At 30.5% G+C, this 72,089-nt stretch overlaps 4 protein-coding genes across 4 annotated transcripts in view; 2 read left to right on the forward strand and 2 right to left on the reverse strand.

Annotated features, from left to right (window-relative positions):
- Positions 1 to 273: 273 nt before the first annotated feature.
- Positions 274 to 41,322, reverse strand: LOC113512546 (protein yellow-like). The gene is made up of 8 exons (XM_026896451.3): positions 41,191 to 41,322; positions 25,853 to 26,131; positions 19,470 to 19,667; positions 9,630 to 9,774; positions 6,859 to 7,045; positions 5,145 to 5,339; positions 4,412 to 4,544; positions 274 to 2,827 (listed from the first exon to the last, which is right to left on the reverse strand). Exons 2-8 carry the CDS (start codon positions 26,120 to 26,122, stop codon positions 2,726 to 2,728), a joined length of 1,230 nt encoding a protein of 409 aa, XP_026752252.1. The 5' UTR covers positions 26,123 to 26,131; positions 41,191 to 41,322; the 3' UTR covers positions 274 to 2,725.
- Positions 41,323 to 47,059: 5,737 nt separating this feature from the next.
- On the forward strand, positions 47,060 to 51,160 carry LOC113513458 (uncharacterized). The gene is made up of 5 exons (XM_031909509.2): positions 47,060 to 47,329; positions 48,729 to 48,876; positions 49,309 to 49,505; positions 50,267 to 50,490; positions 50,762 to 51,160. Exons 1-5 carry the CDS (start codon positions 47,121 to 47,123, stop codon positions 51,046 to 51,048), a joined length of 1,065 nt encoding a protein of 354 aa, XP_031765369.1. The 5' UTR covers positions 47,060 to 47,120; the 3' UTR covers positions 51,049 to 51,160.
- Positions 51,161 to 51,370: 210 nt separating this feature from the next.
- LOC113511147 (ubiquitin carboxyl-terminal hydrolase 15) lies at positions 51,371 to 61,484 on the reverse strand. Its single transcript, XM_026894752.3, has 14 exons — positions 61,026 to 61,484; positions 60,171 to 60,362; positions 59,522 to 59,656; positions 59,166 to 59,300; positions 58,675 to 58,778; positions 58,045 to 58,165; positions 57,405 to 57,552; positions 56,844 to 56,990; positions 56,575 to 56,759; positions 56,344 to 56,450; positions 55,790 to 55,915; positions 55,194 to 55,289; positions 54,066 to 55,111; positions 51,371 to 53,686 (listed from the first exon to the last, which is right to left on the reverse strand). The coding sequence occupies exons 1-14, from the start codon at positions 61,359 to 61,361 to the stop codon at positions 53,646 to 53,648; spliced, it is 2,919 nt and encodes a 972-aa protein (XP_026750553.1). The 5' UTR covers positions 61,362 to 61,484; the 3' UTR covers positions 51,371 to 53,645.
- A 1,113-nt stretch (positions 61,485 to 62,597) lies between these two features.
- Positions 62,598 to 72,089, forward strand: part of LOC113510871 (phospholipid-transporting ATPase ABCA3-like) — a 25,388-nt gene continuing 15,896 nt past the window's right edge. The window contains exons 1-10 of the mRNA XM_026894410.3: positions 62,598 to 62,821; positions 63,103 to 63,325; positions 63,477 to 63,736; positions 63,945 to 64,118; positions 64,662 to 64,906; positions 65,033 to 65,143; positions 65,884 to 66,025; positions 69,192 to 69,371; positions 69,947 to 70,159; positions 71,675 to 71,775. Coding sequence (XP_026750211.2) covers positions 63,114 to 63,325; positions 63,477 to 63,736; positions 63,945 to 64,118; positions 64,662 to 64,906; positions 65,033 to 65,143; positions 65,884 to 66,025; positions 69,192 to 69,371; positions 69,947 to 70,159; positions 71,675 to 71,775 — 1,638 coding nt within the window. The 5' untranslated portion in view covers positions 62,598 to 62,821; positions 63,103 to 63,113. The remainder of the gene's footprint in view (positions 62,822 to 63,102; positions 63,326 to 63,476; positions 63,737 to 63,944; positions 64,119 to 64,661; positions 64,907 to 65,032; positions 65,144 to 65,883; positions 66,026 to 69,191; positions 69,372 to 69,946; positions 70,160 to 71,674; positions 71,776 to 72,089) is intronic.

The following is a 72,089-nucleotide window of genomic DNA, read 5'->3' on the forward strand; positions in this document are numbered from 1 at the left end:
AAACATTTTTAAATGAAATTTAATAATATTTCTTTGCTACTTACTTGTGTTTAGAATTTCATTATATAAAATATCCATTCAAGATTCATCAAAAAGTAATGAGTATAGACACAGTCCTTTTTTTCTATTTTAATTGTTGCCGCACAAATAAAATATACTGTGGTTGCCGTTAGGAGGTAATTGTTCCCCATTGGTTGTCGTCTGTTATCAGACCTATAATGATGTTCAATTATTTTTAGCAGATGTTCATGTAAAAATTAAAATAATATAATAAAACAATAGATCACAGAATATTTTTTTTAATATTTTATTATAAATATACGAATACGTCACTTATAAATACATCCTTAAAATTAAATTATTTCTTAAACCAGTTACGATGTGCTATGATGCCACGAGTGTTGCGTTCCCTACCGTCACCGGGTGAAACTTCCATAATTTCTAAAATATTGTGACTTTTTCTAATAAAATACAATTTATTTTATACATTTTACTGAATAAACAAACTAATGCCCATACATGGCACCAGATACGTAATCTATAACTGACATTTCATATTATTATTTTGAATGTTAATTGTAGGTAGATGTTAATTACGTACAAATTAAAAAAAGTCTGGCTAGTACAAATATCTGTTTAAATATTTAAGTATAAACACAACATAACGCACATGTAGCTGAGAGGTAGCAAAAACAGAAATAATGTTTCTTGGAAATATATCTTTTTCATATGATATTTCATAGGTATTTTACCTATTTAACCTCTTTCTACCACCCCGGCTTTGCGGTATGATTTTACATCGTTTTTTCTTCTCTTACCTTTTCTGGATAGTGTATATTTAGGTATTTTTCTAATCGTCTTTTATAATATTGGTAGGATACAAAATAGTAGTAATATAAATTATAGTTCATTTTTACACGGTCACCACACAAAAAATTCAATTATCAGATAATTCAGACAATCATCTTATTATAACTAATAAAAGATATAGGTTTTTTAACATGAATATGTATAAATGAAACTAAAACATAAACTCAAATAAAATAGACAGAACGGACAATGCGCAATATACCTAATATGCATAAAAGAAGAGTGAAGTAAAAAACATTAAGGGAAGTGAAAAACAAAGGCGATGCAGTTATGAACTTAGTCATCTTGATGATAGAAACATAAATAAAATTCGGTTTCCAGTGCAGTGGAGCTACTACTTTGCATATTGCATAGTAGCTATGAGTATTTTGTGGTTTAGTCTGTTGTATCATTTTTGTGTTATCAGTATTAACAATCAGATGGCAGGACATCGGAATTGGTGTTCGTTAGAGACGTCTAAAATTGTTTATGTAGTTTTTGTATGAATTTGTTCACATCCTTCCGCATCCATACTCTGACATATTATTGGCAAATCTACTGTATAAAAACAGTTGTATCGCAATGCAAAGGCCAAAATATCTACACTGACACTGATTTCAATCGAATCGGAAATAGAATCGTTATAAGATACGGAGATCAAAAGCATTTTATACACAGCTAGGTGAATTGGGCTTAATAAAAAATGTTAATCAATTTTTACCTATCTATAAGAATAAAATTTTACAAAATACCTTTATCTAGATTTATATTGGTTAAGCTTAACAAAGATATACTTAATAGGTATGTTCAAATCTTACGTAGGTACAAGAACCCTAAAGTATTTTTTACTCGATTATTTTATTTTTCAATGAAACTGGGTAAATCTAATTTTACAATCACCGATGCAATACAAATAATAGTCTACGAGTATATAGCCGTATGGCACAATTTAGTCGCCATCCAAGCGATCAATTTGACTACTTCGATATCGAATATTTCAGACATAGTTTTTTTTGCATAATAATATCCTAGTAAACTCATTATGGTAACTCAAAATAATACAATATTTTTATTTTTTCTTAACATAGATAAGCATAAATTTTTACAAATTCAAATATAAATGTTTTTCAACTAAACAATCATTTCAAAAAAAATAATTCACTTAATTTTCATGTACATATCTTTAAAATATGTTATTTTAAAACGTTTAAACCTTATTATCAGATCATAATTAGGAAGGAAACGAGTATCAATATATACAAAAACACTTAAATGTTTTGGTAATAGGCATTAGTAACAAATTCAACTTATTCACTAAGTACTATTGAAATCATATTTAAATGAACACAGGTAAATAAATATAGACTACTTAAAAATATTGGCATTGTTAAATTTCATTGTAACATTTTATTGTTATATTGCAACATTTTATTAAATAAAATATTAAAATAACAAATAAGTTTTACAAAAATAATGGTACCTTATAGGTATTTATTTTGTTCACTGGGATCGGATCTCGGCTAAGAAAAAGTGTTTATGAAGGTTCAAGTATTAGAAAAAAATGCCTACAAATATTAAATTCTTAAATTTCATGTTGAAGATGAGCTGAAAACCATCTACAAATGTTTACGACTAACTCAAAAAGGCGACAATATATAGCAGATGCAAATTAGGTAAATATAGTAGATACTTTGCATCTACTTCACAGGCGACAGTGAAGCAAAGTTTGTATTTTACAAACGGAAAGTTAAGAATGTTTTGCCAATTAAATATGCGAATTTGGATAGTTGACGGCAGGGTTAAATTTATATTATATTCACGTTTTGTCTTTGTACAAATAAACCTTTAGTTGTATAGCTGATGAATATAAAGTTGTTCAATGTACGGTGGAGTTCGCCAATCTCGCCGATCGGCGTAGTAAGTGTGGTTGTAACGATGGAAATCCATTTTCTGGTATGCGCAATATACGCACATTTATCTGAAAGTAATAAAAATACAGTGAATTAAAATCTAATTATTATTATTTTTATTATATTTAAATAAAAAAAGAAGTTCTTTCTTTTAGATTTTTTGTGACTACTTACAGTTAATCTACACAATGGCGAACTTGAAATTTATAATAGCATTTATCTAAAGGTTATAAGAGTATTCTAGAAATATGTCTATACGAGGTCTGTCCGGAAAGTTCGTATAAAAGTGTTCTGGAATGCGAGAAAGAGGAGTGGGGAGGCCAGGTAAGCGCAGGACCCCTTCCTTATGTCCCTAACAATGCTTCAGTTCTGGTCTGACCGCCGTGCGGTGCGAACTGGCTTGTCACGCCATCTGTGAAGTTACCTCTTAACGAAACCCCGTCGGCATGGAGCCCGCTTCCGTTGAAGAGCAGCGCGTCGTAACAAGTTTTCTCGAAACTCGGCAAGAATGGCCGTGAAATTTTTGCCGATCTCAGAACAGTTTATGGGGATGATGCTGTGAAGGAACCAACCGTCCACAAGTGGCTAAAAAGATTCAGAGAGGGCCGAGAAAGCGTTCAAGATACGTTCAGGACGTCCTTCCACTTCACATTATTCGTCCCTCCAGGCCAGACAGTTGATGGAAAATTCTACGTCGATGTTCAGACGCCTCAAAGCTCGTGTGGCACGAGTTCGTCCAGAATTGGCGCGAGAGGGGCGTTGGATTCTTCATCACGACAATGCCCCTGCCCACACCTCTCTTGTTGTCCGTGAGTTTTTGAGTAAAAATTCCATTACGGTGACCGAACACCCCCCTATTCGCCGGATTTGGCCCCGTGTGACTTCTTCTTGTTCCCAAAAACCAAATTGGTACTTCGGGGGCGGCATTTGGGGGACATAAATGAGATAAAAAAAGCTACGACGGGGCAGCTGAGAAACCTACAACCAGAGGACTTTCAAGGAGCCTTCTCACAGTGGAAACGGCGTTGGCACAAGTGCATTATGTCACAGGGGGAGTACTTTGAAGGGGATAAAATTGATTTACCTGAATAATTGTAAAATAAAATTTTTAAAAAACTTTTATACGTACTTTCCGGACAAACCTCGTATTGTTGTTTTACCTTTAGTGTAGGCTCTGTTTAGTTTGAAACTACTTATTTATCATATAATACTCTAATAGCATTCGGGAACAATTATTAAGGTTTAAGCAGCAGGTAAATATATTTTATAGTAAATGTAACTTGATTTTTTTGCGTTACGCGTTAGGAGACGTATGACAAGAGTTAGTTTTGTTCTAAGTGTCACCATAAGAATAAATAATATGGTTTTTATCACTATGATGTTTTCTTAGCATAATTATATTCATATCGATATCATATTTAGTTTTTTTTTTTTCTTTTAATATTAAAATCTTAAATCACAAATTAGAAGTTGGCGTTACTTTGATTTAATTATTAATTTGCGATGAAATAATTTATTGCTATTATTATTAACTACCACTACTAGACTGATCAGGAGGTCACAAAATTTTCCTATTAACACATACTCTATGATGTTCCTTGCTATGCTTGATGCAAGCGGTTTTTGTAAAATAAATTATATATAAATTATACCTCATTCTTGTTAACAGTTCTTCGGAAAAACTTGTGGAAGCGAGTGGAGAGCGCCCACACGGAGCCGTGGTCGCGTTCCGCCCATCGAACTTCTGCGCAAAACTGCAGCTTCTCCGCGTCCATTGCCAACAATCTACATAATAACATGAGTATCATAGCTTTAAATATAATTTGTTGCTGAAATAAAATTATAATAATTACATCTTAAATAAAATTACTTAGGTAATCTGTAGTTACATAAATTTAAGATTACATAGAACACTTACTGTAGGTAAATTTATTAACTTATAGATAAAGAATTCCATCAATTATTACTAACTGTAAACTGTATGCTTCTTCTTTCATGTTATTTATTATTTTAATTAAATTAAAAATATCCAACCTATGTATATTATGATACTTAAAATGGCAAACAAGCTAATGATCCACCTAATCGGAAGTAGCAACCGTCGCCTATAGACAGGGGCAATATCTTGAACATCACAGAATATACAGTAACGCCCATGATACTCCGTTATTATTCCTGAGGACGACGACGTTATGCCTCGATATCCTGTAATTTTACTGCCATACCCCACACTTCAAATCAAAACATAGCCATATAAAGTCAGCTGCTTCCCGGCAGAAACACAGTGTGAGACAGAGATATCTAACTATAGATATATAGGTTTCCTTCTGCATCAAATGTGATCTCTTTACAAACTATTCACATTTATAAAAATGTTAAAATTACTTGTGAGAATTAGTGAGTGGATTCCAGGCAGCAATAGCAGTTTCAGTTATGGGGCTGAAGATGATCGTGTCGTCACGTGGGTCAACCGCAAGACCGAGGCCCTGTGAAGATTTTCGGCCTACGAGATTAACCGGCAAGTCTGTCCCTTCAGCTGGTGGGCCCGCTGCTAGTACCGCTGTAGATACGCTGAACAATCTGAAATGAAACAAGGTAATTGTTGTAGTACTCGTGATAGTAATAATCGTGAGAGGTTGTCCCCATCTGGTGTCAAAATCTTTAAGCCAACTTCGTTGCACACGAAGCCTCTGGCGTGACTTACCTGATGATAAACTATGGTAGCGTAACTGGATATGAAACATTGTATAAAATAATAATTTAAAAAAATCTATAATAAAAACGTAAAATTAGGTTATTTATTTATATTTTCACCATGAAAACCTAATTACCAAACAAGCATATTAAAAACCATAGAAAAAAGAAGAAAGAAAGACATATTTTTATTCAAATAAACTTTAAGCATTTTTGAATAGTATTTTTTTCATTACCTCCCATTCGGAACGCAATTTAATCCAAGAAGTGTGTGCAAGAAACCCGACTGTTGTTTTTTTTTTAAAAAGTTTAACTATATTCATATCGAATTTGTGTGTATACAAACTACTAAACAGTATCAGATCAATACCAAATATTTACGGGTTGCTCAAAGAATGCTTTTTTAATTTATGTTTTATATTGAACTATGTGGTCCCAGCATATAATAAGCCTCTTCTTTCTTCCCGTGGGTATCGTAATAGGCGACTAAGAGAAGTTTTTAATCGAAGGAAGGGCAGCGAGCGAAACTTGAAAATATGAAAGTTATGGCACACATTAAATTATAATTTATTAAATGTATTTATCACGCGAACGTATTTGAAGCGAGCATATCTTTTAATTTTTTAAAACACATAATAAGTAATTAATATCCAAGACATAGCCTTGACCTTGTTACAATTTGACTATCTGTACAACATAGCAGTATCTTACGATCTGACATTATCCGTATTGGTTTAATATTGATTGATTAAGCCAGAGGTACAATTATTGCGAATAAACGGGTTATGATAATCGTAAGAAAGTAACATTATGCAAAGTAATGAAGATAAATTAAAAATACACATTAATTTTGAAATTAGAAGGGAAGCTAAAAGTGTGCCTATATAATTTTTTTTGCTGATTAATTGCTAATTTGAAGCCCGGCAAGTCAATTAGACTTCAATTAGACTATCATACCGGTTCATATGTAAAAGTAAATTGTAAAAAGGCATATTTCTCATATCTATACGAGTAACAAAACTTTTTTTATTCTCATGATCCATTATTAGCTCCGTTTTCCACTAAAATACATCATGAAACATAATGTTTACGAATTTTTTTATATTTTAAGAAATGTAACTTAAGAGAAAGTAATAACCATCGCCTACAAACAAGAATTGTAGCATAGACATAATATATTACTAATACCCTCATACGTTACCATTCTTTAGGAATAAAATGCCTTCATACACCATTATAGGATCAAGATATCTACATAAATCTAGACATGTTTTATATATGTATCATATGATGTATAAAACTTGATATAACGCTCTATATGTATGTCGTATATTTAACGAAAACGCGATATGAGAATCCTGGATATTCAATGCTTAACGCAACTTTAAAGAAATAATAATAATACCTGTCAGTAGCTAATGGTTGATAGTAGAGCAGCCCTTGCGTAGGCGAGTGGCCAAGTCCCACGATGCCGTCCATAAGGGTGAATCGCTCCCCACCAATGTCGTACTCGCCTAAATCGGGGTCTGGATACATAGAGGCGTGGGTGACACGCCACGCGTTATCGCGGTGCCCGTCGTACACAATGATAGCTGAAAAATGCAAATATTAAAATGAAACCTTTGCATAAATACACGGCATAATTTTATTTTTTACGATATAATTGACGACCACGACCTTCAAGATATGGACAAAATTTTACTTTACTATTATCGTCACTATCTTTGCCTGCGACATCATATACTTTACTGAAAATTATATTTGTATAAATGTAGATTTAATTTAATACAATACTTTTTCACAATTTTATTCCTTATATTACTTGTATCTATCACACTACACATTTATCATTCTATACACACTCTCTCAACTCAATTTATCTATAGATGCCAATGAAAAAATAACAATTTAATGCTTTTGTAGAACCTTTGTATAATTTTTATGTCGACTCATACATAGCTAAATTAATAACTGTTAAAAAAAATATTTAGTTTAACTGTATTACATGAAATGTAAACTAATAACATAACCATAAACATACAAAGTAACAAATCGATAAATATACACGGATTTTTTTTTAAAAACCTTTGTAAGACAAAGGTAACGCATATACTGTACGTATGTCCAAACAGTACATTTCTAAAAATATTTCGCATACAGTTTTGACTTCGTTACCATTTTATCATATTATGTAAAGCTGATAAAATCTCATCGTGGCTTGCCGTACTACGTTAAATTGCAAAAGCGCCCAACAGAGTTTTAAGATAAACGACAATCAGTGTCAGTTACCTTGGTAACAACTCAATTCATGTTAGAATTAAATAGAAAAAGTCAATTGCATGTTATTATTTTATCTAACATACAAACTAGTTCATACATTACGCAATGTTACAATTTCACCCAAATAACCTGTCCATCAATTTAATTAGCAAGTGTACGTTGCTGTCGAGTGTTTTACGCGTAACTTGCGTCACATTTTAAGAGAAAGTATCATTGTCTCGGACGATACACGTCAGTGAACGCCATATGCCAAAACATGTGCGTTTTACGGAACTATAATTCGTTTATTTACTTTTGTCGAATTATCGAGCAACAATGTATTCGATAAAATAACAGCAATCTTCGTGCGTTTATGGGAAGTTTGTGTTTTCTTTTTAGCGATATATACACCGACATACTTATCTAAGTACCTACAATAACTTCTTGCACAATTCTAACAATTGCATGTTTTTTTTCATTAGGTACCATACAGTATTATGATACTAAATAGAAGACTATTATTAATAATCACTTAAAAAATACTTATTTTAGTACGTTATTACAGTTCGAAGTTAACGTTTTAAGGTTGCATAGCCGATATTGGATTTTTTATTAAGTCACAATTTTTGCGGGATATAAATAATCTGTAAAAATTAGTTAGAATAGTGTATCATACAAAAGTTGCTCTCTGATCAATAACTTAATGTTACATACCGGTGGGGAGGGGGGGGGGGGAGGGTAATGGATTGTTAGTAATGCGGACTACCCATTACTAGCAATATACTCTGTCAGGTCGACCTCCACGTGGTCCCCCTTGGAAACCATTGTGCTGAATTCCAGGTGGGCTTAATGACCTGCCTTTCCATTCTTACCTATCGTCCCTTACTGGTGACCCGCCAGTCTATATCGTTAGCGTAGGCGAGGATACCATTCCATTATTATCCATTAAAAAAAATATTACATACCATTTTGTGCCGAATATTCATAAAAATAAAAATAAACACCAACTTAAAATCTAATACATTAATTCCATTTTCTATGGATCCCACTATTAGATCTTGACTTTGACTTCGTACCTATTCGTATAAGTAGTTTAACAAATACTTTTGATGGCATTAAACACTTCACTAAATTAGAGAAATTCATTAGTTGTGATCTGAGATCCCATGGATCCATATTATAAATAAGTATACCTACCTATATAAATCATTATCACTCAAATACCTATTATATTATCTACGTTCGTATACTGATTAAAATCAAAATTAATTGCATCTTTTTTAAGAAAATTTTCAACTAATGAAACTTAACATTTTCCCCCAAAAGAAAAATTTGAACATGATAATGGATGAACTCACTGTATTATAACGCTTCCATAAATGTCTAAAAAATTTGATTTCACCCTTTTTATAACAAACAACTTTTTTAATAACCATTTTAATCGGTCACAATATCGTAAAGTTTCCATACATAAATAACAGCATTTCTATAACATGATAGAAAGAAACTGAGTCACTTTACGTAACATTTATCTACATTTAGTAGCTAGGCTTAGTAGGTGCGTCATAATTTTTATTAGTTGCTAGACGACACACTTACTATACAAATGCTTTTCTTTGCAGTGAGAATTAAGTGAGCCGTGAACTAACATTATGATATGTTACATAAGTCGCGAGTACTTATCTAAGTATTCAAGTTAGGTTTTAAAAGGGGCGTAACATAATGATTAAAGGATGAAATGACAATGTATAAAATTTGTAGATTATAAATACTGACAATCACAATTCATTTTAATTTAAAAATTATAATTTTAATTAATAGATGCCTACGTAATAACTGACAATAAACTGTTTTAACTTAAGTTGCAAGTAATAGAGTCTCATTATAATAATCCTGTAAATAATTAAAAGATTTTACCTGGAGCGACAGTATCTGTGATATACGCAAATATATTATCGCAGTTGGATAGGCGGGAGGAAGGTGTTCTCGTATCATCCAATACAATATTGGTCAACAGAGAAGCTGGACGCAAAAGCTCCCGCGGAAAATACACGCTTCGTACCTGAAATAGAATAAGAATGATGTTCACCCAAAAAGTTGACTAGTAGAGAATACTACAAATAGCATTAAGTCCATACACATTTAAAAAAATATATAAATATTAAACATAATATTAGAATTAGAAAATATTATAAGAGAAGGTATCTGATATATCGGAAATAGGTTAAAGTAGGTTACAACATAATTGCTCGAATAACTATGCATCAAAGAATTATAATTATGTTGCATTATATTTAACTAGTAATTTCAAATAAATTGGATATTTCATTTCGAGAGTTAAATACAAATAACTTTGTATTGCTTAAAAAGTTTGCTTTCTAAATGATAAGATTGAAACAACTGTCACATCAATTTCTCAATACATATTTAAATCAACAATTTTTATTAGAAATGCCATGTGGTTCCGGCATAAAATGGACCACTACTTTCCTTCCCGTGAGTATCGTAAGAGGCAATTTAATGGTCGAAAGATGGTCAATAGCGTCCCTCTTAAAATATCACCAAAGCCTAACTGCGGTTGCAAACCCGCCTGTCAAACGTGGAAACTACTATTCCTTCCTAGGGAGAGCCTATGTTCAACAGGAAACAAACTGTTGATATGATTAATGATATTAGAATTATAAATATACTTACATATAAAGTAGTACAATGACATAAAAAATCTAGATGCGTAATATTTTTTACATGTAAAAAATATACAATATTTTAATCTCTATCCTATACATCACAGAAAATCTAATATCCTTATATTCGTGTAATATAAATTAAATTGATTCATTAATTTATAATAGTTATAAGTTTGTAATGCAAGTCATAAATTTATTTTATTACTACAGTAATTTAATCAACTACCACTTTACTGGCGATAACACTTTATCATCTATTCAACGCCACTCCAAATTGTTATAATCTTATTCCTAAATTTACATGTTCAAATCGAAGAACAAGACTTTAGTGCTTTTAAATAATATTACTAAATAAGTCGTCGTATTTAAAGAAAAAATAACTAGGCATATTATATACTCTACCAAGTGAAGGAGCATAATATGTATATACTCGTATCATATAGAAGCGTAATATGCGATAGCAACGAAAGTTAAATTGGATATTGTAAAATTATCTAACAAGCTTTTTTTTATATATAGGATGCTATTAGAAGAGCATCAGTGGTTTCATAAATTGATTATTAAATCTCGTTAATTTTGAATCTGTAAATCTGTGTAATAGTTTAATACATATACTAGTACAATATAAAGGATAACCACTGAGCAAAAAGGTTCTAAAACGGTAACTACGTAAAGGCATGTGCAGTAGAAAGGGAGTTACAGTGACAACTTCGAAAGTGTTGCAAGAAGTCAATGAACGCAAGATGCATGAGATGATGCTTTACGACAAAATATGGAGAAGATCGATGTTCAGCAATGGATAAAAAATAATTATAATAATGATGATATCAATTATTTTTCTCTCTTGTCGACTAATCGAGAAATCTTAGGACTTAATTTTAACCTGCTAAAAAGCTCAAATTTAGTAACTAGGTCCAAAATAAGATATCTGATTACAACGGGTTTTTGGAATTACCTATGGGAATAGGAAAAAACGATATCCGCGCAGTCGTAGTCACGAGAAACAACTAGTAATTTATATAATTATTATCGCCTACAGTAATCGTAAATAAGTACTTGAATACCGGTACAGGCCTAGTCCAATTGTTGCAACCATGACAGACCACGCCCTTTCAACGAACAAACGGCCTCGGTTTCAACTGCTTTTAATTTGACAGATAGGTCATAGTCATAATAAATATAAAGATTTTTCACCAGTTTGAAAAACCATTGTCGTATTTTGTTATTAAAATTAGGTATAAGATGTATAGGTATACAAGACAAGTTTCCAAACATTCAACACAATTAACAATACTACTATTTGCATAGTAGCGTATGTATCTATTGATATATAAAAATACATATAGATTTAAATCAACAATTAGATAATTATCTATATCCTGTTACTCATTTGCCTTGTGTACATTTATAATTATAATCTTATAAAAACCTATTGTTAGTTTCACTATAATCATTATATAATTAATTTTAAATACTTTTTTTAAACCAATATCAAAAGGAAGAATTATGTACCTCCCGGCGGTTTTCAATTCGCCTGTATTTTTTGTGTGTACGTTACACGATACCTTTGTCAATTACGAACCGATTTTAATAATTAGCCATCAATTGATTGATAAAACGTATATGGATATATTATGGAAGAATTAAAATAAACTGTTTTGTTTTAGTCATAAATTACTTATTTAGCTCTACCATTTATAGCTAACTAATAGTTAGATTAAGGAATGATTTACCTCTGGAGTGTCATATATAGGTACATATAATATAATATAGTACTCTGAATTTTCAATTTTGGTGTTTACTATATTCTATAATTAGATCTAATAAGAAAGGACATGGCAATATGACAGCTCAAGGAAATGCGAGTATACAGTTTCGTATTTAAACTGTATGGCTATTTAGACCCATAACACGCTGTCCTTTCTAAATAAACCTTTCACTATAGGCCATTCCAGTTCCTGTTAGATAACAAATAGAATAATTTATTAGATAATCCACGATACGAGTCAGAATAACTTATCCTCTGCGCCTGATTCCAGAGCCTTTCATCATTTTACTAATCCCATGCAGATACTAAAATTCAAAATTTTACTGTAGAAGTAGGAATTGTTTGTTAGTAATGAGGCCTAACAGCTTTACTACTATTAATAAAAGGCTTATTTCTCTGGAAAATGGGCATCGTAGTTAATTCTTAATATATATATGAGTCATGATTGACTAATTGATCCTACTTCGTCCTCATCTATCATTTGTAAATCAATAGCATTGATAAAGACATTAGACCTTTTTCATAATTTAAAATAAAAAAGTGCTTGTATATGTACTTACATAATTTTCAAAAGAAGGATTATAAATCGAGTGTAGTTTATTGTTTTTTTGCGCTATATCTTCGTAACAATTTTTATGAAATTTTGCAGTCGATGTTGTGTTATTGTTATTGTACCTATATCTCTCATACGCATTAAGATTATTTAGGTCACTTTCATACTATAACGCAAAAATATTTATAGACAGTTTAAATTAGAAAAAAATACCAATAATTATTGGCATAATACATATATCACATATCTTATTCAAAACGAGGTTTTTTTTTTGTTTTTTTTGTCAAATCAAATCAATGTTAATAATTCAATTTATAAAAATAGATATTATCTCTAAAAATAGAAATTTAAATAATGAATTACAAAAAATATTTATAGTAAATTATTAATACGAACTGAAATTAACAAATTAAGTTTAATCAACAAATCGTGTTTTTGTTATTAAACATCCTCTAAACGTACTAGATCATGTTTCCAATAGCCCTGTAGATATATTATAATTTAGTATATTAGCGATCATTATTTTAATTAGATCCTTATTAATAATCAATATATTGGAAGGATTTCCATTGATTACTGCAAATTCTAGGTAAACTTTGTCTGAAGTAAGTAAATAGATTTGCTATAAGCAACATTACAGAATACAAATACTTAACAAACTTAAAATCTTACATTGTTATAGAAAAAATATTACCACATAAGTACATTATTTATGTGTTTTATTTATTTACATTATTTATTGATATAAAAAATATAAAATTGATTTTGACATTTAAATGTATACTGTACATATGTATATTTTTTATGTCTAGTTAAGTAATCTATCAAAATTAAATTAGCACGATTAAGGTAATAGATGAAGCATTCTATAAGACAGGGTACTTTTTATAGTAATTTATGAGAACAAAACCTTGAGAGGAGTTTTAGGAATAAATAAATAATAATGGTTATAAAATAAGATAGCTATTTCTTACTGTCCGTTCGATTTTGTACTGAAAATAGCAGTAATTTAAACTAATAAAGATATCTTGTCGTCACCTTGTTTGTCATTCCAAGTTGTAATAAAAAATAATAATAATGATCTCATTAAAGTTACCTAAAGCAAATTATGCAAGTGAATCTTATGAATGGGGCATTGTTTATAGTCATAACGGAAACAATAAAACAAATTGTCGACCATGATCGAGTTAAGATCGTGATTCGATCTTGAAAAAAATAAAACCGTTAAGGAACAAGTCGAACTTACACCAAAGGTTTTGTATAAAAAATATAAATATATTTTATATTAAATTAAATAACTTTAATTAATAATTTTATTTATTGTATTTTTTATATTAAACAGATACCTAATACTATATATACTTTTTTAAACTGTTATTATTTTAGATATTTGCTTCAAGGGACGAGATGGATATGGTATTTACTTCACACTTTTTTTATAAGTTGTTTGAAATGATGCCTACAGCCACCTTTTATCATCGCACCGCTTGCCATCGACAGGGAATTCATCCTCACACGCTTGAGCCTAAATAGTTACGTAAAGTGCAGTATCAGAGAAATTTTTTTCCACGAACGCTCAGGCTGTGGAATTAGCTCTCTGCCGAGATTTTCCTTAGAGACAACAATATGGGATCCTTCAAAAAGCGTATATTAACGCGCATGTGACACCCTTGGTGTTGCAGGCGTACATAACTTACAGTGTCTGTTTACCATGAAACGGGCTGTATGCTTGTTTGCCACCTTTGTGGTATAAAAAAAGTCGAAATTACAAAATATAAAAAAAAATAATACTTTGTTTTAGAACGTTTGAATATATGATACAACATAGTACTTTAATGCTCACTAACAATGAAAATAATGGCTTAACAATTTCATTAGTAACTTGGATACACACTCTATAACAGTCTGACAAAATTGCTTCATAAGAGTTCCTCTGCAGTTTTTTAGTACAGAACCCTATTTGTCTACCGCTAATTTCAACACGGCACGCATTTTGTTGACACGCGTTCATTATTATGATCAGTGATATTATGTTGTGCACGCTTTATCGCTACGCTTCGAAGTACTGTATGGTTAAGATGTAGAAAATTCGACTTCATTTCGTATCTACTCGTAAGTATAGTGATAAAGTAACCAAAATATTGTCAATAGAGATATTATCATTTATTGACACAATATATGTCTCTGTTATTCTAAAAATGACCATTTTATTTTCATCCAGTTTCATAATGTATGAGCAAATGTGTATGAGTTTTTCTATATGACAATTGTTAGCACTATATGTCTGGCCTGATAGTAAGCATCTGTTAACTCTACGGTTACGCAATTTTTTTTTATGGGTGAAAATGGTATGATAACCCCGCCTGCGCTAACGGGATATGCTGGCGGAACATCAGTGAAGGGTGATAGATGAGAATGAAAACAGGTCAGTTAGTCCATCATGATGAATTCATCAGAAATTAACCATGATAGTTTCCAGGGAGAGCCGCGAGGAGCTCGACCTGGTTGGGTATATTGCTAGCAATGGGATTCTCCATTACTAACAATCCCTTTTCTCCCTAGGTTACGCTATTATAAGTCGCATTAATTATCTTATTGTAGACTGCCACAAGTTGTAAAAGTTATACTATAAAAGACTAAGTTATAGACAGATGGTCAAAGATTATACAATGATTATAAGTTAGTAATTAATTAGTTTTATTTCCCAGAATATAATCCTAAAAAAATTATACATAGAATAAAATCGCGCCTAAACTTTTTGGCAGTTTGTTGTTTATGTGTTTTATGATCGTATATATTTTATGTATATAAAAAATAGCTCATTATGAAGCACTGTCTCATGCAGGGGAACACTGTGATCACCCTACTCGCGTTCTATATTTCCGCACTATACTTTTACTTTTGTTCATGAATTATGTATGAATAACTTTATTGATCAACATCAAATTAATATAACTAAACATGAATACTAGCTATATGAAGTGGATAACCATAATTTGTAAAAGTTTTAGGTAATCCTAAAACTTGTAATTTGTAATAATTTACAAATCATGGTTATCAATATCAATATATACTTAAACTTCTACCTGTCCATAGAGACGAATACTACTTTTGAATAAATTAAAAATATTATAAACTTTTACACAATCAAATGGATCAATAATAAAAAAATGTTAAACTTTAAATTTATGTTAAAAATACTTTTTTTTTAATCCTTTTTGATTATTTTAAAAATAAATATTTACTCTCAATACTTTTTAAGGACGATTCTAAATGGGGAGGCGATGTGTAAAATACCTACCTATAACTAATGATTGCTAAACAATATACGAATTACCGGAAATATGATTGTGATCGAATTCATACAATCTAATACCTACGACTAAATAGAAAACGGTGTAGCGGCAGTTCTACAGTTGGAATTAATTATGAATAGGCACGATTGAAAAACAATCATTACTTCTTTGCGTAGTACAAATTAAACGCTCGCTGTCAAAACTTTTTGTTAGACATCCGCTTAGATACAAAGTAAAGTGTGTCAAATTGATAGAATACGGTAGGCAATTTATACCTATATATAGTGATAGAAATAGATGGGGGCAGTGTGGTAACCTCTTATTTATTAATAGTACCTAATTTAGCGTTGAAACAATTTGCTTAAGTATCGATGTATGTGCAAGTGGATTGATATTATTTAATTATGTGTACTATATAAAGTAGGTATTATATGTTAGGTGGTACAAGTCATAGTTTTTTTTTCATAAAAGTATTTTTATTTCTGCCTAATGATTAGCTAGTAACTACACGTAGATAATGTTATAAGGACTCGGCAAGTTATAAACATTTTTTATCGCTATCCCATTTATGTTTCAACTGTGAAGCAGTTGCATGTTAATCCTTAGGTATGGCCACGCATGAGGGATATCATGGACGAAACAGTATACTCTGTTTGTGTCTATTGTACTATTCACGTCGTTAGACAACGGTTATCACTTTCCATTAGGCCGTGCATCGAGCCGTCAACTTGGTTGTCCTTCTAAATCACATAAAAAAATATCGATCTAAAAAATATATTATAAAAATAAATGACCATAAAAGATTATTTAACATTTTGACCGTTTGGCTTTGCAGCAGTTGCCGTACACTAAGCACTTCAATTCAAATATAAAATTTCAAATTTTACTTTTATATATATTTCTAACTATAATAAATACTTTAAAATATATCGTTAACTTTTATATTCTCTCTATTTTATTACTAGTAGATAGTCAAATAAACGAAAATAACAAACTTACAAATACAGATTCTCTATCAGATCAGATAAATCCAACAGGGAGCTGTTGGATTTATCTGATCATCCGATCCGACAATGCATTGATAAAATTAAAGAAATTAGAAGCTCTACAAGTACATATAACCTTACAATTCATCCTGCTATTACATTAATTACTTCTACTTATTATTATTAATACTTGGAGGACAAAAAATAAAGACGAGAAATCAATTAAGGCGCTTCTCACAATAGATTCCAATGAGATAGCATATCAATCAAAATCAAATTGTAATGTATTTTCTATAAATCACTAGTCATAATAAAAGTATTATAATTACATAACAATAGGCAATACATAAATCGAAATCAGGCATCGAAAACACTAAACAATGCTCGTATTTTTCAGTCACATTATAATAACAGATACAAACCCCTAAAACAACCACCGAAAACGGTAGAAGTCGAAGATGATTGAACTAGTTTTTTACAAATATTTTAAGATAATAAACAAGTTGTCTCGTCAATCTATGACAGTAATTATGTCAAATATTGAATGAACATATCATCAAACAGGTTAGCAAATTATTATAAAACCCATAAATTACTTGTGAATCACCACTGACGCGTTACATAGTTAGGTATAGTAATTAGCTTTCTGAACGGAACATTAACGGCAACGAACCGTAATTGCTATTATACAAACAATTAATTATATTTTCAAACAGGTTACAGTAAGTGTAGTAAACACTTACTTACTGGTGGATTGATATCGCAAAAAATTGGCCAAGCGCGAATTGGTCTCGGACAATCCGAGCTCCGTGTCGAGCTATAATTTTCAATAATATAATCGAAAGATATATATATATATATATATATATATATATATATATATATATATATATATATATATATACTTAATTTTTTTGAGACCATTGTAGTAGATTTTTTATAATTAACCTACCTACCTACCTAATAACTAATAAATACACCTGACAATGAATATCCTACTAATGTTATTTTTTTTTTTTTTTTATTCAGCCGTTAACTGTCCACTGTCACGCCTGGCAGACGGGTTGGCAACCGCAGTTAGGCTTTTAGAGATCTTTTAAGAGGGACGCTGCTGTCCATTCCTCGCCCTCCCTTAGTCGCCTCTTACGACACCCGCGGGATAGGAAAGGGGTGGCGCATTCTATGCCGGGGCACACATTGTAAACGTTATAAATATGAAAATTTGTAAAGATATTTGCACATTTGGATAATTATTACCCAATACCAATTAGAAAACTAAACGGATCTGAATGTAATTTTGTACACAGGAAGGTTATACTTATTCTAATTTAATTTATATGATATATACCTATAATACCGATATATGGATCGAGTCATGGGATGCAGCATGTATACAATATCTGTGCCACCCGACACTACGAGTACCTTCGGTACTCATTAAATGTTTTTCCTTTTATATTCGAGATTTCACTGATTACGTACTTACTTTCGGACAAAAAAATAAACCCGAAACATAAAAATTTGAAAATAAATAATATTTTATTCATTAAAGTAGGTGAACCGAACCCTAAAAAGAGGTTATTAAGACATATTTCCCAATAAAAACTTTGATTTATGAGCGTTTCATTTGTCAGTATTATCGATGGTTTAGTTCACACTACTACTCGTATTAGGTAATTAGAATATTTACAAATTTCACTTTTCAATGTATTATATCGAATTATTTAAGCCTGGACCAGACAAGAAAGCTACTTACCTTTCTTGTCAAATTTACGTAATTATCATATTAACTATAAGTCTAAGCTGTGAACTAAGTCATAAAGTGTTTATTTATATATTATGGAAAAATTACGCGCAAGTTTTTTTTTATGCAACTTAGAATGGCAAATAAGCTGATGGCCTGCCTGATGGAAAGTGGTTACCATCGCCTATAGACATGAGCAGTACCATGGACATAACAGGGTATACTATTTCGTCCAAGATACTCCTCATTCGTTGCCATTCCTGAGGACTAAGGTGTTATTCCTCTATACCCTATAAATTCACTGTTATATTCCACTCTTCAAACCGAAACACAGCCATGCAAACAACTGCATTACGGTAGAAACACAAATGGGACAGAGGTGGTCAAGCAAACGACTTTTGTGCAGTCTTCTTCTGGTATTATTAGTTTTAAAATTATTAATGTCATTAATTTACAAACTATATCGATAATGTCAATAAAGTGTTAGAACAATATACTTATCATTTGTAATCAACACGTTTTTTTAGTTAATTTAGCAAACTAGGTTACAGTTCACTTGAGGCAAAATAGCAACCGTTACATACACACATGAGCAGCATCCATATACATCTGTAGAACCTATTATGCGTTGTCATTTCTGAAGACTAGTCTTATACTTCCTAACTCTGTAAATTTACTGCTATTACCCTTAAAATATGTATAAAATTATCATATATAACTCACCAAACGGTCCGTAGCCATGTCAAAGATGAGAATCTTAGGCGGGCAGACTCTTCGGAAGTCATCGATGCTGGTGATGACTCCAGCGTCTAGAACCCAAAGCCGGTTGCATCGATCAGCTCGTATGCGATACACGGACACCAATCCAGTGCAATTGATGTCACCGCGTCCTGCGGTGTGCCAAGACCAGTCAGGATATGCCTGTAAATAAAGTTCTTTAAGTAAACCAATGCTTGATGATTGTCGATATATACTTGGTGGTATTCATTTTTTTAATAAGAATTCTTGTACTGCCTATCTATAGCCATTTCCTATTATAATAGTACCTACTTACATCTTTTGTACAAGCCTGTACATATTCTTCCACAGATTGTATTTTATTATTTGCATACGTATCTATTTGTATATTTTTTTAAAGTTTTATTATAAAATTATACCTTAGATATGTAAATTTCAATTTAAGAATTTGATGATTATTTATTAATCGATTGTATTATATTACGACTATATATGAATATACATACATATACTTGTATATAAATGTAAATACCTAAATATTTATAACCAATACCAATTTACTATTCCTATAAAGTTTAAACATCATTTCCATACAAAAACGTGACTGCAAATAGGAAATAGGTGTACCTACCTATAGCTATGTATACAACAGCGTTGCATTTTTCCAACCACAGCATACTAATAGCCTTTGGAACAAAGAATGATATTTTCGTGTTAGGTTATTGCACGCATAAAATATCACAGTGACATTGATATTGAACGTTGTTTGTGAAACAATACAATTTTATTATTTATAAGTGTGTGCGGCAAGGCTCCACGTTTCTATTATATCCTTTTAGAACAATTTCGTTCGCGTGATCAGGATAAAAAGTAGCGTATATCCATCTCCATCCAAAATATTATACAATATATACCAAATTTTATGACGATTGTTTCCGCTGTTAAGGTAAACAAACAAACTCACTTTCTTATATATATATATATATATATATATATATATATATATATATATATATATATTATAAATTTTTACATATTATATACAACAGCAACAGGCGCTAAATGCTAATGCTAATAATAAAGGAGTACCCCTCCAAGACTTAAAATGAAAAGCTTAAATAAAATTCTTAAATGGCATTGTAACATGTAAAAAAATGGTAATAACGTTAATAACATTATTACATGATAATTATCTTGAGTTATCATTATTATATCAACCGTTAATTGCTGTACATAGGCCTCCCTTATAAGAGGGGTTTTGCTAAAGCCTAGTTACCACACTTGGCAAGTTAGCAGCCGTAGTTAGGCACAACACAACACCTTTAGGACATACTAGGAACATATGGCGAGATCATAAGTTATAGTGTAATATAATTATTCATATCTATTTAGTGCACATTGTTACAACTACGAGATTTAATGTAAATTTACCGAGAAATAAATTATTGTAAATGATAATAAAATAAATTAGGTAATTAAGAAATTTATGTATGTTATTAAAAATTAAGTTGTAGATAGATAGATAGATAGATAATTTATTTACATTACTTACAGCACACAAATTACAATAAAAAAAAACATACACGTAATACACAGCAAGAGAGACAAAAGAATAAAAATAAAAAAAGCATATAAAAAAAAAAAATACAAAAACAAAATATGTAATATATATAAGTTGTAATAGTGACTCAATAAATTTTATGGTATCTACAAAACTTAATACTTTAACGAAAAATCAAGTAATAAAATTAATCTTTTTAGTTTTGATTACTAAATTTTTCAATATAAGTAACATACCAAATTAATTATTTGTGGTCGCCAAACAAACAATTGACGAAGATCATTAATTGAAACCAATACCTAATAAAACATACTTTGTTTTGATTAGGTATCTAATCAAAACATACTTTGTTTTGATTAGGTATCAGCTTAAAAATCTACAACAAGAAATAATAACATTAAACGACCACTCGGAACGGCGTGTGCCTCACGTCACGTATGTTTTACTTTGACCTTACCTTACTTTTCAAGCATTTTAAATTCTGTCAAATAGAAAGCATAACAAACACGATAATAAGCTCCAATATTTGGTTGATTACTTACGCAGTTTGGAAATTCGATTTCTGTTAAAACAAATATTTAATGTAACATTTACAAGACTTGTTTAAGTATAACCACAATCTAAAGTATCTGTTCGTTACATTGTAAAGTCAACTTGAGTTCGTTGCATTTTAAATTATTCAGTAGTTCGATTGTAATGAATCTAGAGCATACGAGTATATACTCTACAGTATAAATTCAATAGCGATATTAGGTACATGTCACAACATTTGTATTTGTTAAAAATAATGAAGATTATCACTATACTGTTCCAGCAATCGCTATCACAATTGTGATTTAATGAAATATAATGAATAATTCTCGATTACAAACTGTTCTTTTATGCTGAGACGTGATAATTTTTAGATTCTATCATTCATAGCCAAGTACTATATCATACTATATCAGCCGTTAACTTTCCGGTGCTGAACTGCTGCTTAACCAAACAGATTTCAAGAAACAGATAGTAAATAAGCTAGCGACGGACTGAATAGAAACAAATATACACATTAATTTATTTCTAAAATAAAGAGTTTCCTTGAAAATTATATATTGAAATAACTATACAGTAGATATTACATTATAATGTGACGCTTATGGAACTTTTTATTTGTCAGTTCTAATATTTTGATAATATCACACGCAGCACCGCTCTCATTTTTGTGTCAATCAAGGTATTAATATAATATCATATATTACATTATCTATGGCCAAGGTATCAATAATAAATAAACCGGTGACAGGGCAATTAAAAGACACCTATATAAAAAAAACCTATCATTACATTAATTACATTATTAATATTCTAACATTTGGAATATACTTATTACAAACCAAAGAAATAAATTATAACCCAATATTTAAATCACTAGACTATTGTGAAATTAGTAGGTACCTACTAGCTACTAGTAAAACTAAGATAGGTTAACCAGAATGTACTTGCGTAATTACTGTACATTTGTGCATGACCGCTTACTGGTTAAGAATATTACAACTGCTTAATTTTTGCTTAATTTGTAAGTATTGTTCATTGTTTCACTTTAAATACTTAGTGTTACTCAATATCCTACTGCTATATTGATGTATTTAGCGTTATTAAATTGAACACGAGAAAAAATTATTGTCTGATTTTAAGGACTTAGTAATTATATTGTATGCAATTGCGTATATTTTCTTGTTTTATCTTTACTAATAGTATTTTAGTATTTTGTAATTTTACTCTTAAAGCCTTAACCAATGTTCTTAAAATTTGTCAAACCTATATACCTAGTAAATAACTTGGAAAAAGACATAGACTACTTTTTAAGCCCGTTAATTAACATGACTCAGTCCCACGATGCAGAAGATATAGTCTCGGCTAAAGATTGTGACAAAAATTACGATGATATTGAATATTCAACAAGGGGGAAAGGGATTGTTAGTAATAGAGACTGAGAATCCAATTGCTAGCAATACACCCAACCAGGTCGACCTCCTCGCGATGAATTCATCATGATGGGCTAACTGGCCTGTTTTCATTCTCATCTATCACCCTTCACTGGTGCTCCGCCAGCGTATCCCGTTAGCGTAGGTGGGGTTAGCATACCGTTTTCACCCATCAAAAAAATTTCAATATAAGTAATCTATTTATGCATAAGTACATCGATCATCTTAAAGAAAATTTCATTTACAAGACAAGCCATTTATCTACTCTACATTTTAGGTACAAAATGTATAGTGTATTTAAAATGAAATATAAGCTTTGAATAATTAAGTAAATAGATTAATCTATTAATTTGAATGTATACTCTACACACACTCTATCCGCACACGCAGATATGGGAAAGCGTGAAGGGCAGTAACTGGCCTCGAGGACACGGACTCGTTGCCAATCAGAACTTGGAATTCGCGACTAGCTCCGTAATTATAGTTGTATAGTTGCACATTAGCCAATAATTATACGCTATATTAATTACAACTAATTATATCCTTAAATAGACCTAATGAATCTGTAAAAGGATAAATATAAACCATGAAAAAAATAAGTGACGAAAGAGCTTAAGATTTCATTTCGCGCCATAACAGCAATTTAATTCAACATGACGATACCATAATATATATAATAATATAATATAAAAATAATATTATGTATATCAGCTGTTAATTGTCCACTGCTGAACATAGACCTCTCTTTACTGGAGAGTTTGCTAGACTAGAGACGTTTCTTACGACACCCACGAAAAAGGAAGGGGTGGCCTATTTTATACTGGGACCACACGCCTAACATGAGAATAAACTTCATTTATTCTAAAAATAACGAAAATCAGTTTTTAATTGGCAATATACCCATTGCACACACACAACAGAAAATATACAGCATAATTAAGAACCTCCTCTTTTTTTAAGTCGTAGTCGTCGACGTTCTCTCAAACATAGATAGTTGAAAATGAAATGAGGTGAAACCAGCCAGGTGTATCTTACTCGTACTTCTTACTATTGTAACTAATAAAATTACACATAACTAGACGATGTCTGTACGCGAAAGATATTTAAAAAATAATATATAATAATAATAATAATATATTTATTTATGTCTCCTCACAAACAACTTAAATTTACACATAGGTATTTAGGATATAATATGGAACTCTGCTGTGAGGAGCTGGTGTCTGTAATAGGTTAAGACCTGTAGTACAGATCACCAGAATATGAATAATATGAATGGGTTTTAATAAAATCAATACATGCCAAAACAATATTTTTTAGAAATGTTATTTGTCTGTCTGTATGTTTGTTCCAGCATCACGCAAAATTACCGTTCCAAATTGGATGCAGTATTCACAATTGTATTGACAAAGTCTTACTTAAAATCTAGTGTATATTTCACTTTGGTACACCATCTAAAAGTGATCACTTTTATTTATTTTTCTACTTTTGAAATCCATGCGTACGAAATAGCGGGCAAAAGATAATTAAAAATATTAATAATTTAATGATGTAAATAGAATTGTACTGACAAGTATTTCTTAAACTAATTTGAATATTAGTAATTTTTGATTTATAAGATATTTTGGTATTTAAGTGTGCATTTATATATTTATATTATAAAAAAATATAGAATACAAGATACTTAATCCATATCGATTCTATTTAAATATTAAGGATTTAATTTCTCCTAATATCACATCGCTGTCTATGATTGTTCATCGCAGTCTACATTATTTACGGGTACCCGGTTATTACACCTGAACCTTTATACCTGTTTAATTTATTGCACTATTAGCCGCATTGAACGAAAATTATACGTGAAAAAATTAAACAGACAGTAAGTGAACGCTAATGCAATTAAAATTTCAATTAAACATTATAAAAACGCGTGATTATAGACATGAAATGATCTATAGACTAGGTTAGTATGTGCATGTAAGCTGACTAGTGGTATAGTCAGATTTCTTCATATGAAATTGATGTAACAGTTTTAAACATTATTGTCATGTAACCCGAGAATAATTAAAACTAACAGTGTATTAACATATTAAACGTTCTATAATTCAGTATTCATATTTCAAAAATCCCTTCAAATATTTGTGAAATCATAACGATATTCATTGTATCCTGTCGGAATGCAAAAATTTTCATCTTAGTATTTGTGAATGTTAGAGAGATATCTCTACTGGTTGCGAATCTACTATCGCTAGATATTGCTTTTGAAATACATTTTTTAAAATAATACTATTTATACTTAGTAATCTCCTGAAACCACGCCGATGCCATCAACCGTGGCTATATGCCTTTTTTAAATTCATTTCACGGATGCCAGTATCTACGTGCGCGGATACATATTAATCATCATCTACAAACAATAAATTATTTAATTACCACCATCGGTTTACTGCTTTGACATGTCTTCAACTTTAATTAAATTTATCACTACCTAGTAAATTAATCTGCGATAAAGTACTGGGTGAGACACTGAATGATTTGCCCACTAGGTACGTTAATAATTCTACCAGTAAATGGAAGGGTCTGATGCATTTTATTTGCTGGAACTAAAATCTACCATTATATCATTAGAGCTTGCATTCATCTGAATAATATATTTAAATCAATTACCAAGTCTACAATCCTCAGTTGGAGTATTTAGAAATCAGACGCATTAGTAGCAAACTCATATTGGAAGTTTAAATAACAATAACTAAATGCTAAATAATTTGCTTCTAACTTAATAAAGTAATAATAACTTGTTATTGAATTACTAAATAAGATTATTTTAAAAAACATTACTTCACCTGGAGTACGGGACTGACGCCTGGCGGTAGACTACGTGGTACCCAAGCCATTGTAGCTGGAACTCCTGCCCTCAGACGCGGAATACCCAAGTAAATTTTGTCCCATCCAATCTCTAAACCTGTGGGAACTGTGTTTTCGGGTTGAAATTTCTCCAATAGGACTGGATCAGGCGGGAAATCGAACTGTAGTAGACTCCATTGGTTCACAACTTCTAATGTAGCCGTTGCTAGAGTCAACCACGCGCATAGAAATATCGCATGAGCCCCCATCGCGACTGTCTGTGAAAAATAAAACACATTCTTACTAATATTGTTTTTAATGGGTGAAAATAAAATAATGACCCCACCGGCGCTATCGGTATAGACTGTCGGGATACCAGTGAGAGATGATAGGTAAAGACGAAGCATTTCAATTGGCCAATATTGACGAATTCAACAATTATTAACCACTATGGTTTCTTCACAGAACCGCCTAGAAGTCAACCTGATAGGTTATATTGCTTGCAATGAGGCAGTTAGAGCCCATTATTAACAATCCCTTTCCTCCCTCTTTACTAATATTATAAATGTGAAAATGAGTTTGTTTGTTCAGTCGTTATCAATAAATCGTCATAAAATTTTACGCACACGCAGACGATGTCATAGGTGAAGACTAGTGTTCGTTAATTCTATGCAGATACAATTTGTTAATAGAGTTAAAGCAAGAAGCTATCAATTTGGGTTATGTAACTAACATATGAGAACGTTCCATATATTTTCCCATGCGCCATTTGTCTCATGAGAAAATTTGCACATAAGTAATGTATTCAATCTCGTGTAAATGAAAATTATTTTTAACGAGGGTTATGTAGTCAAGTGACCTCTGAAATACTCTGAGTATATCAAATGACAATTATATATATATATATATGAATATAAAAAATGAACTTGATTTTTTATGATCATTTGATATATCGCATAATAAAGTCAGGTTAATGTTGCTGTAACATTTTTTATTTTCCGAACCAGCGAAGCGTTTCAAATGTGTCAATTAGAATTTTATCTTTATCTATTCATCATATCAGCCTTAAACTGTCCATTGTTGAACATAAGCCTCCCCTTGAGGGGTTTTGCCAGTAGTTGCCGCACTTGGCCAGCAGGTTGGCAATAACAGTTAGGCTTTTGAAATGTTTTAAGAGAGACACTGCTGCTTATCCCTCGCTATCCATTAGTCACCTCTACGACACCCACGTAAGGGAAGGAAAGAAGTGGTGACCTATTCTATGCCGGAACTACAAGGCGATCCTTATCTTCCTAATTCTAAAATAATAATAAAGTAATATGATATATTTTACTAATATAATAGAGCAAATAAATTATTAAATTAACACATAAAATAAATATAAAATAACATAATAAAGTAATATAAATAAAAATAGTATTATGAACCCAACATTTATATGCCTATTAATGGCGATACGTGTACTTATACTTTTTATATGTAACACCTTGTATCTCAGTTTTCAAGTGAATAATTAATAAATATATATATTTTTTTTAAAGGAAAAAATTTTTTACGTTGTCACTCTACACTCCTTTAGGATAACTAAAATATAAAACTTTTAATGATAACGAAGAATAGAAATATTAAACATAAGAGAGAGTGATATTAAAATATTACAAAACACAAGACAAATACAATAGAAACATAATACTAGTACGAGTAAATAAGTAAATGTAGTTTATATAGCAAGAATAACATCTTACAATAATACCTATCATAAAAATATCCACGGACAAAACAGCGCGTAATAACAAAATCTGTATTGGTACTTCTAATATAATTATGATTAAATTATATACGAGTCACATGACACCAAATATTAGAAAAGTCGTCCTCTAAAAGACGAAATAGTTCCACAGATTGCCTGCACATTAGGAACAGATTTTACCAAAAATAAAACAGGCTGCGCTGTCCTAAAATAAATTTTAAATACTTACTTATTAGGTCATTTCATTCATAGCTATTTAAAAAAAAATTATACAAAGCCGTGATAAACAGCATTACAATTTTATCGACCTACGTAATCTTTTGTAGAACAGATGATGCTATCATTAATGAAACTACAACCAAGACAGTGACCTAAGGCTGTTCTCGCGACCGACTTTTACTCGTAATTCAAGGACACTTCCGACTAACCCAAAAAAAGCAGGCCAAGAGCGCGTTGGGCGTCTACTATGGAGGGTTCTATAAATCATCTCACATTCTGTATTTTCACTGTTAATATATATGTGAACGGAGTTATTCTTGGAGTTATATTTGCTCTGTGTTTGATAGACATCCGGAAAAAATTGCAAAGAATATGATTATAGACAATACAAATTGGTTGTATGTTTGTTAAATAAAAAGTGTTTTAAACTTTTAGAGTTTTTTGTACAACTAAAATGGCAAAAAAACTGACGACCTGACATAAAGTGGTAAGAATGAATTATACAAAACTATTTTTTTAAGTAGCGCACTTATACGATTATATTAATCTTGTAACTGGTGATTTATCACACAAACCGTTATTTTATTTATTTATATTTAATGTATATAATGAAAATTTTATTGCATTTTATCCATAACACCCGCTTTTCGAGTATTTAGTAGTTATTAGCCGAGTTAAAAAATATTATGCATAGAAGTACTTCAAACAAATGACCATGCAGATGTTTTTCTCGTGCCCACCTAACCCTAAACATTACAACATTTTTTATTTAAGATCATTACAGCAGTTGACCAATTTATCTGTACCTACAATTAATATGATAAACTATGTGATATAGCTACCTGTCATATCTATGTATATTTTAACGACTAAACCTTCATTACGCCCACACATCAAACGTAAATAGGTAATATTACAGATTAATACTTTACCATACTATTCTATTATAAACGCAAAAATCAGTGAGGATCATTTATTTATGATATTTGTTACTTTTTCGCGCAAAAACTACTGACCGGATTTGAATTATTTTGGTACACAGACGAATAACATAACATAAAGGATATTTTATATACTGTTTCACTCGAGCGAAGCCATGGGATACAGAAGGTATAGAACTTTGTACACTTAATATAAGTAAAAAGATTAACAAATAAGTATTTAGCCCCGCCTGCATAAAAATCTTGGTGTAGAACTTTCAGTTTCAATATAAAATAAGTAGCTAATACAGCTTTTAGTTGTACCTTGCAAAGATCAACAACCAAGGATATCAACATCGTGGATCGTGAGTGAAAGTCCAAACTATTGTTAAATTGTTCCATTTAAAAATTAAAACAACTGCCTAATGTTTTGAGTTACAGCAAAATATCACACATTTAATACGCAACAGTAGGTAATTGGAGTACTATACATACTTATCAATACATACTTAGCAAACTGTACTACTATGGAATGGTTTAACAGTTTCTATAAATAAAATAGATTAGTTATTTATAGAAACTGATAAACCATTCTATAGTAGTACAGTTTGCATAGTAAACGATTTGTTGTAAAAACTAGAGAAAAGTATTGGTATCCTCAGCTGGAAGCCCACAGATGACCTTAGATTTCAATAGATAAAAGGATTGACGAAATGTAGGAAACTAAACCGCTCCTTTAGGTAGCAAAGGGAAGAAGAATTAAAAAGGATATTGTGGAGATGTGAAAGAATGTGAGTATATAATCCATCTTTTTTTAATCTTTCTCTTCCCTTGAATTTATTCATTCCGGACTCATTATTACATAACATTAACCTCATCCTTTCTAGACGCGTTAGTAGCAAATACTTTTGATTTTCTTCTAAATATGAATAAATATAAAAAACGTAATAAAAAACTTTTGCTAAGGAAATACTTAAGCACAAACGTGCTTGGCGTTAGTCGATCATGCACGGAATTTTAAATCAGTATGTAATTCAATCTGTTAAACAAAAATAACGTCATTCAACTAAACATTATGTACTTACACGCTGATTTAAAAAAAGTATGTAACAGTGAAATAGCTTGTATAGCTATAACTATACTTGAAATAGCTATTTAAGCCACGAATGTACGGGTATCATCTGTCAAAACCCTTATTCACTGTATCCAAATCTTACTGCTTTATTTGTGTGATATTTAACCATAATTACAAAAGAGAGACAAAATGACTAAAGAGTTCCTATCTCAGCATTAAACCACCAACAGCGGCCACATTACCCACTGTTGGAAGCCCTGCTATTCATTTGTTACCTTTTCGCGTTTTAAAAACATCGTGAAAATAAGACATATGAGCTATATTTTTTTTATAGTAGATGACTTATATTTCATTTTATAGTATACCTGTATAGCATCTATGGCATTCGATAAACTTAAAATATAATACACAGTCCAAATAAAAAAATCTTGTGAACATAACAAGAAATTATATAAAATAGGTTTTCCGAAGAAACTAATTTCTTAAATGAACCCTCCTATTTGTCGAACCCACGTATCGTTATTGTTTTTTCCAATTAAATGTGCCGTATTGCTCGTAAGTACCTACTTGCTCGGTAGGTATTACGACACGAGGCCATTCAGCATTCTCCTTTGCCTTAGGAAGTTCTCTTACATATAATACGGATAAAAACTAGAGCTTGAACTACATAAAACGAGCGTATGAACATTTAAAAGAATACATTTTTGGAACGAATTAAGAAAATTGAACTTTACACTTATTCATATAATAAGATCTATTGATACGGTGATAAAGGATTAACCCAAAAGTTTATTTTATAAAAAAAAAACAATTAACTCGTAAATAGTACGTCTAGTATTTATTTATTTATTTCATCAACTGGGTGAGCTTTACAATCTCCCAGTACGCTCACCCAGGAAAGCATCAGTACAATAACTCATACTTTACAGTTAAATGGAATAATATTAATATGATTTAACAATAATAGAAGTAACAATACACTTTATATTTCTGAATACAATAACTCTGTGGTCATTCGACAAAACTCCGGCAAGTTGGAGGCAAACAATTAAACAAGTAGATATGATAATAAAATTACACTTGTAAATGTAATCAAGATAAAAAAAAATATCTATTTTCAAGCATTTTGCGACGAAACTAAAATACTGAAGTATTTTATTTATGTTTTCACACCAGCTTCCTAGACCTAGAGAACCTAGAGTCAATGGCCTCAAGGCTGTTTTTTCTTTTCTATAGATTAGAATTCTTTATAAATATATAAAGGTGACACGTTATAGACAAGCATGTTTTTTCTTAAAATTTAAGAAATTTAGGAACTAAAACATAATCAGTAATATTTATTATAAACAATAAATTCCACATAGAGGTATGAGAGGTATACATCCAAAATTAGAAATAAGTAAAAAGAGGAGTTGTAGATCAGAAGACAATTCAAAACGTGGAGATTTTCGATTGTTCATAAAAGTAAATATAGAAACAACAAGGAACTACATACAGTTAAAATATTACGAGTAACATAATTAAAAAAGTTTTCAATGTTATGTCTTATGTAAGTAGGCATACCTACATAGAAATAACTGCCTGAATAATTAACATCTGGTTGACCCAGAAATCATTCATATTGATATCATTCATATATTTCTTTGCATTGTGCTCGAAGAAAGCTTTACTATTTTTAACCGACTTCAAAAAATAGAGAAGGTTCTCAATTCGAGGGTACTTTTTTTATGTTTAATAACTCGTATCTCAATCAGTCATAAACCGATTCCAATCCTTTTTTATCTGAAATAAAAAATATACTTTGATTGGCCCCATAGAAATTTTATCGAAATTTACCATAACAGAAGTAAATTTTTTAGAACACTATCTTCACTTTATCATATTCAGAAGTTTACTTTATCGTATTCGAGGGTTCCGTACAAATAATAATTGAAAAAAAAATGCAAAACATAAACATTTAGAGTAATGTAATTAAAAGCTATTTGGAATAGAATGATTTTTTATCTGAAAAAAATATATTTAGATTGGCCCCATAGAAATGTTATCAAAATCATTTCGGGTTTTAAACCCCTTTTTTAACTTTATTATATTCCGGAGTTTATTGTATTAGAGGGTTTCGTACAAATTGTAATTAAAAAATTGCAAAAAAAATGAACATTTATGGTAACATAACTACAAATTTACAGTATTTGGATTTCCCTCTTTATTTGTACTGTACGACGTTACTTTTTGCCAAATTTCAATATGTAACGGAAAGTAGGTTTTGATTCCCTTGCAAAGGACAATATATACAATATAAAAAGCCGTATCTTTTTATGGCGTGGCGTTGAATTGAAGCTTTATTTTTTTACAGCTTCAAGAGATCACAGACTTAAGTATTTGAAATTAATTTCACAATGATACCTTCAGAAGTTCCTAAGAAAAAATCTTGACAGACTGTCAGATAGTCAAACAACAAAGTAATTAAAGTGATATAAAGGTTCCGTATTTCCTTTAAGGTACGGAACTCTAAAAGTGACAAAAATAGTAACTTCATTAAATTCTCATCAACCTCATATCGAGGAAATTACATATAAACATGTAAATTTCATCGATGTGAGAGAATCTGTATTAATTTTATTCGTATATATATCGCCTTCACGGAACTGGTCATATTTACTATCATTAATTCTGACAATGCGGTAGCCTGACTAGCTAGACGTAGGTGAAACATAAAAGGAGATAAAATGTTTATTGACAATTACAACCTTATACCTATTGTAATACTGTGCTTTTACTATCGTTTTCTACTTTCCATCATGTACTCGTATTCGCTCGTGTTTCTGCTTTGAAACAGCTGTGTTTGCGGTGCTGTGTGGGTTCGGTTTATAGGATAGAATAGTATTATAGTGAAATTATGTCCAAATAAATAGTTTATTAATAAGTAGCCATAATAATAAGTAGGTCATGGTTCTTTATATATATTCTTTATTGCACTGGAGCAAAAGATACACTTTAAGCGATTAGTTTAACAACTTGTTAGCAAGAATGGCAATTTATGTCTATAAGTCGGTGACAGTTATTACTTTTTTGACAATTTTATTGTTGTGAGTATTAATTGGGTAGTTAGTCCAAAATTAATGGAATGGTAATGGACATTTTTATAATCCCTTTTTATGCTCTTAAAAAAAACTTGTCTTAATTACATTAAAATTCTATATGTAAATTAGATACATTTACATTTGATACATATTTCTTGTTCTTTTATAGTGTAAGCCTTAAAATTACACATAAAATTACTCAATAGTATATCATATAAATTCTAAGTGTATGAAACATGTTTATAAATATTTTATAGTATCTAATAAAGTTGGGTATACTACGTAACAAGATTCGTTAATGGAAAAATGTGAGTAAAATAGTTATTTATAAAATCAAATGTTTATTTACTTAATATGCAATGTGCGAGTAATATTAGATAACGCAGCTCGGCTACTTTCTACCTCAATAGACAGTTAACAGAAACTTCCATGAATATTAAATCAAGTAGGAGACACAATATAAACTTACTTATAGATGACCTAAATGTTTAAAAGATATACCGCGTTTCGTTGGCTTTCTGCTCATTATAGATCTATATTATATTAATTTATAGTATACATAATATTCGATACATATAACCTAAGTCTATTTTCCTACTTCGATACTTTAGATTCATTATATGAGTACATACGAATATATATATAAATATCTAATGAAATTCAAAAAGACAACAAAATCGATTTATGTGTGACAGAGTTATGTGGTAACAAACATAAAAAAACATTACAACCAAATTGAGAACCCTCTCTTTTATTAAAATCTGTTGAAAATTAATAAATTTTCGATATTATTTCGAGAATTACTACCTGCCCCTATACAGTTAGTTCTAAAGTAAGAAACGAGAGTAGTGATCGTACTATCTTGCATTTTTTAAGCAAGGTTAACAAGCTGTGACGTTTAATAACAGAAATGTTAAGCCTCAGTAATATTATATATGTAACAGTGAATTTATTTGTTTGTGTGTAACCTTTTAGTGACTTAATAACTTAACCAATCACTATGATATTTGTTATACACATACACGTATATGGGATACGGGATAGAGCAGTACATAGGCTATATTTTAGTTAACATATTTATATAATTAATTAACATATTATTATAATTTTGTTTGTATAAGTTCTACCTTCTATAATTTTAAAAACAATTTGTATATCTCATACTGAAAATTTAGATAGATATCTATTTACGTAAAATGGAGTAGGTACACGTGAGTTAATAATATTCGATTCCACGTAACAATACAGACTCCAATCGTAGCGAAATTAATATTAGAATAAATTAATATGAGACTAAACGGTATCAATTGTAATAACAATAATTAAAATCAATTCAGAAATAAGAAAGTTATCAAGTATCATACACGCAAAAATATTAAGCACCTTCTCCTTTCTGAAGTCACTTGAATGTCAAGCGAACAGAAACATCCATTTACATTATGCGAAATATGTCAAATTATTTAGTTTTAAGACTTTTATCCTTATATAATCCTTAATAAAAAAAATCAAACAATAAATATTTATTAATATATATTATCACTCGTCTACCCGAAACGAAAGTATATGCAACTTTCGTACACAGCGGTACACAGTGTACAGCAGGTGCACCATTCAAAATTAAAACTACAACCATTAAAAATGCCCACCTACCAATTTATATACTCATACATTTTAAGATTTGAAGTGACACTTCATAAATTTGCATAGTCTTGTCATTTGTAACAATAAAACAGGTGTTAAAACCATAATAGTGAACATAAGCCATCGATCAAATTTTTTAACTTGGTATTAGAATTAATTTGTCATAACAGTAACAGTAAAACATTTGTTAACACGGCCATTAACCGTGTTACCCATAGTGTCATTTGACACAATTATTTTAATAGTTTAAGAACATAATTTAAAACAAGAATCACAAAACCTTTAAAAAATATATATATTTAATGATAATAACAACAACACTCAATGATTGTCTCTAACTGTGACGAGATATGAATTATAATCGCGCCCATATTTATATATTATTGTTATTTTGTAAATGTTGAAAAAAAATTTTTATACTTCTTGCGATTAAGGACTTATACAAAATATTACAAAATATATTAATCTGCTTTACATGTATTACGGCTAATTTGTATATTTTAAAAATATTTTATATAAAAATATATAATACAAAATAAATAATAAAATGTTCGCTATAATATTTTTATATAACAAAGTACCTTCTAAATTTTCAAATAAGTTGTAAACATTCATAATAAGATCCTACACTTGGGTATATTAATTTGTCACGGACAATTATCTTAATAACCATGTTAGATAGAGAGGTTTGAAACTGGATAAGTATACCTAGTTATTATTACATTAAGTCCACGTATTTATCCACTTTTCATACAATTATTATGTAATCAAATAATTTGTAGACGAAATAATTTTATTTATTAATTTAGTACAAAAAATGAAGGAAAATATTACTTAAGTATTTGTAACTTTACAATATAAATCATTCTTTTTTTTATTTAATACATAACTAATCAGATAAAGTTTTAAAAAATTTTCTTCGGTAGTCAGCCATCACGCGTATATTTATTAAAAAAAGTCATTAAGCATAATGTGTTGTTAATAAATTGTTTTATTAAAAAAATTTACTTCAGCTGTGGAAAAACTAATTATTTTAATTTAAAAACTAAACTACTCAACCGATTTTGATAAAAATTCTATGAGATTAAATTTTTCAGATTTGTTTACAACTATTGGAATTATGAGGTAACAAACATAAAAAAGAAGTCAGTTGGAAAATATCAGATTTGGACTTAAATCTCTACTAAATCTATAGGCATATATAGAGTAATATAAATCATTTATTGTTTCTACAAACATAATAAACTTTTGATATCTATTCGATTGTCTTCCACCGTACCTACTGCCACAACAATCCTGGCGTAGCTAGTTAGACCTTCAAGGCTAAATTACATTTACCACGTATTTGTATCTGCTATTAGCATGCGTATCAAAAATTGTATTAATTTAAACGCAACGATATTTCCGTACCTATTATAATATTAAACTTCACCACACTTTACGTGGTGTAATCTAATACTCGTATGTCTTTTCCCTACATAGGCCACCTAAAAGACTGAATGTGCTTTGTAACCTCTAATCCTATGGTATAGTCCTCAGCAATAACACAATAAATTATACATTTTTATGTTATTATTCACATATATAGCTAATTGTTTCTGCTTTCGATTCAAGTCGTCACTTTATTTTACAAGTGATATTTACCTATATACGAATGAATCTAGATTCGTATAAAATCATAAGCATTAATCTCGCTATTTTAGGTTTTAATAAAATATGTTTTTGTCTTTTATTTAAATTTTCAAACAAACAAAAAACACACAAACTACTACTTTAAATTGAATGCGGTTTTCATAGTTGTATTTTTGTAGGCTTAACTTAAAGTCTGTGGGGTTACTCTTAATATAAATTCCAATAGTTCGATATTGGAATTGATACACGTTTCGCACTATCGAATTGCACTACTAGTGACATAATGGTTCCATACTGTTCTCATAGATGCATATTAGTGTAACTTGCCAATGCAAACTATTGCAAACTGTTCCTAATTTTAACTTAATTCCTAATTGTTGTATCATGAGTGCATTACATAATTGTCATTGACATTAGATTGGATTGTAATTGATATTAAATTCAAGAGTAGGTCTGCTGGTGTATGTTTTATAATAATTATTTACTTCTAAAATTCACGCGTTCGAGGTTGCGGGAATAAGTTAGTAAGTAATATACTTAATAAGTATATGATACTTACTAGTTATTTTGTGACTATAGTCAGGTGTCGCAAGTATATCGGTACCTTACAAACTATCGCGATATTTGTGCTAATTAGGTAGGTATCTATGAAACAACATCCGCTGCTTGCTGCACGGTCATTGTCTACATGTTTGTAAACACCTAACCACTTAATATCGGACAATGAACTATTGTTTAACTTGAATGATAGAGTATTACCCAATTCCTACATCAGTCATCTTAATATATTATCTACCTACCTATATGACTGCAACAACAACAAATCTGTATTAGCAAGTAAAAGTATTCATTATCCAAATTATTTTAAAATTAAATAAATGGATAATATTTTATATTAATATCTTCAATTATTCGTTCTAGATACAAGATAAATAATATTAAAAAAAATAAATATATGTCGTTACAATCCCGACTGTATGAAGGTATATTTAGAATCAGGAGGAGTCAGATGTATTCTCAGCTGCCACCGTAATAGTGAATTCCCCACTGTTAACTATGAATAATTACAAAAATCTAATGTGTCTTTATTATATAATTTGTGAGTACAATATAGTATGAGATAGTAGAGTTACTATCTTACACTGTTAGTGATTAACTGGATTTTTAACAGTATATTGTTACTTAAAATTTTTGCCAAAAATGTATAACCATGATATTGTAATTTTTGGACTTACTAGAACTCTTCTTTCTTTCTTCTCTAGATTCTAGAACTCTCACTTAGAACTGATGAAATTACAGGAGCAACTAGAAGATAAGTAGGTACATAAAAATGTAATGCGAAATTAAATAAAATATAAATCTGATAATACTATTGCGTACTTAAAAGTAGCCGTCGGTATGTTACCTGTATTTTCCAATCGTAAATTTACTACTAAATACAATACCAAAACACTAAACACTACCACAGACTACGAAAGTTACCTTGATACTACGTAGATACTAGGTCCAAATCTCTTATAATAAATCTGAATAATTAAATACTTAATTACAACATAAGTTACGTAGGTAAGATTTTTGTAAACTAAATTATTATGGTAAATTACATTTCTCTTTTATACTTCATCCTTTTGCTTGAATATATTTAAAATCATATACCTAGTTACTTGAATTATTTTGTTGCGAAATGAATTCCATTCAATACCTAATCTGCCTTAAGGCGCTTTATTCGGACTGCCATTGATATATCACATGTGCTTATACTCGTGTGAATATTTAATTTCGCATACGAAAGCAAGATATAACAGTAATTAACTGTTTAATTTTAAAATATATATATTACAGTAAATTTGTAAAATAATTGAAAACATCTTTAATAATAAAAGAATGAGAAATTCAAGTAACAGAGGCAGAATCAATAGCGGTACATAATTGAATAAGTGACAAATGAGAAACTACTGTTCATGATGACAATAGAGATATATACTTAGATATAACCTTATGGAAGAGTATACCTATCACGCAAGTATTTATCACAATAGTTTCGTGATTACTAATATTTAATAAATTTTAATTTATTAAATATTATTTTACTTTTAATATTAATTTACTTTTAATATTCAGACAGATATTAGTTATACGGCCTGCCTGATGTCAACTCTTCTTAGGAAAAACCTACTTATACAAAATTAAATTTTAAATATATTTATAGTAGCTTTGTTTCAACTCGATCATTAAATTAGGATATTTTATATTTATGCTATTATAAAGTGGATACTCATAAAGAATGTAAAATTAAAAAGAATCGAAATAAAGTTAGACAGATATTATTTTTTTAATTTCATTAAAATTTCATCAAATCATTATTATTTTTCTTTTTCTTATCCACTCTTAAAAAAGGTTTTCACAATAGAAACGGCCCCTCGTGGTGGGGAGTCACCCTGTCATTACTTTATTGACATCAAGTTAATTTCAGACGTCACAAAAAATGTTACACCAGTAATATTCTGATAATTTTTGGGATGACCTTCCTAAAATGCTAACATTTCGGGATTGAAATAGAGGAAATGTTTGGCTCAACTCATAGACTGTAATTTTTTTTATTCAACATTCCAGGTTAGATTTTAATATACTTAAAAACTAAACTAAAAACTAAACTATTTGTGACTAAGTGATTGAAAGTTTGTATAAGAGTATTTTTTTTTTAAATAAAAAAAAAACAGTAAGTCGTCTACTAGAATGTGCTTATTGACAAAGCATAAGCTATATTCATCTTTATCCAAAATATTAAGTCAATATTGTGTCAATAAACGTGGTCTTACCACGTCTATTATCGTATATCCTTTATTTATCTATACAATTAGAGGATAATAGGTAACAAACAAACAAATGAACAAGCTCACTTTCACATTTATAATACATATTAGTAAGGATCTCTCCACTTTAATTGAATAATTAAGTATCTACTTAAATAGATACATAATATAATCCTGTCGATAATAACTAGGTATATCAATTAAATAATTAGGTGCATAACAGTGCGATCAAAATTATACAATTTGTACTAATCGATCTAGTTAAAATTTTACAAGCACGCACATTTTAGTACTGAAGTAAAACAAACACAGCTAATATGAGTTACTTATACAGACTAGCTGACCTGGCAAACATTGTTCTGCCATATGGGTTAATTGTTCTGGATATGCACACCCTAATCACCTAGCAGTATGACATATTCTTTAAGACCTATCCTTATAAAAAAAAAAGTAAACAATTCATAAAAATCGGTAGAGCCATTTTAGAGGAGTGCGATCACAAATACGGGGACACGAGATTTTTATGTATAAAGATATATCATTATTAAAACATAACTGTTTAAATCAAAATGTGGTGTATTATACATTTATTTACCATTAAATAGAGCTACTTCTGATCAGCTGCACTTTCTGGTTTAGATTATGGCTACAAAGACCTTTCCAGAAACCTTACAATTCTAATCATTCTGATACTGTCAACATTTAGCTATTTTATTTATATTAGCTATCTATTTTTTGACTTTCTTTATTTTTCCTTTATATTTATCTGTTTAATCTATACAAAACATCAAAGTTTTGTTGACTTGTGCCAATGATACTTCATCTACGATAATTATTTCAGTTATTTCGCTGATTAAGGATTCATCCCTTTCACATATGCTTACTTTCGTTTTCATTTATACGAGCAAAAGTGATAAACTCTCCTACAATACAAATACTACCTTACGAATATCTATTTTAAAAACTATGTTCCTCAATTAGATAATAGTAATCTGAAAATGAAAGTTTATGAATACATTTGGATGTTTATTACCAAATTGCTTTTAAAAGGATTAGCAGCATACATCTTATACAATTTACGACAAAGCGGCAACTTCATCACTAGTCAATGTAAAAAATCTATTCTTCAAAAAGATTTCTTGACATTTATCAAATTTCATGGTAACCTTTTTCAAAATGTCACAAGGGTGAAGCCGTAAGTATAAACGAATTGCGGTCAAGAACAAGATAAACACGCTGTGACAGGATAAATGTTACCACGTTTTGTATCCATAGATTTTAAGGTCAATAAGATTACAATAATTAGGAATTTACAAGAAAGATTCAACATTTTCATGTACGAAATAAATTTTATTTAATTATTAATATTTTATTAATTATATATGAAAAGCTGATCGAGATTGGTAAAAGTATCATATAACGTATTTAAAAAAAATTTTTTTTGAAGAAGCAGACAATTTCTCAATACACCAATAAAAGAAAGAAAAATCCAAATTTACGAGTTTTCTTTAAAAATTTTAATCATTCTTATTCCTAGGAAATAAATATTCTAAATGCCATTCTTATTACTGATCTCCTCTATAGAAGTAGATAATGTACTATATAAATTTGGATTTTATATATATATATATATAGGGGCACCAACTAAAAAGACATTTGTGTGTCCAAACTTAATTTTGTTTTGTATACCCACAAAAATCTACTACTTCCATCACCACAAAATCTGACCAATGTGTAACAACTGATAAAATCCTATTGCAATTTGATTACAAAAGATGTATAGGAATTAGAATTCCCAGACAATTCCTATTGTTGTCACAACCATTCAATTGGAAATATTAGAAAAATGAAAACTATTTTTCAATCAATAAATTAACAATTCTGTTACACATTTTATCGTTATTGTTTTATGGAAACGGTTATGAAGGTGCATGAATTTAGAATCGTGTGTATTTATATCTTAAAATGTTCAAGACTATTATTTGGGGCTTCTGTGTTAACATTCTTTTTATTCCATAATTAATAGAAATCTCGCAAAAGAATTAACCTACCTCAACAATGACGTTTTTACAACATAATCCGGTTTTATATCCCGCTACAAAACTGAGAACTACCTGCATATACATATTATCTTAGATTATGATTATTATATACTCCTGTGCTTTTTAATTATCATAAAATTATTGTAAATAATGACTCAAACTTACTGTCTCAATTTAAGCCCTAGAAATCGTTCAATGATCCGTAATGAAAAAAACACGTGACTGTTCAGCGCGTGGTACAACAGTGCGCGAGAGAGCTATGCGCTTGTAAACTCGACGTCGACTGACACGCGAGGACCTGAGCACATGCCAAATTACTCGCCCCTCTACAATTTAACACTTTAAAAGTAAAAGTGGTCAATCCCGAAGGCGTGGCGGCTGGCAACAGCCGTGACTCGGTATTATGTACCATAAACAGTCAATATTGTTTTATTATCAAGGTGCGTACCTATTTGCTATACACGACTTGCAGTCTAGGAATGTCAAGGTCGAATCATTTTTCAATTATATTTTTGCGTGAAATCCATTAGAATAACAACATCAATTTCAATTTAACACAAATCGAATGGGAATAAATATTTTTTGTACATAACGACCCTTAGTCGATTTTAATAAAAGACATCATTATCATGCCGAAAGTAAACTCTTGCAATTAAAATGAGGATCATGCAAATTCGCCCCAAAATCTTGGAGAGATCGGTATATAAATGTACATGTTAAATATAAATTAATAAGTACATTTTGCTCTGCAAAAAAGCAACAACTTCGATCTTGCAACAACATCAACAACTTCAGTTTTGTAGACACTATAGATGTGAAAACATTTAAATTTTTACGGTAAATTGTATGTCTGTAAATACATTTTCCTTCACAACGAGCAAGACGTTACACCACAAAAAAAACTTCAAACTTCAATCGTCTCAAAATAAAATACATGCGGGAGTAAACTTTAACGATTACTAAAATGTTCATCGAAGCTTAAGCCAATGATAAAACTACGTAAATGTTCATCGAAGCTTAAGGCAATGATAAAGATACGAACATTTTTTAATCAGAAGACTTATGCCAGAAAGTAAAGGTTGCACATTCGACCAACCACTCATTCATAATCGCAGACACCGGCCACCTATTTTCTTTCTCTAAAGTTCTAATAATATCCCAATTATACTTTAATTAATACCAACAACTACAGGTACACTATCTGTCTCAAATAGCGAGAACGAAATCCTCACAGATACATACTAATATAGATAAAAAATCAGAAATATAAAATATACATAAAAAATCAGAAATATACTGTAATATTTAAAGCGGACATTACAAAACTTTCTCGCTATTATTAACCTAATTAAATTAAAACAGTCCATTCAAAATCGAAAATATCATAAATTTTGTCATCAAAAAACTTGATGTGATACTTTTATGTGGAAACCTCAGGATCCTTTGTATTCTCTCTTGAAAATCTTCTCTCCTCTGATTACTTGGATACCAAATTCAATGTCCTTCACAAACTCATAATAAATGATCTAATAATACTTTTCAATATTACACTATTTTTTTTTTATACAACTTACAATGGCAAACAAGCTGTCGGCCCACCTGATGGAAAGTGATTACCGTCGCCTATAGACGTCATCAGTACCATGAACATAACAGAGTATACTGTTTGGCCCATGATACCCCCCATGCGTTGCCATTCCTGAGGACTCAGGTGTTATTCCTCCGTACCTAGTAAATTCACGCCATATCCCACCCTTCAAACCGAAACACAGCCATGCAAACACAACTGCTTTACGATTGAAACACGAATGGGACAGAGGTACCCAAGCAATCGAATTTTGTACAAAGTCTCCCATCAGATAAAACTCTATTACTGCTACTAAGCAGTACCGACTGAAGTATAAACTATGCGTACAGAACTCTAGATTCTTATCAAAATTTCATCCACTGAGCAATTGAGTATTTATTGTTCTCTATGTTATCATTTTCTTTTATAATCAATCAATCGTCAATACATATAATAAAATCGTAAGTAATGGCAGTCTGTACATGGAAGATATATAAGAAATATGAACTATTGTCTTTATGAACGCAATAGAACCCAATACAATAATTTTTTGAATTTTTGACTGTTTGTCTGTATGTTTGTGCACGCTAACCTCAGAAACAGCTTAACCGATTTGAATGCGGTTTTCACTATTACGTTGCTGTTTGCTCCACTTTACATTTAGTGTTTATTATTCCAACCGTTAACTGTCTACTGCTGGATATAAGCCTTCCCCATAAGGAGAGTTTTGATAGTAGTTGCCACACTTAACAGGCGGATTGGCAACCATAGTTAGGCTTTTAGAGATGTTTTAAGAGAGACGCTGTTGCCATCCCTCGCCCTCGCTTAGTCGCCTTTTACGACACCCAAGGGAAAGGAAGGGGTGGCCCATTCTATGCCGGGGCACACACGGCAATTTAGTATTTTATTTCAATCGGTTCATAAATAAAAAGTTATATTGATATAAAGAATTAATACCCTAAAATTAATTGTACACATTTTTTACAAGCGGCCCGGGCCGTCTTTGCAAAAGTGGACATTTATTTTTTAAACATTTTGGAATAAACATGGAGTAATGTATCATTACGCAGGATATAAGTAGTATTTTTTTAAATAAACATCTACCTCTGTGCTATTCATAGATGTGCACGTCTGTCCACGTCTCTCAAACTTCCCTTGTGATCCCTCCCTCGCCACGCTGCCCTCTACGCTGTGTGAGGCCACAGCAGCCACGGTGCAGCGTGGCTGCGTTTATTTTTCTATTACTTTTTTTATTTATTAATCGATTGAAATAAAATAATCACTAAATGATAAATGGAGCAAACCGCAAAGCACTAGTGAAAACTGCATTCAAATCATTTAAGCCGTTTCTGACATTAGCGTGCACAAACGTATAGACACACAGACAAAAATTTTAAAAATAATTGTTTTGTGTTCTATTGCATTCATAAAGCTCCCCTATAATAGTTTTTCTTATATATCTTTCATGTTCAGACAGCGACCAGTTACGATTATATGTATTAATATATTGAAGCTAATAAACCGATTAATCGGAATCAATTAAACTCTTCAATTGCAATAATCTATTTTTATTTTAACCGATTCAACAAACGTTGTTCTGTCTGAAATCGAATTTATTTATTTCCCTAAAAACATCAATCGAACTGTAACCATAATTTAAAAAAAAATGCTAAATTGGTATAGTCATTATCAAATGATGCGCTTAGCAACAGCATTTAAATTTTGTTTACGTAGGTACAGATTGCAAAAAAAATATTCATTGAACCGTTAATTTAGAAGGTAAATAATAAATTAGCTTAAGCATGTACCTAAGGTAAGTACCTACATAAAGTAATACGGATGAATCGAGAACCTCCTATTTTTGGTTAAGTCACTAAAAAATATATAGGTATTTAAAACACAAGTAATCAATGGTGTCCTTAAAAAACTACATTCATACGATTTCTTATGACCTCTAACTATTTATGTACTTACTGTCAGCTCTCCATGCAAAACTAAATGATTGTACGCTTCAATTATACTCTTCAAGTAGTAATTAATGACAATAAATGAGTAAATATAATGCTTACCAGTAGGAAAATAAAGAGTGCTTATTAGTGATTACTTTATTCGTGCTAAATACCGCAGTACTATGCAACCGATTCCCAGGCGCGCACAATCGAATCTTTTTGTCCTCGATTGATATAATAGCAAGGTACAGGCGACTGTGCAATCAACAGGAAACATGAGCCCAACCCTCGATGTCGGAACTCAATCGTACATTCGTGCTCGTGTTCCTACGAAAACAAATAGAGCGAAACTAAATTTGGATAGTATCTGATTTCATATCTGATTTTATAGATTAAATACATGACTATATCGATTACAATATTTTATTTGTAAGGCCTGGTTTGCAACAAAAATACAGAATGATTGAAACAATAAGGCTGAAAACATTCACTACCGGTATCGAAAATCAAAAACGTCGATTAAGCCTGCAATACTTTAAAACCAAAATATTAGTATTAAAAACCTAAAAAAAATATTCATGGACAAAATAGTTTCATATATCGTACATTACTGCAGCGGCCAGCAACTGAGGCATTGATGGACGAACGTACAAATGTGGGCCGAGGCGTAGCCGAAGCACAGATACGTGAGTCCATCAATGCCTAGTTGTGGCCAAGGCTTGTATAGGACTTTTCTCAAACAATGCGCGGAAATCAAAAATACAATTTTACTTTTTAAGTTCAATGACGAATAACAAACAATAATAATTTTTCACGCGCCATAATGTTCCTTTTTTTTTAATAAACAGCTTTCTATTTGCAAACCAATTCGAAATTTAAATAAAACCTTTTATTAGTTACATCCTTGGTAGCCATGTTTCGAAGTAAAAGGTCATTCCTTTTTTAAATTACAGGACCGATATGAGTTTGCCAGATAAATTACTATATTTATCTGGCCGCAAAACACGACAGATATGAATTTTCATACAACTTTTACCGGCCGCTGCCCGCTTGTATTTGGCCAGTACGGCAATTTTGATTTATCTCGAAGAAGATTGTCAAAATAATACTCACATTTCCAAGCATGTTTGAGAAAAAGATAGTTACTACTCGTGTGTGTACTAGATAACAGACACATATTCAAAAAACTTTTTTTTTATACAACTTAGAATGGGAAACTAGCTAACGGCCCACCTGATGGAAAGTAGTAACCGTCGCCTATAGACATAAGCAGTACCATGGACATAACAGAGTACACTGTTTCACCCATGATACCCCCCATGCGTCGCCATTCCTGAGGACTCAGGTGTTATTCATCTGTACCCGGTAAATTCACGCCATATCCCACCCTTCAAATCGAAACACAGCCATACAAACACATTGTTTTCTAAATACACACACATTTAAATAAGCATACAGCCCGCCTGAAGATAAACAATTCCTGTAGCCTATGGAAACTTGCAATACCAATAGCGTTGCATCCGCGTTGCTGATCCTGAAAAAACCTCTACCCTTTATTTGAAGAACCTCCATACGGTAGTAATTTGGAAAAAACCTCAGCAGAGAAATCATTTTATAACTTGAGCGTCGACGAGAAGAAACATTCCTGAAACCGCTTTATACAGAACCATCTAATATCCTAGATTTTAATATATGAAGATGAATTCTCTATCGATGGTGATTTATTTCTTTACCAAATGTTTAAATCGAAAGGATTAACAACAGAGATTGATTTTTTAAAGTTTCTCATTAAATTATATCATTTACGTAATAGTAGATATGTACCCCGTTAAACTCTCTACTTCCGTGTTCATAAAGTGAAACTAACAAGCTATGAAAAAGTATATAATATTTATATATACACAATTCTTAATGTAAATAAAGTGACTATTTATAGAAATAGTCAAGTTTGTAAATTAAGTTCAGTAAACAAGCTTAAAGCGCTTAGACATAGAACATGTCCCACTAAACCTACTTCCTATTCTACTAACATTATGAATACGAAAATTAATAATTGCTGATTATTGGTTGTTTGTCACTTAATAATGTTTTAAAGTCTGAACTTAGCACTTATACATATTTACATCTTTAATATCTTTATTAATCGAAATTATTCTATTTTTTTATTACGTATGTTAAAAATGAAAATAAATGTTTTGTTACCCAAAATATGGTAATTTCAACACTTTAATATGTACCTATGTATAATAAATAAGTTTCATAGACAAAAGAATTAATGAATACGAGTAAGTTTAAATGACTTAACAACACAAACTCTAAGGTATCCTAATGACTGGCTTACAAATTTACTTATTTAATTAGTTAAAAAAATGAAGCTCTTAACAATACTAATAATTATACCAACCTAAATATTTATAATATGTAACAAGTATTTTCCTAAAAGTATTTCGAAATGATTTCCTAAAACTCCGATACAAACTTTTGATATGTACCTAATGTTATTCTGCAGGTTCGAGTAATCTGACATCATTGGCAATTTTATTATAAGCATTTACTGTGTAGGTTATTTAACATAAATAATGTCCGCGTTTATATTGATTTATTTCTTTATTGTATTGGAGAAAATTACAAGCCATCCAAACAATTTAGCATGGACCGGGGGTCCCATTCATTCAGAATGTGAACATAGCGCAAATTTTCTTGTCGGAAGTGAACAATATGTGAACGATAATGTGATAGTTACCAAAGCTGTTACATACAAAGATGATATCTACGTTATTTCTCCCAGGTATTTATGTGATGAAATTAAAAACTTATTACCTACATTATATTTCATGATTATGATTTATGGGTGGAATTATTTGATATTTTCATTAAGTATTTATTATACCAGAGGAAGACTTTGTACAATAGTCGTCTGCATGGGTATTTCTGTCCCACTTGTATTTCTGTCCTAATAAGCTGTGCTTGCAGGACTATATATCAGTTTGAAGGTTAGAATATGGTAATGAAATTACAAGGTACAGATGCATAGCACCTTAATCCTCAGAGTGGCAACGCATGAGGGGTAGCATGGGCATAATAGTGTATTCTGTAATGTTCATTGTACTGTTTATATCTATAGGTGACGGTTATTACTTTCCATTAGTTGAGCCGTCAGCTTGTTTGCTATTTTTAAGTGTCTTAAAAAATATTTCGTTCCCCGCGGAAGAAATTTCTCTAGTCTATAATTTATTTGTAAACCTTTCGACATACTAATTTAATATAGATCTTTTTAAATTACATATAAAACATGTACATAATTAAAATACAACTGTACAACAGGTATTTAATGAACTTACCATGTTTATCATTTCCGATAATTGTTTCGACTTCTAGGCCATATACATAGGTTATATGCCATCATTTACCCACGACGTCAATAATAAAACAACTAGCCTTTCATTATTAGTAATTCAATTATCTATGCACCTTTTTCTTTTTATAAATAATGGTCAAAGTTAGGCCCAAATTAAAAGTCAAACGTCAAAATTCTGCATCTAGATTAAACTCATAATCTAGTTAATGGCTGTGGAAATTCGTTCAGCCGTTTATGTGTGATTCAGTAGGTACTTACTCATATCCTCCAAAAAACTTTACAAAGTTCCACATTTCTCTAGATAGTGTAAAGAACTACAAATAGTAGACATATTATTATCAACATTAATATAGTACCTATTACATTACCAGAGGGAGGAAACTTACCAGGAATGATTGATGATATTGAACGAAGTCTAATAAGATTCGTTTACTCATATTTTTGCTGACAAACAGCTGTGCTTCGGTATTATGAGTGTAATGTGGTAGTGAAATTGCAGAGTAGAAAGGGCATACGAGGAATATCTTAATTCTCAATAATGCCATCTTATGAAATATACCTATCATGCTTTCCACCAGGAAGGCCATCAGCATATTTATCATGTGTATGTATCAAATATCATACATTACAAATCATGTGTATGTATGTATATCATATATATGTGTAGATACAGATGCTTAGATTACAGAGTGTCTCTATACATATGCTTTAAAGAAAGCGTTACCACAGTTACCACTTCCCATCAGGTGGGCCGTCAGCTTGTTTACCGTTCTAAGTTGCATTAAAAATACATACATATTATAAAAAGGCATATTTTTAATAAAACCAGATTCAAACACGGTGTGTTATCAACTGTATGGCAACTGGTGAATGGACGACGTGGACCAGAGTTGCAGGTCTACCCAGCACTCATCCACAATAAAATTGGAAACTGTCAAGCAATACAAAATGCCGTCGACCAGCATCTTGACCACTTGGTAAATCCAATCGCCATTTTCTCTTTCCTATTATACATAAAGTAAAACTTGGGCCTAAACACTGTTTTATTTTATTTTAGGAAAGAACTTGCATGATCAGCCACACACTATAATAGAAGTGTTTCAATAGAAATTTTAATGATTTCATGAATAAGGCTTTGCGCAAATGATGAACAAATGGGGCGACCACAACATATGTTTTGTTTATGATAATAGAATACATTGAATTGTATTTTAATACACACACTATCATGCAACTATCTACACGAATAGACAAGTTATAAATAAGAAAATATTACTCTACATGAACAAATTGTCTATTCATACCTTAATAGGGTATCTTATTTATGAAGCGAAGGTCTTCCAAAAAATTTTTTGAATTGTACAGTGTGCCTATTAAAAAATACTCAGTTAACTAACTTACTATTTTAGGGTAACTTATGGATACTGGATACGGGCATAGTGGAGATAATGGAATCGCCACGTTGTATATGTCCAGCCAAAATTGTGGTTATCAATACAGTCCTGGGAAAGCTGACTAAGCATATAAGCCTCTCAGCGCTGACAGACTCATCGTCACAACTGCAGAATTTGGTTGTGGAATATGAATTAGGAGTGAAGCCTTTTATGTAAGATTATTAACAAATGTACACATACATATTCGTACTCTACTAGGCAGATATTTACCAAGACTTCGTCCATCCATATCTTTTCGCCTGGATTTTTTCATAGGAAAAAAACAAAACAGGTGACGACACATCTGTTATTAGGTACTATTTAGGAGTACGTACTATAGTTGTTATTTCTAAGCAATGTAAACTACACTGCTTTAAAATACTACTTATAGTACTTTAATATACAGTATTAAGCATACGACGGGCCTTTTGAGTGCGGAGAATCAAAGTTTACATCATTAAAAGTAATTTATTCATGTAAATAGCTCGAGTGCGTCATTCAAACCAATTAGGTACATATGTTTTTCATTTTGATAAGCAAAAATCAATAATTTACCCTTTTTTAGTCAATATGAAATGACAAACAAACTAATGATCGAGGTAAGGAGTGCTAGCACTCGGCGTTTGTTCGCGCACTGGTCTACCGTCGCTGGAAGGTCAACAGACTGTCAAACCTAACGTGAATTCCGTGGGACCTCCACGGAACAGAATGATCGATCTTCTACGTAATGTAACAGACAATAAATTATACGAAATTTGATGTAATAGCGTTTCGTCACGAAAAATCGACACTCAAAGATTGCCTTAATGCATAGATTAAGGATAGTAGCTGCGGTCCTGCTTAATGTTAATGTAACAGTAGCATTAAATATATTTTTATAGTAAGTAGTTAAATACGACTATATCTAAGTACCTACCCGTGTTTATTTTTTCAGATATATATCAGATTCTAGAAGAGGTGCGATACTCGTTCATGATGTTATATCTAACACTGAATGGACTGTACTAGCATGTGCCCCAACAAGTGGTTTACAGTTAGCCCTCGTAAAGAAAGGGGCTACAAATACTGTTCTAATACTTATTAGACTACAACACCAAGGATTGTTAGAATTAGACACAGCAACCCTACGAAGAAAAAAATCACCTGCTCCCGTTAGAGGTAACGACTCCTTTGATCATTTTAGTTTCCAATTCAGATTCAATCACAAACTAGTACATCTTACTGCTACTGAGAAATTACTCACTTAACCCTTCAGAATTTTCTCGTACACCAAGTCTATGCTTCAGACAAAAACTGTAGAACTAGTACTTTTCCAAGAAACATATTTCATATAGGGAAAACTATAGACCTCATTGCTAGCGACATAGCCTATTAAGGTCGATAGATTCGTTTAACACATGTTACATTACATATTCAATATATTTTTCAGTATTCGGCGAACGTTCTAAGCGTGTAGTCCTCCTTGGATTCGACGCTCACCACGTTTATTTACGACACGCTGAATGTGCAGATGTGCTGTCTTGGGACGCTCGTAATGCATACAACGCATCCAATCTTATCAACATTCACTCCCCAGGACCAAGGTTGACGCCCACCTCGGTGACTGTCAACCCTTTAAAGCAGGTTCTAATAGTTCTTGATTCTAATTATGGTGACACTATTCGCAATAGTAACCTGCCTACCTACCACAGAATCACTTTTATTGGGAAAATTTAAATACCCCTACATTATATGAATTTGTATGTTTTAGAAAGTAAAAACTATTAATTTTAATATTTTCATTATTAGTCATATGTTCATTTGATGACATAAAAGTGGATATTATAAACATGTTTTTTTTTTCTTTACGAATAATTCAACATATGAAAAACGAGGTTTCTCAGAAAAGAGGTAATATTTAAACAAACAAATTTTTAATAACCCTACCGAGCAAAAATAGTTTTGTTTCACTAATATTTATATAATGTAAGGCATATTGATTCAAGTATTGAATACTCTAAAATAGAAGTCATGTATAAGGAACAATAAAAAGCTGACATGTGTATATAACACTATATTTAAAACATAACATGATGAAATGACAATAAACATCTTTAAATTAAACAACGAACATAATACAAAATTTAAAATGGAACGACATATTTAAGTTTACACAATTTCGAGAACTTACGAGCGCTTTGTTATATATTATTATTAATTTTTAAGTAGATATAGTGAAGCAGTTCGTATTCTTAGAAAAAAAATCTCTTATTGTGATCATAAATATTATGAAAGCTTGTACTGTTTTAATGCATTTTACAGTTTTAATTTCTTTTCCAAATAAATAACGTTCATATAATGTTAGTTTTAACAAGTTGAATAATTTTGGTGTGTTGTAATTTTTCAACTTTACCTTCTAATGACTTTTTAATATCAAAATAAAAAGCTAACCCTTTCACATTTATAGTATACCTTATAAACCTTGATAAATTGCATAATAACCCTTGCCAAGGATTGGATACTTAAGATATTACCTACACCTTAAAAGCAGTATTCCCGATCATTAGTGTGAAGCTCGGTATTTTATAAAACTACGACAAGGTAGTCGAAATATTTATATTAGAGGCTAGTCTCGAACTTTCTGTATATTTACAAGTTTCAAAGTATTTGAAGTTTCCTCTCCTTATTATTATGTCGAACTTGTGAAAGTCCCATAATACTGATCATCTTCAACGTGACATCAGAATCGATATTCAGATACAGGTAAAAATACTGAAACTATTACATTTATAACAATTTTTGTCTTTTAGGTATATATATTTTTCTCTTTTAAAAAAATAATTCAAAGCGGGATATTTTTATGGTTCTATTGAATGTATAAATTTATATTAAATATATAAATGGGATGTCATCAAATATATTACAGTTTTCATTTAAATTGCATTTTTTTAATAACCGAATTAATTTTCTTGCATCAATTATTTTATTAAAATTGAATATTAGTACTATAATTTAAAATGATTACTGACATCAGTACAGTTTTGATAATAGATAAAATAAATTATTAATAACATAAGCGCTCATGTTGCTCGACAAAGCGATAAAATGAATCGCAGGTACATGTTTAGTAATATACTGTTGAATAATAACCTTGATTCAATATATTGAATGTCTTTTAAAAAAACATGTCCAATATAAATTATAAAAAAAACTCTCATCACAAAGTGCTATATAACCTAGATTATGTGCATTTCGAATTATAATTTCGATATTTACAAAATATTAACATTCCCAAACGAGTATCATTTTTATAGAGATTGTTTTATAAAAAACCCATTACACATACCAATATATACAATATTTCACAAATAAATTGCAATACAAATCACTTTATTTCCTTATTCGTGTAATCTGGTAATGTTATGCCTACATAATATAATAATTTAAATAAACTAAAAGATATAAACAAAAATTGTCGTGTTATACGCAATTTTAATGATATATCACAATTGATTTACATAGGTAATAATGTATTCTTTAAAATGTGTATTCCGAGTATACATATGAATAAGTTTTATTGTAGTATTCATTCTAGTCATATGTATTTTGTTAATTTTAAAATCACAACATCCCTAGGGCCAAGGCACAAGTGTGTTTTTACGAAAATTCGTTTATTACGCCCGCTAAATATAACCCTACTAATTACTCTGTGGTGTTTTATCTACATAATGTATAAATAGATTTCTGAATAACAGCTCTACAACACGCAGGTTACACAATTTGTTAGTACATAGAGGAAGACAAGCAGTACATACGAACGAATTACTGTGTAAACTTGGTCCTTCAGGATAAAGCCAAAATGCTGAATAAAATGACCAAAAAGTAAAGATTGATGGAATTCATTGAACGCTATTTACTTGCCTTCCCCATAATGAGTATATTTTCAACCAATCTTTGGTATTGAAGACAAAATTACCATAAAACAGTTTGTAATAATATTAAAGTATCCATGACCACAATACAAAAGTCTTAATATATTAAATCCATGTAACCAAAAAAATATTTGCATATCAAAATAACCGCAATAAATAAGCCAAGCCAGCGTTATAAAGCCTCTACTCGTCTAAAGCATTAGAAAATATACTTAATCCCACGTTGTACATTGCTAAGTGGAAGGCAGTTATGAAGGTTTCGCATCTGGAACCATTTACATTCACAGCATATACACTTTAATCAATCACTAACTGTCAACTATATGAAACCAGATCTAATTTCGGGCATAGAGTTAATATAGGAGAGGGCTGCTTACATTCTTCAGGCACTACTAGCTGTTCTCATGTGGATATTCGTGTTTTCCACACAGATGATTTCTCGCCTGTAAAATATTAATGTACAATATTATACAGCTACATATATATCATGAATGCTACTAGAGTTCCATGCACAGGATTAAAATAATACAGAGTAATCGTCATTGACTTTTGGTATTTGGGCTATGAGCTACTTAAACATACTTTACAAGTATTGACCCAATGCAATACAAAACAAATATAGTTGTACTACAATAGAACTGCCTTGAGGTTATTACTTATTTGCTTAAATTGCCCAATAAAATCTTTTAACAAGCACTAAGCAAAAGGAAGTAGCTTCACAGCTCATAAACTAAATGTTTACAAAATATGTGTACTTTTAATTTAAATAAATTGTTCAATCATTATGTAAGAAGTCTTTCAAGTATTATGGTCAAAACTAACCTGCTCTATGTGATTCCCCAGCTATATGGTTACCATGCCTTGGAACAATATAATTGGACTCTTGGAACATAGACAACATAAGATCTTCTGTGGTTGGATGATATTCCACTCCATTTATACTGGCAACCAAGGGAGAACTCTCATAGTTTCTGTTCGAATCTCGACTTGTAGACGACGTATTCGACTTGGCCGGGTAATCGACGGATCGCGGCCTTCTCGTGTCCACGGGCGTCATTTTGGGATTTACGTGTACATCTTTATGAATATAGGGTTCAATGGATACACTCATCTCGTTTTCGTTCGCATTATCGTTCGTTTTATTCCCGTTTACTTCAACTATCAATGGTCGCTGCAGCGTGGGTGATTGTATTATAGAAGCTGTATTGTGAACAACTGTGGTGGTTAATTTGGCTGGAGACGTTGATGTATTCATATTGTCATCAGGCAGGCTCTCAACACTTCTAGATAAAGGACTGTGTGTAGGAGCAGTTGCATCCGATTCTGACTCCGGTTCATTGTTTGGAGTCACAATTTTTATATCGTCTATATTCTCCTCTTTGACTTCGGTAAGCTCATTTAATGTATCGCTAGTTTGCTTTACATATTTAGGCATACGTAACGCCCAATGACTGTTGTGATCGTCAGTAGAATAAGAATGAGTTACGTTAGGCTTTTTCCTTTTGTAAAATAGCATGTACGCCGTATTATCTACCAGTTCACTATATGCATTCTCATCATCAACAAGTGTTACCCTTGAATCATCAAACTTGTACCAGTGTCCATCGTATGGATTTTTGCAGGCAGCAGTATAATGTCCAGTTTCTAAGTCATCACCATGGTGATAGCAAATGGCGTATAAGTCATACATATTCTCATCTGGACTGCATATGGGAGTTTTAGAATGCCTTCTACGTGGCGATCTTGAGTGTCCGGGCGATTCAGCAGTTGGAGAGTTCCGCCTGACCAGATGTGGTGTCATGTCGAAGTCATTCAATGGAAACTCGACCATTGTAGTCAGCTTTGTACTCGTCCGACCTTTAGCTTGCCTAAAATTATTAAAATTTAATTTAATAACAATCATATATTTATCATTTTGCATTTAAAATAAAAAAAACAACTAATACTCACTGCCTAAACCTCTTCAAATGTATAACTAAAATGTCCGGAAGTGACCAAAGACCAAGGGTTTTAACGACAGGCATATATCGTTGACACTGGGGACACCTAAATTAAATTAAAAACATAAGTACACTGTCAGAAAAAAAAAATTGTTTCAATTAATTTGTCAAAATGTTTGATTAATTTTATAAGACGGACCCAATTATATATATACACATATAAATGGTATAATGGTTGATATGTTGCAGTCAAAACTCTTAGCCAATCAAAAGTACTATTGACTAGCAAAATCAGTCAAAAGTACTTTTGACCGTATGCTTTAGTCCATAATACTTTCGACTAAAATAACAGTTAAAAGTACTTAACCTAACCGCAAATTTGCAGTCAAAAGTACTAATAACCAATAATTTTCAGTCAAAACCACTTTTGACCAGCCCGTTTTGCTAGTCAATAGTACTTTTGACTGGTTAAGAGTTTTGACTGCAACAGATACAATAATGATGATATACGTTATATAAAATGTACAACCGATTCACTGATTTACAACATTACGGGAAATACCACACGCTTATATGTTCTGATAACGATAAAAATATGCAAGGTACCTCCAGGCATCCTCCTGCGCGAGCCGCTCGGCACGCGTGTAGTGCGTGAGGCAGGCGTGAAGCGTGAGCGGCGCCGGGCCAGCGGACACGTGCACCTCGCACGCTTCACCCACCCACCGGATTATACTGCCATAAAGACCACACAGTCAATAACTTCATTCTTATTAAAATAACAATCACAAAAAATCCTACTATCGATTCCCATAAAAATAACATTGATGATACATCACAATTGACTTTTCATTGCAAAAAGTTTGCAATTAAATTTGCACCAGAAAACAGGACTATGATAAGAAGTATTAATTTAGAATATGCCTAGAATTAACCAACCAACCTGGAATCTGGAGCAAGGCTAAAAGCTGATCATATATTTTTAAAACGTCTTTAGAAAAATTATGAAAGCTTTAATTTTGTAATTTTTTTATTACTCGTTATATTTATATATCAATAAAATAATAGTCTATATATATCAAAATAATAAGTCTAAAACATTGATTATTTATAGATTAATTTAACCAGCCAACAAATTATATTTTATTAGTTCAAAATCTTACCTATCTCTATGAGCTGGATCCCATAGTAGTTCCAGCCGAAGATGAGAGTGTTTATCGTGTGCGCACAGAGCTTGCTCCACGTCTAGCGCGAACAAAGGGTGCGGCAACTAAACAATATAGAATATACCTAAGTATTATTAGAATAAAGGGCAGCAACTTTTACAGATTTTAAAGAATATTAGATAGTCCTCATTAATTAATTAATTATAATATGGATTATTCTAAAATCACCTCAGGTTGCAAATATGCTGGATCTTTAGGTCTATGTGCTTCCGCGATCCTAGCCCTGAATATATCAGTACCCTGTGCATTTTCCAAAACTCGTTCCGCCACTATTTGGCACATTTCCTTTAGCATTAATTTCTGAAGGTCCTCATAGGAAATCTCACGAGGGACTTGCATGGCATAAGGTGAACCTGAGGATAACAACATTTTTAAGTAAATTTAAAAAAGAATAATTTTTAATAAATTGTTTAAAACAAATATAAAATAAAACTTACCAAACCTCTCCCCCTCTAAAATATTAACCCATAATAACAATAAATACGGCGTAGTCGGAGTTTGTAACAAAGGCGGAGCCTCCATACAATACAAAGCGCCGAAATCTATGCCTGCCACCTCCCAGCCCGCTCGGGCATTGCACCACCCTACAAAGATATTAACAATGTTATATAATACTTAAGGTGTGGTATAATTATTCATCATCATTACAACCCATCATCGTCCCATTAGTGGGCACGAGATTTCCGATATAATATATATTTAATTATTATATTACTATTACCACACGCGCTCGCCAGATGCCTTATTACAAACTTCATATAAATCTTATTTCAAGCTTTAATTCTCTTACCTGTATTGTTTTGTTCCTTCAGTCACTCTTTACAACATCCGGGAGATAGATATTCATAACTCCTTTATCAGATATATAATAATTATTTCGTTATTAAAATATGTACAGCAATTTTAAAAAATATTATAAAATGCTTTTTTTTAAACATCGAACTGTAAAACTATACCAAAAAATTGTGAAACTTTGTATTCAATTTAAAAGTAAATACCTGTCTCATTGATTTCTGCTAATATTATATGGTCGCGATCAATGCCGGTGTCATTATGTAATGTAGTTCGCAAATCGTCCATGGTAGCATTTGGTGGAAGTTCCACACCAATCCGCACTTGGCGAGGTTGTTGATTGACATATACTACCTGCAAGTCGTAATAGTATATATTACTTACAACTACCATTATACAGTTAATAAGGAAACAATAGTTTATATACACTAAACATTTTTATAGACAAAAAAATTCTATTACTAAAAATTTTAGTGTGCTTATTAATTTTTGCCTTCCTCAATCATAATTTCCAATTAAATGTAAGTAGCTGACTTACAGATTTACAGATATTTACGTATAAAAAAAAATAAATAATCCATATTACATGAGTAAGAATAGAGTAACTTTCTATCAATAAATAAATTTTTATAATGACTTCAGTAGCATTTTTAGAATGTATTCAGTAGTTTACTGCCCATTTTCAACTAGAATTGTATTTCGAATTACGACAGTAAAATCATAAAAGTTAACTATTAAAAAAATTCTTAAAAATAAGATTAATCAAAATAAAAATTATCTAAATGTATTCTATTAACAAATAATTAACCTCTTTTATAATAACAGATATGATAATAATGCACTTACATTAACAGGCAGTGGGGATGGTTGTGCTGTTGCCAACCTTGAAGGTAATTGTACACTCACGCAATGGAAAGGATCAAATGTGCACGATGTACGTTCACACTTGGCACATGTGAGTGCTGACCTGAAGATGACCATATTATTTTTATATTTTAGTGTTATTATAATAAACATATACCACTGTTATACATATACATTATTATTATTTATAATACACATAAAATTAATAATAGGAGAAAGAATTACACATTATTATGTTACGGTTATTATTGTGTGTTTGTATTGTGATTTCTTGATAAAACTTTATTATATCGACTACATATTATTATTTAAAATACTTGTAGTTTATCTCACTGTCTTTATCTAATTTTAACTGGACACTAGAATTTTTTTTAAATAATATTATATAGTAAAATTATTATTGTATCCATTTATGCATATTATGTCAATATTTTCATAACTTTTTAAAAAATGTGATTAATCATAACTATCTAAAATATTTCATTACATTAATTTGCAGCTTCATATTTCAAATAATAGAAATGACATCAGTTGAAACGCAAAGTTGTACACTATTACTATATATAATTTACTTTGACTTTTTATATACAAATAACCCAATTAGGAAATTACCTATACTGAGCTTGAAAAACTGCTTGTACAAATGAACTATTTCTACGAGCATGATTTGCTAATGTTTCAGCAGCAACTACTTCATCAGGCTTTCCACAGGTATTCTGCAATATAATTAAACTATTTATTTAAAGAAAAATTAAGAGTTTAAAAATAATTTTTTCTACACTACTATAGTAGCAAACATGCATATGACCTGTCTGATAGTAAACAGGTTTACCATAGCCTATAGATATTTGTAACACAGTATTTGGCAAAAAGATGCTTCCAATCTTGATGAAATGCATTAATTTTTAAAATTACATTTATGTTCAGCAGGGGTGGTATATGTCAGTACCAAGTGTTTTAAAATGTCAATAAAATTTTGGTTTTTTCTCTACTGCAATAAATGTGGATAATATTTATTAATTTATTTAATAATATTTATTAAATTAATCTGAGTGAATAGGAAAACCACAACTGACAAACCATTATTTATACATCTAAAATACCTTAATAGTTTTGTATTTTTTCTTTGTTGCAGTATTTAAATCTTCATGTACTTTGTCAAGAAGCCAAAACAAAAATTCTTGGGCATCATGCTGGTTATTTCCTCTATATTGTGTTCCATGCCTTTCGACTGCCCCCTAAAATATAAATATGATAATCTTAATTATTTCATCAATTACATTAGACAGATATATATGAATTATACATGCTTATAATTATGATAAAATAAACTACTTGTTTTGTAATTGAACTTGTAATTTGAAAATATTAATTCATATGTGAATTAATATGTTTCTACATTGAGCATTAGCTTTATTTACAGAGTTATTACCACCAAACACACAAAATGCATAAATACCTTAAAGGCAGTACTCATATCAGGAGAGTAGTGACAAGCCCAGAGTGCTTTTAGCAGGGTAGCTAATTGCTCAGTTACTTCTCCTCTTGTACCATACTTTTTAGAATTTATTTTATTCCTTTTCTGCAAATCCACCTGGTAATAATAAGAACACATAAAATATTAATTACATTATGTTCGACTAGTCTATATTGTTTAATTTTAAATATGAACATTCAAACCAATAATATAAGTATTTTGTTTGCTACCTATTAGTATATATATGTAACAGGAATTTTATAAATTTACTGTTTGTTGTTTCTGACAATTGTTTCAACATCATCTAGAAGTGTTCTTTAGGATGTGTATGGTGCTTTTGTCACAGCATGTAAAGTGAGACACTGAAGTTGAAACAATTGTCAGAAAAGACAAACACAGTGAGTCCATGAAATTTCTATTACACATATTATGGACATTGATTCCTAATGTTTTTATTACCGACAAGTAAATAAAAGCAATAAATGAAAAATATTCTGAGACAAAACAAAAAAAAACTTTAGTAATCAGAATGGGCGTTATTTGGGTAATGTTTACTACTTTAGAGGCTTTTGTTACTATCACTAATATAAGAAATACATATGACAAACATGTTCCATATATACAAACTCACTTTATAATGGTCTAGAACAAAGTATTCAGCAATGACATCTGTATGAGAAAGGCACTGTAATACAGCATTCATATAACAAGTATTGCCGTGGTTCTTGATGCCAGTGGCAGCTGGAGTAGATCCTGGTGGCCACGGTGGGTCTCCACTACATGGTACTCTTTCACCATTTAAAATTGCTGGTGCAGATTTAACCTTAAAGTAAAAAAATAATGAAAAGTTAGCTTGCAGGCAACTTTATTCTATTTTGCAGTTTCGAAGTAGGCATATAATAATCATTATATAAAATGAAAATAATTAACACAATTCAAAATTCCAATCAGATATTCAAAAGTTGATTAGAAGAAATCCCTTTTATACTTTATTAACTCATCTTTTCTTTCTTCAAGAGATCTTATAATTTAAGATTTAACTGTAAAATAAAAGTTTTAAACATACAAGTACTTTAGGTATGTTATTTACAATTCTTCTTTTTATTATAGTTTATTACTTTTTTTTTTAATTACATATTATTATGTAATATTTATAAATAGCTAAATATTTTATCCCATATATACACATATGATAAATTATAATTTAAATCCCGGCAAAAAGTTACAGTAAAATAAAATAATATGAGAACACAGTCATGTATATATTCACAATGTGTGGGGTTCCTACCTGCATCATTAAAACAAGACTTACCATAGGTATCTTAAACCATTACACCAAGGTCATAAAAATAACGATTACAATAAAAGATTACTTATTAATGGTGTTTAGATTTCTAGGTCAAGTTTTGTGTGAGTAATTATTAAATATAACTACAGCAATGAATTTATTAATATAATAGTTGTTGATGATATCATTAATACTTACACCTGACACATTAACAGTGCTCATATGCTGCGCTATTTTATTCAAAAATCTTTTCCATGATGGCCTTCTGAATAACTTCCTTTCGATAGCACCCACATCTTTTTGAGACTCTCCTATTTCAGATATAGCAGATGGAGGTTTACTATCACAATCGTTGCTTTTATTCTTGCTGGAGGTTGCTTTAACAGTTCCAAACGGGTTGCGAGGCAATGTAAAAGTACGTTTTAATCTAGATCCCTCAACTTGCTTTGGTGTCATAGTAGTATCAGAAATCTCATTAATTAACTCACTCTCCGAACACGACTTCAAAACTGTAGATAGGTTGTTGGTAGACATATTAATAAAGTATTTGATAATATTTTACATTTATTACTTATTTTTTAATAAAGAAAACCAATTAGAAAACATTGATATGTCACTGCCATAAGCGCCATTTTGATTTCTTGTCTATGACATTTTTTTTCAATGTGTTCTTTCGGAAAAGCTATGAAACTAAATCATATTGCCTCATCTTAAAATTTCTAATTACGTATCACGTTAAGTACTTAGTTAAATTAATTTTATATCTTTAGTCAGGTCTTTAGTTAAGTTTTTAGTATATGCAATAATTTTTACTAATAGTATTTTTTTTTAATAACTCATTGCATTTAATTTTATATTACTATTCAATGTTATCAAATACATCATTTCCATATAGCTAACTATATAATTTATATCTAAGGTTTACTCTGTAGTGTCTAGTGTCAGTCAACTGCTAAAAAAAAGGAATTACATAGAAGTAAAAAAAGAGGAAGAAAGATATATCATCAGTTGTTATTTTCCTCAATTCTATTTCATTTTTCTACTTCTTGTTCTTAAAAAAAGAATGATAAAATAAAGTGTAAATCATATGGTTGCCTCCTTGCTTCTTATACAAATACAATTAGTAAAAAGAGGATGAAAGATACACTGTAACAGATTATTTATATTATGTCTAGATATAGTCTGTGGAGGTACTCTGTATCCGTAATTACTCTATAGTGATATGTGCTGTACTGTAGATTGTAATGGAAACAATAAAATAAAACATATTATTATTTTACTTATTATATTATTGAAAGGATACCCTTAATATTAATACATACATCATCAGTTATTATTTTTCACTATTCATTGCTGGCTAGTGTATAAAAAATGTTATACGACCGTATAACCCTACCAAATTCTGATACAACCTGCTTGCATACTTTCTACGTAAACTGTGTCGAATATATAATCTAGTTATGTAAAATTTGTTATTGACAAATATTCAACATATCAAACATTTTCTGTACACTAGCCTATCTTTAGTCCTTTTTCTACTAAATTATATTTGCTTAAGAAGAAAGGAGGCAACCATATGATTTATAGTTTTTATTTTATCATTCTTTCTATGCAATTCCTTGTTGTTAAGTCAACAGTATGTTCTTATCTAGGTACATTCAATTCCGAAATCTTTGGTTCATATAGGTAGTTATGACATTGTCACATTTGTCTCATAGTTGCTGTCATTTCATTTGTCAACAATGTCAACATAAATGAAATTGAAATCGATCATTTGATGAGCAATGTTATTTAATTAATTTTTGTTGTCATTTATTGTATGTACTTATTTAATTTTAATCGATCTGCGGTCGTATTCGTCTCTAATGTGTTATTAAAAAAAAACGAAATTTTTGTACTACAAAATAATAATAATAATTTAAAATATGCCATTTATGAAGAATAAAATAATTAAAGTTCAAGAAAATTAATGATTTAATTTCAACTTTTTGTCGGTGAGTAAGGAATTAGAGGTATTTTTGATATAATTACATGACTTAAAAATTTAAATCTTCTATGAGTTTGTTATTTATTATTATTTTATTTTGTTTAATTCTATATTATTCATAAATGTACTTCGAATTGAACACAATATAAATTGCTCAATTTACGAAATTATTATTGTGAACTTAAATTATTTGTTAAAAAATTTGATGAATTAGACCTAAGAATAATATTTTTAAAATTACCCCTGTACATAGATTAATTATAAAATACACTTATTATTGTTTTTTAGGAAATAACACAATGTCGAATTATGATAAGTTGAAGCTGCTTATTTGGAAAAATTTTCTTCTACAAAGAAGACATAAATGGCAAACAATTTTTGAGATAGCCTCACCTGTGATTTTTTCATTATTTCTTATATTAGTTAGATGTCTTGTGGATCCAGTATCAAAACCAGATATCACATATCCAGCCTTCTTACCAACTTATTTTAATATTAGTGGCCAACATTTGTAAGTATATATTTTACATGATTATTTATAATATCTATTATATCATATGAGGTATCTTATTAAGTATTTATAAATTATAATTAATAATATAATTTCTTTTTCTTAAATATTTTTTATGTAATCAATCAGTATATATATTCTTCTTATTTAGAGGTAATTTAACGAGTGCTAGAAAAGAAGGCACTTTGGCCTTTTCACCCGAGAACCCGCTTACAAGAAAAGTAACTGAAGATGCGATGGCAACAGTGGCCTTAGACAATCTCAATGGAGTGCTTGCATTATTATTTGATACACATATGCTACCAGCACCTAAAGGATACAAAAATGCTCATGAAATGGAACAGGCTCTCACGCAACCCAATGCAATGAATCAAATCCTTGTAGGAATTCAATTTAATGACAATATGATCAGTAAGTACAACAATTCCAAAGTAATAATATAAGTAATTAAAAACTAATTCTTTATCAATTTTATGAATTACAAAATCATCACCTATTTATTTGATTAATATTATTACAAATTAGATTTGAGTAATTTAATAAACATTGCTTAACAAAAATTATCTTGTTATTGTAGCCCTTTCATTATTATGCCTACCTATCAAATGAAATATTTCAGATGCTACAAAGTGGCCAGATGATATTGTAGTAGCTTTAAGATTTCCTGCTGTTATGAGGACACCAATGGTTGAGCATCCTCTCCGAGCAAGCTGGAGAACAAATCTATTGTTTCCATTGTTTCCCAGACCGGGCCCACGAGATCCTGATGATATATATGGGGGCAAAACTCCAGGTTTTATTTTAGTCATGTTCTAATAATGATAGTCTTTTTTTGTTATATTTCATTTTAGTATATGAATAAATGCATTTATTCTTATACTAAAATGAATATTTATTCTTATTATATTCATATATCATTTATGCATACACATATATTCTTATAATTCAACACCTTGTTGATCTGTAGTCTAGATGATGATGATGATTTTATATAGTTTTTAATGATGGGTATAAATATAAAAAAATCAAACCATACAGTACACAATATTTCATAACATTTATTCTTTTTGTAACTAAAACATGAAAATCTATTATTTTAACAGATATTACTAATCTTGAATAATTGATCATTCAGATATAAAATTGTACAAAGATTTTTGGTTTTTATAAATTTAAGTACTGTATGGATAAATATAGCTTTCCTAGCAATCTTGTTAATTAGTAAGAGTGGTGGCGGCCTGTAAATTAGTGGTAGATAACCCACAGTTTTACCTAAACAAAATTTAAAAATATTTTTTTAAATCTGTAAATAATTAATGCCAGCTTGTACCTTTAGGTTACTCTCATGAAATGTTCCTCGCCGTTCAACATGCTTTATCTAAAGAAATAATAAAGCAGAAATCAAACAAACCATTTAACACAAAAGTGTTCCTTAAACGTTTACCCCAACTGGCTTATAGAGATGACCAACTACTGGTGGCTCTTGAGAGATTTGTCTCAATGATTATTATGCTTTGTTTTGCTTACACATTTGTGAATACTGTGAGAGTAGTTACTGCAGAAAAGGAGTTACAGTTGAAGGTATATATTTAGTTAATATTTTATTAATAATAATAATAAATTATTTAATAATAATTAATTAATATAATAATATTATAATACTTTATATACAAATTATAATATATTAATATTGTATTATTATTGTAGGAAACTATGACAATAATGGGTTTGCCATCGTGGTTACACTGGCTTGCATGGTTCATCAAACAATTTTCGTTTTTATTTATATCAGTTATACTTATTGTCATATTGTTTAAGGTCAGTACTCTAGTTTCTTATTCTCTCTCTCTTACTCTTTCTTATTTTTAAAAAGTAAAACCTCTCAACAACTTATATAAACTAGGTATTATGTTATTTTCTTTTGATTTATGAATATTGTAGAAAAAGTCAAAATAGTTCAATAGCGAAAACAGTTTTATTAAACATTAGCTTTTTACCCGCTATTTTGTACGCGTTAAATTTAGAAGTAGAAAAGTCAATGAAACAAACCACTTCTAAATAGCGTATCAAGATAAAACATATACCTACCAGTTTTTAAATTATACCTTCAGGAACAAAATTGTGAAAATCATATCAATTTGATGCAATAGTTTTAGCCGAAATAAACATACAGACAAGCAAAATTAAAAAACAAAAATGTTTTGGCTTCTATTCCTCTTATTAAGACCTCTCATGTAATTTTTTTCTTAAAGATCTCCCATATACAAACATCATCTAGTTACAATCCTTAACTAATATTGAAAATGCAAAAGCAGATGTATTTGTTTGTTTGTTACACTTTCACATCTAAACTGCTGAATCAAATATGATAAATTACGATATAAAGATAGATGTGACCCTGGAGATGGTTATAGGCTACTTTTTCTACCGGGCAGTGAACACATTTCGGTCATGTGGAAGAAGTCACGGGTAAAAGCTAGTATTGTTATATGTCAGTCTGGCATCATTATTAGTAATATAGTATAACTATCTTACGCTAATGTTTCTTAATATTTTAGATACCATTCAACTGGACCAAAGCAGAGGAAAGTTATTCCTTATTCACATTCACCCCTTGGTCGGTATTGCTGTTCTTTATGTCTCTGTTTGTTGTTGCCTCACTCACATTTTCATTTATGGTCAGCATATTTTTCTCGAAGGGTAAGTTTGTATATAATTTTAGTACATTTTAAATATGTAATATAATAGTTTAAACTATGTAATACAATTTATAGAAATCAGGTAGATAGACTAAATGGTATAAAGCTATAACATTATGCCTTCAAAATAATAAATATAAACACACAAATAATAAAACTGACATGATACAGTTTTGTTTATACTAATCACAAAGAGACGCTAATATTGCGCTCCCAATCTGTCGTACAATTTCAAATCTATGCTTCTATACTATTTATACTAATATTATAAAGAAAAATGATTTGATTGTTTGTTTTTAATTGGTAAATTTGAAGCCTAATCAACCGATTTTAAAATTTTTTCACATACAGCAAGCTACATTATCAGTGAGGCTATATATTATTTTCAAAAATTATATCTATCCGAGCGAAGCCGGCCCCTGTCGCTGGTAAATGATAAACAAAACAAAAAAGGCCAATGGGCGTTAACAAAAACATTAAGAAAAATCAATGCGCAAATTTTTATATTCATTTGTTTTTATTACTATAGGTTCGTTATTTATGATAATCTGTAATTTTTACAAAATGTAATATTATGCGCTAAAACACGGTAATGTGTTACGATTTTACAGTATTTAACTACATATTACTATAATACATACTTAGTAGTTACTTGCACGGATAAAGAAATACAAAACAAAAATATTGTGTATAATTAAATAAATATATAATCTCGTCTCTATCAATATCGTAGTATCCTCAGATAAATTACTCCTATCACCTCAAATACTCTCAGAACTCGATCCTCGAATTTTTCGATTCGAACACGTGCAATTTGTCGTCAATAAATCCATCATCGCTTCCAATATGTGTAATCGTTTACCTTTTCATGTAAGAACCAAATTGCGTAAACATAATTTGAGAGTTCCTCACATCTAATTCTTTATTTAGCATCAATTATCTGATAAATCGTTCTAAATATAGTTATGTTTATATTTGCTTCTTGCAAGCACTCATGGCTAAATTTCCGGAACCACAAATTTTTTTAACCAAAATTTCTTGTGCTCCTTTGCCATTTACAAAAATTCTAATTATAAGTACATGTCATCAAGGTTACAAAAACATTGATGCATTTATCGCACCACGTCAATTCTTCTTCACAGTAAGCAGTTGGTTATTTAAAGGGCATGACTTATGATTAAATAATATAATTTATAAAAACGAAATATGTATTTATAACTAGCAGGTTACGCTGCATGTTTATATTTACCATATTTTTGTGAGCTATTGATATTTCGACACTGTTACGAATTACTTTGTTACCAGATCCTAATTCGTAGTACTAGCAAAAATATATTCTATCTTATTCATAAAATAAGTTTAGGTTTTAATTTTAATTAACATTTTTTTTTTTGTAAATTTTATGTACATATTCACGATATAAATTCTATCATACCTTATTCTAAACATACAGCGACAGGTTTTAACTGCTTGTCCCTCTAGAAGAACAGCGACGCTAATATATATAACGTTATAAACAACCATGATGTACTCGTACGTTTAAAAAAGCTAACTTTGCTATTGAACAATACACGAACCTCTTGTAGCGTCTTGTTGTGGTACGGAGTTACAACTTCAGTATTATCAGCATTACATCTCTCTGTATTTAGGGGAGGGACAATTCACAATTCAACGGTCTTAATGCCGACCCCAAGATAAAAAGCGCATCTTTGTGGATTGCGCTTTTTTTAAGGGGTTTGCAGGAAAATAATCTTAAATACGCCAATGCCTATCATCATGGTGTCCTTATAAAATTAACCCATATTGTTAGTTACTCTTCCTGTTACAAGAGTCAGCAACGTCTAAGTTTACTATCTAGAAAACAAGAAGCTTTGGCATCTTTATCACATAAAAAATATTAGAAACGGTATTAGTCGTTTGGATTAGTTCAAGTACAACAACGAATTAATAACGATTGAGAAATTAGTGTTTATATTTTAAAAATAAAATTAAAAGGACGCTAAGTGGAGATTTGATAAATAAAGAGAAATAATCATTTCATATAAATGAAGTCAAAAATAAGGCATTTTCGTGCATAGGCACGTATATAGGCGTGTATATCATGGCTTGCAGAATAAATGGAAAATTGCATTTATATAACGTAAACGCAATAACATTACATAGACATGGATAGAGACCCATGTCTGTGCACTATTATATTTAAGTGAACGTTAAATGTACCTACGGTATAATAACGTTTATAAATAGTTCTATTTTCGCGTGACCATGAACTATTTGGGCAGTTATTTCTTTGAAGAGAAAAACTGATACATGTTTATAATGGAGCTGTAATGTAAGCTGGGGTATCACCTTATTCTGATCTGGCTCAAAATTTAGTTAATTTAGAAACTTACCTATTAAAATGATAAAGATTTTATCAATCTCTTTATTTTTAATATAAAAATTATATTTTGTGGTTGAAATATAATATTTATATTTAAGATCTTATCAAAGTAAATGAAATGAATTATATTACACAAGATACCTACTGTAAAACGTTAAAGAGGTCCCTCGACTGTCTTGTCTCCATTATCAGTTTATTTTCATGTCTTTTACCATGTGAACTGCATATGTGTTGAAATACATATAACAGGAACAATTCGTAGGTACATGAATAGTCAATCATTCTTTATTTTTCCTACTATTTAGAGATGTTTTTATTAATTAAATTGCCCTAAAATAGCAATCGGATAACGCAATACAACATTATTTGAGGTAGAATGGGTTAACAAGTAAATGTTTAATAGATATGTAATTAAACTTCTATTTTTTTTTTTCATCTTATAAAATCATATTTTTTAATTTAAATAGAATTACCTTGTAAGTACTCTAGCAATTAAAAAAAAACACATCAAAACTGGACCAAATACTGTATAAAATGTTATGCGTAGTCATTCATTACAAAATATACCTACCTGTGCATCGATCGATACGATCAAGTTGATGTGTATCGATTTGAAAATGTCTGAAGACACTTCTACATAGACAGAATTATATCTTAGGAGTAGTAATTTAATAGTTATATATTGTAATATAATAATCGGTACCTTGGCATATATAATTCTGACGAGGTATGGCAAAACTAGTAAAATTTAAGGATTTGCTCTTGACTATTTATTTATTTACAGCGAATACCGCCGCCTCTTTCATGGGTTTAGCATGGTTCTCTACCTATTCTGTGTTCATGCTGACACAAATGCTTTACGAAGACATAACTCTCACCACCAAAGTCCTGTTAAGTCTAATATCAAACACAGCAATGGGATACGCTTTCCAGTTGATTATTATGTGTGAAGGCACTTCTAAAGGTACATAGTAATTTTATTGTATAAAATTAAGTTGTATTCGCCTCTTTGCCTGCATGTTATATATATAAACCTAAATACATATACATTTATTAGGTGAGCATGAGTTTTCGATTTCACAATTGTGCAGGTTGTTTATATTTTTATGCGGGTTTGAGTTTTGAATATATTCACTGGAATGATAACTTGATTCTTAGCTTTGATATGAATGCTTTCTCATTTCTCAGTGATATAACACGTATTATATTGATTTTGGTACAATTTATTTCAACATGTTACTGATTTAATAAATCAGTATAAAATTTATAATAGTAATATAATAGTAGCATTTAATAATAGGGCCACAGCTTGATTACATCTAATGTATTCTAAACGAGTGTTACACGTAATTCAAGCAAGTTCATTAACCTATTTTTTTTAAATACTTGGAGCAAATCGTATGGTACACATTCGACTATCCTATTCGTATTTGATATCTACTATCCTCATTTCTTTAGCAATCAGTTAAAAATAAATGCCACTACTTTATTTATGTAACTACTTTTAAATTGTTACTAATTACAATGTACCTTCTATAGGACTGCAATGGAGTGATTTTTTCAAGCCAGTCACTTACCATGATCAATATACGCCTGGTCATGTTGTTTTAATGCTGGTCCTGGATTCAATATTATACATGTTGATAGCTATGTATGTTGAGAAAATACGACCGGGATTGTACGGAGTACCTTTACCATGGTATTTTCCTTTTACCAAAAACTTCTGGATGCCCAACAAAAAGAAAATTACAGGTAACGAAATTGTATTGTATACCTAACTTTCAATTATAGACTTTTATGTTATGTAAGTTTGAATTATTGCTTCTGCTCTTTATATACCATTACGAGTCTTTTTCGACATTCAGTACCTCAATTCAGTTATATAGAACAACGCCAATTTAGGTCGTTGATTTAAGCTGAGTAACCCTGGATGATAACTTGGCAACTGACCTCAGAAACAATATATAACTCCCGAGCGCCTCTCAAATTGAAGTGTAAAATGTATCAATTTATTACCATCCTAAATGGATCTAAATTTTAGAATTAAAAGAAAATGGATGAAAGATGAATACACCTTAAAAAAAAGTTATGTATAGAATAATCAGGTGTTAAAGGATAAAAAATGAGCAAGTATGTAAGAGAAAGTCTGAAAATTGCGCTAGTAACAGATAAATTGCGGAGTAAATCTTGGTGTGGACATATGTAGGGGAATAAAACTAAATGTATTAAGAAGTCGGTTAAATATGAACGTCGATGGTAGAGAAAGATGACAACTAAAAAAAATAGGGGACAGATTTTGTGAACAGTGAAATGTATAAAAGACTATTAAGCCCATATAATGACGGTGACCCTAAATTAATGAATTAAGGACAAGGTTGTCTGACGTTTGAATTATCAATTCATCAACACTCAATGTTGCTTGATTTCATTGGTCGACATGGAAAGCTACAACTGTTTAATTTATTAAATTGATTAGTATCAATAAAAGAACTCGGCCATCCATTTTTGTTCATAGTCGTAACAATGTATGGCGTAACTACGCATACATTGTTCGATTAATCGAAGAACATTATTAATACCTGTCTGTTTATGAGAATTCGACACGTCATGAAATTAAATATTTATAAGCAGAAATATAACTTTTATTATTGATGAAACAAAACTAATATGTACTCTTATCCTATTTATGAGTACACACAATGAGAAATATTAACACCATTTGGATTGATATGAAATTAATCTACGTGAAACTAATATTTAACGACCTTAGTAGTCCAGTAGCTTAACACACCGCTTTATCTTCCGATGGTCGCAGATTCCATTCTCCACAATACAAACATTTGCATTGATAAGTGTCTGTTTGTGTTGGAAATGAAATATCGAAAAAAAATCATTAAGCAGTTTGTAGCCTAATAAAATAACATTTATTTCGATATGGACTTATTACTATAATTTGTTAATATAAATAATTATCTATGAAATAATTTACAGTCGTCTTATTTCACTTAATTTCGCAACTTAATTGTATTTTCGTATTTGTTAATTTAATGTTTACTGGTTTTGTATATAATTCGCAAAAAAATTTACATTATTAAAAAAAACATGAAAGACTATAAATTACCTAGAAAAAGTTCATTACGAACGTTCTTAAACAGATAGCGTAACGTTCAAAATACTCATTAATGAATGAACTAACATTGATATCCATAATGACTTTAAATTTAATGACTACAAGTTTTTAATATTGATTGACCTATTCCACTTCAGCTGTTATCAAAGAGGGCACTGATCTGGAGTACAATGATGCTTTGCTGAAGGTCATACATGACGAGGAACCGAAGGGCGTACCGATAGGCGTCGATATACAGGTGACGCATGTCTTCCATTATCATAAACTCGATCGTTGAAATATTAATGTTTCGTTTTTATTACGTTATCAAATATATAGGATCATATGTACTTTTATCACACCACATGTATCACCAGAGGGAGATTTTGTACAAAAGTCGTTTGCCTAAGCAAGTACCTTTGTCCCATTCTTGTTTCTGCCGTAAAGCTGTTGTTTGCATGGCTGTGTTTCAGTTTTAAGGGTGTGATATGTCAGTGAATTTACAGGGCATAGAGGAATAATACCTTAGTCCTCAGGAATGGTAACGCATAGGGGGTATCATGGACGAAACTG

This window comes from Galleria mellonella, unplaced genomic scaffold (assembly GCF_026898425.1).
Source record: "Galleria mellonella isolate WM207_F2 unplaced genomic scaffold, CSIRO_AGI_GalMel_v1 utg139, whole genome shotgun sequence".
Classification (NCBI taxonomy): Eukaryota; Metazoa; Arthropoda; class Insecta; order Lepidoptera; family Pyralidae; genus Galleria; species Galleria mellonella.

Bases quoted from the DNA above. Each gene is read 5' to 3' on its own strand.
- LOC113512546 (XM_026896451.3), bottom strand. From the start codon at position 26,122: ATGGGGGCTCATGCGATATTTCTATGCGCGTGGTTGACTCTAGCAACG. The intron at 9,775-19,469 runs GTGAGTTATATA...ATTCTATTTCAG, and splicing joins ACATGGCTACGGACCGTTTG to GTACGAAGCGTGTATTTTCC. The intron at 2,828-4,411 runs GTATAATTTATA...TATTACTTTCAG, and splicing joins GAACTGTTAACAAGAATGAG to ATAAATGTGCGTATATTGCG.
- LOC113513458 (XM_031909509.2), top strand. From the start codon at position 47,121: ATGTCCGCGTTTATATTGATTTATTTCTTTATTGTATTGGAGAAAATT. The intron at 47,330-48,728 runs GTATTTATGTGA...TAATAAAACCAG, and splicing joins ATCTACGTTATTTCTCCCAG to ATTCAAACACGGTGTGTTAT. The intron at 50,491-50,761 runs GTAACGACTCCT...TATATTTTTCAG, and splicing joins ATCACCTGCTCCCGTTAGAG to TATTCGGCGAACGTTCTAAG.
- LOC113511147 (XM_026894752.3), bottom strand. From the start codon at position 61,361: ATGTCTACCAACAACCTATCTACAGTTTTGAAGTCGTGTTCGGAGAGT. The intron at 59,301-59,521 runs GTATTTATGCAT...TTTATATTTTAG, and splicing joins ATATGAGTACTGCCTTTAAG to GGGGCAGTCGAAAGGCATGG. The intron at 56,760-56,843 runs GTAAGTTTTATT...TGTTATCCTCAG, and splicing joins TTTAGAGGGGGAGAGGTTTG to GTTCACCTTATGCCATGCAA.